This window comes from Ranitomeya variabilis, chromosome 2 (assembly GCF_051348905.1).
Source record: "Ranitomeya variabilis isolate aRanVar5 chromosome 2, aRanVar5.hap1, whole genome shotgun sequence".
In the NCBI taxonomy this organism is placed as follows: Eukaryota; Metazoa; Chordata; class Amphibia; order Anura; family Dendrobatidae; genus Ranitomeya; species Ranitomeya variabilis.
The window spans coordinates 89,824,563-89,888,526 of record NC_135233.1 but is presented as its reverse complement, the minus strand read 5'-3'; the positions used below and the strand labels follow the sequence as shown (position 1 = coordinate 89,888,526).

The window sequence follows — 63,964 nt, the reverse complement described above, 5'->3', positions numbered from 1 at the left end:
CTTTAGGCAATTTGGCCCCTGGTTTAAACCTGATAGAACAGTCATAGGGACGATGTGGCGGCAACTCTGAACAACCCTTCTCAGAGAACACATCCACAAAATCCAGAAGTGACTCCGGAACGCTTGAAGTCACCGCAGCCACGCATGTGGCCAGGCAATTCTCCTGGCAGAACTCGCTCCACTGAATTATGTCCTGAGTTTTCCAGTCAATTACCGTGTTGTGCATAGACAACCAAGGAAAACCCAAAACCACCTGAGCAGGAAGATTCCTGAGCACCTTACTTGTAACCCGCTCGGAATGTAGAACCCCAATGTGGAGTTTCACCTCAGCCACAAATTCAGTAATCTCCCCCTGAGAGAGAGGACCTGCATTGATGGTGACCACGCGGATAGGATGAGGCAGTTTTTCAATCCTAAAACCTGCTGTGCGCACAAACTCCTCATCAATGAGATTTGTGGCTGAACCACTATCCACAAAAACAGTAATTGGCAGCTCACTGCCAGCGATAAAAACCTTAGCAGGGAGCATGCATTGAGAAACCACCATGGAGGATATACATAAGCTCAGATTGGTCTCCTCCACACCCTCTGAGCTTAGAAGTTTTCCGCCATTGCGTTTTTCTTAGTCAGCAGAGGACAGATGTTAATAAAATGACCAATTTTACCACAGTAAAAACAGGCTCCCTGCTTCCTGAGCTCAGGAGCTCGACGCTTTACATGTGACACCCCTGCGATTTGCATAGGCTACGTGGGCTCCCCTGCAGCAACCTCACGTGAACCTAAACCTTCTCCCATAGGCGGTGTCTCATGCTCCCCCTGACGCAAACGGCAATCAAAGCGGACAACCAGACTCATAGCGGAATCTAGAGAAGCAGGAGTCTCGTACATCAGAAGGGCTTTTTTAACCCTTCCAGAAACCCCATAAATAAACTGACTCCGCAATGCTGGATCATTCCATTGTGTATCGATCGCCCAGCGGCGAAATTCAGAACAGTAATCCTCTGCAACTTGCTCCCCCTGGCGAATAGAGCGTATCTTAGATTCTGCCAGAGCCATTCTGTCAGGTTCATCGTAGATTTTCCCAAGAGAAGAAAAAAAACTCTCCACAGAGTCAAATGCAGCAGAATCAGATGGCAAAGAAAACGCCCATGCTTGGGGATCCCCGCTTAACAATGACAACACCAGGCCCACACGCTGAGCCTCATTACCCGAGGAGATCGGGCACATACGGAAATATAGTTTGCAAGCTTCACGAAAAGAAACAAATTTACTGCGTTCCCCAGCAAATTTTTCAGGCAAAGGAAATTTAGGCTCAGCAACTCTTCCTGTCGCTCCAGCTTGCACATTAGATAGTGCTAGTCCCTGTTGCTGTACTGCCCCCCTCAACTCAGTGACCTGTAGGGACAGCGCTTCCAACTGGCGGGTTATGGAAGTCATGGGATCCATGACAAAACACACAAAAAAAGAAACCCCCTTTTTTTTGTGTTGTTGGGCCGATTATAATGTAACGGGGAGGCTAGGTGGGTGAGAGCTAATAACCCGGGCCCCTGCAATTTCCCTCAGACTAGGGAAATACTGACTGACCCTCTACCTGAAGTTTACACTGATGGTGTGCATGTCCAGGCCTCGAACCTCACCCTGCCTCCTGTTTCAACCCTAAGCTGAAAACCTCCGACCTCCACCCAGTGAATGCAATACACCAATACCCACAGTTAGCACAGACAAGGATAAAGGAAAATGTACACCACGCCGCAGTCACTCAGGAATTCACTATAAATGTGCAGGGCAAAATAAATACAAATATAGGAAGGAGTAAATAAGACAAAGGAAAATACACCACCAGCAACGATTCTCGAACAACCAGCTCTCCACCCCAGACCGAGATAACAACGCACAAGACAGAAGCTATAATCGGCGATGCCCAATGATCAGGAGAACTACAGTATTTAAAGGCAATGGGCATGGCCCAGCTTCCAATCCGAGGATCAGGTAAATTAACCCCGGAACAGCTAGACAAAATAGCCGACGCCAATGAGCAAATAGTGGTCAAAAGCGGAACTACCGCTGTCTGTCGGACGACCTGGTCTGAACAGAGTCCGACATGACAGCTGTGCAATATACTACGTGGCTCTGTGCTGTATACTACGTCACTGGGCAATATACTCCGTGGCTGGGCAATATACTACGTCACTGGGCAATATACTACGTCACTGGGAAATATACAACGTAACTGGGCAATATACTACGTTGCTGGGCAATATACTACGTGGCTGGGCAATATACTACGTGGCTGGGCAATATACTACGTAACTGGGCAATATACTACGTGGACATACATATTCTAGAATACCCGATGCGTTGGGCAATATACTACGTGGGCTGTGTAATATACTATGTAGCTGTGTAATATACTGCATGGCCTGTGCTATGTACTGAGTGGGCTGTGTTATATACTGTGTCGGCTCTGCAATGTACTGCGTTGGCTGTGCAATATACTACGTGGCTGTGCTATATACTACGTGGGCTGTGCTATATACTGCGTGGACTGTGCAGTATACTACGTGGCTGTGCAATATACTACATAGCTATGCAATATACGACATGGCTGTGCAATATACTTCATGGTTGTGCAATATACTACTTGGCTCTGCTATATACTAAGTGGGACTACGTGGGCTGTGTTATATACTCCATGGGCTGTTTTATATAGTACGTCGCTGTGCTATATACTACATCAGCTGTGCAATATACTATGTGGGCTGTGTAATATATTACTTGGCTGTAATATACTGCGTGGGCTGTGTTATATACTGCGTGGGCTGTGTTATATACTGTGTCGGCTGTGCAATATACGATGTGGCTGTGCTATATACTACGTGGGCTGTGTAATATACTACGTGGCTGTGTTATATACTACGTGGGCTGTGCTTTATACTACATGGACTGTGCAATATACTACGTGGCTGGGCAATATACTACGTGGCTGTGCTACATACTACGTGGCTGTGCAATATACTACATGGGCTGTGCTATATACTACATGGCTGTGTTATACACTACGTGGGCTGTGCTATACTCTTCGTGGGCTGTGTTATATACTGCATGGGCTGTTATATACTACGTGAGCTGTGTTATATACTACGTGGCTGTGTTATATGCTATGTGGGCTGCTATATACTACATGGCTGTGCTATATACTACGTGGCTGTGCTATATACTACGTGGCTGTGCTATATACTACGTGGCCGGCCACGAACAATCAGCGACAGGCACACTCGGGCCGCGAATTGGCGCGGGATGTGAACCACGCTTCGCTAATTGGTCACGCCCGGCCAGCCGAATTCTGTGTATTCATTGTATTATTCTAAAATCTTCATGAATAAATTACATACATATTCTAGAATACCCGATGCGTTAGAATCGGACCACCATCTAGTATATATATATATATATATTTAAATTTCATACAGAGCTACATAGCAGAAAATCTGATAATTCAATTGCCGGCTTTTGCTATCTCCTTATCAAACCCGATAGAATATGAGACATGGTTTACATACAGTAAACTATTTCATATCCCTTATTTTTTTACATATTCCTCACTACTAATGTTAGATGTGTCTGTGTACAAAATTTGGGAGCTCTAGGTGTTAAAATAAAGGGTTAAATCATGGAAAAAACTGGCGTGTGCTCCCGCGCAATTCTCTCCGCCAGAGTGGGAAAGCCAGTGACTGAGGGCAGATATTAATAGCCTATAGAGGGACCATGGTTATTGGCCCCCCTGGCTAAAAACATCTGCCCCCAGCCACCCCAGAAAAGTCACATCTGTAAGATGCGCCTATTCTGGCACTTAGCCTCTCTCTTCCCACTCCCCTGTAGCGGTGGGATATGGGGTAATAAGAGGTTAATGTCACCTTGCTAATGTAAGGTGACATTAAGCCTGGTTAATAATGGAGAGATGTCAATAAGACACCTATCCATTATTAATCCAATAGTTATAAAAGTTTAAATAAACACACACACATTATGAATAAAGTATTTTAATAAATTAAATACACATGGGGTTTTACTATCTTTATTGTACACTCAATCCAACTGACGACCCTTGTCATCTGAAAAAAAGGGAAAATAAAAAAGCAACAGTATCCCATACCTGTCCGCCGTACAGTCATGTCCCACGATGTAAATCCATCTGAATGGGTTAAATAATTTTACAACCAGGAGCCTTTGCTGCCCCTGTAAAAACTGGGGAATTAATGGAATGCAGGGGAAAGTAGCTTCCTAGACCTTCAGTGATGCGCCCCCTGGTGGCATAAACTCATATGAACTCTAGCATGGGAATTTTTCTGAGTATTTTCCCACGCTAGAGTTCATATGAATTACCGGCTTTTCTATAGAACACCGATGCGTATTTCTCGCAATTCACACGCATGGTCCACGTGTAATCCGTATTTTTCTCGCCCCCATAGACTTTCATTGGTGGATTTTTTGCGCAATACGCAGCATGCTGCGATTTTCTCAGCCCGTAAAATATGGCCGAGAAATATACGGCTGATGAGAGCTGCCCCATAGAGAAACATTGTTCCCTGTGCAATGCGTTGTTTTTGCGCCTCTCCCTCGTCCGTATTTCTCTCTAGTGTGTCCCCGGCCTTACTCTGTATCTAATGTAGTATTAAACATACACATATAATATATTCCTTTTACCCCTGATGAAGCCACTGGAGATTGCGAGGCTTTGAGGGGTTTCCCTTCTTGTTGTTCCCACTGTACCTGGTCCAGATTATGTGCACATAATTTTATCTAACTATACTTCCTCATTGGTTCTCTTGTGGGATTTCTTTATTTGCATGAAATGTTTTTCTTGTTCTTATGTGGTATTGCTAAAATTCTATATTTATTAAAGAAACTTCACCATTTTGTACGCATCTGTTTTTCCTTTGTTGAATTGCCAGTATAGGTCAATGTTTCATAAGCCAAGTATTATCTAGTCAGAGAAATGTCAACCTACCCTCAAGGCTGTGATTGTTCCACTGTCATTACATTACCTTTCACTGCTTCTATTATTTACTTGCGTTGTGGCCTAAGTTTATGCTTAATGTGCCCCTCATAACAGAGTAGACATAAAACAGTTCCCCATAATCAATGCTTCCTCAAACCAAACTTTACAGTGGACGCAATGCAGTCAGGCAGGTAACGTTCTCCTGTCATTCATTAGACCCAGACTCCTCCATCAGACTGCCAGTTAGAGAAGTGGAATTCACCACAAAACACGTTTCCACTCCTCTAAAGTCTGGTGACATCCTGCTTTACACCAATCCATTTTAGGCTTGGAATTCTACTTGCATGAAGCTGCTCAGCCATGGAAACACATGTCATGGAGCTCCCAGTGCACAGATATTGTGCTTGTATTTGTAGGGATATGCTCTGTCTTACTCCGTTTCTGCCCCTGAAAATAACAATCGCGCTATGTGTATAGTTTCGGGCGGTTTTACATGTAATGTGAATATTGATGTGCGTCTTATGTGATGTGTTATGGTAATGTACAGCATGTTAGTAATGTAAAGTTTTAATGCATAATGTGAGTAGTATATGGAACGCCCGCCAGGTACTCAGTACCGGGTGCAGTACTTAAAGGGAATCTGTCACCCCCAAAATCGACGGTGACCTAAGCCCACCGGCATCAAGGGCTTATCTACAGCATTCTGTAATGCTGTAGGTAAGCCCCCGATGTATCCTGAAAGATGAGAAAAAGAGGTTATATTATACTCACCTGGGCGGGCGGTCCGATCCGATGGGCGTAGCGGTCCGGTCCGGGGCCTCCCATCTTCATAGGATGACCTCCTCTTCTGGTCTTCATGCTGCCGCTTCGGTGCAGGTGTATTTTGTCTGCCCTGTTGAGGGCAGAGCAAAGTACTGCAGTGCACAGGTGCCGGGAAAGGTCAGAGAAGCCCGGCTCCAGCACACTGCAGTACTTTGCTCTGCCCTCAACAGGGCAAAGTACGCCTGCGCCGGAGACGCAGCGTACATACCAGAAGAGGAAGTCATCTGATGAAGATAGGAGGCGCCGGACCGGACCGCGACACCCATTGGACCGGATCGGGACCGCCCCTGGATGAGTATAATATAACCTCTTTTTCTCATCTTTTAGGATACATCGGGGGCTTATCTACAGCATTGCAGAATGCTGTAGATAAGCCCCTGATACTGGTTGGCTTACATCACTCTTAATTTTGGGGGCGACAGGTTCCCTTTAAGGGGACGAGTCACGGCGGTGACCCAGTCTGTGGCCCTGGGTGCCCATGTAAAAGGGATATTGATTAAAGTTCGTGTTTGTCACGCCACCTGTGGTATTCAATCAGTAGAGATCGACGCTGCTTAAAGGTGTCCTCTGGGGTGATGGTATGGCAGCTAGATGGTATAACTTCCCACAGGTGAAGTATGTCCCCAGGGCTCCCGGTGTGTAGATAGAAGATGGTGAATGGTGCAGTAAGGAACGAGGACATAGGTTTGCAGTCTCTTTACCTTGTTTACTGAAGGCTTCAGGCAACCGCAGTCCAGGGCACCAGATCACAGGACAGGCAGGGTCCGGCCAGCTTGGAAGCGAATCCAGAGTCTCCTTCACCAGATGGAGATAAAAGCCTTCCTCAAAGCACGGTGGTTTTGTAGTCCCTTACTACCTATGGCTTCTGATAAGGTCTTCACAGTTCTTCTCTGTCCCCCATAAAGGTTAGGACACAACCCGTATGACAGTTGAAGCAGGCCTTTTTATAGGGTCTCTATCACAACCCGGGCCCTATGTGTCACTGTGCCTCCCGAGTGTAAGGCGGACAGGTAACTTGGAGTTCGGCTGTCCTGCCGGTTTCTGCTGTGCCTCTTAGAGTCTGACACGGCCTCGGTTTTCCGGCTACCGGAATCTACGCTAGCCAGGGAGGTAGCTAATTCACTGCTCTGCTCCGCTGGTATCACTCTCCTGTGCCTTTTCTCTCCTGCACACTTTCCACAAGTTGTTCTTTCCTTCTGTTCTCTCTCTCCAGGGGCTGTAGTACCTCAGACTACAGGGCCCCTTCAGACCTTCTGACACTCTATGTGTGTCTGCTCTCCTCTCTGTCTGTCCCAGACTGCTGTCTGGCACTAATTGAACTGAGCCGAGCTCCTTCCCTTCAGACCAGAATGTATTTATAGGGGAGTTCACCCTAAACCAGGTTTAGAGCTACCCCTTCTGGCCTGGAGTATGAACATGTTGTGTGTATGTAGTTACCTGGTGAAAGATATCCTTCATCGCTTCCAAACGTGACATCACTCTCCCCGTGAGGAAAGCAATGCCACTGTAACGACCAGGACCCTGGTGCTTGAAAAAACAGCTGCACTCAAGATATGAATTTTCGAATACATAACATAGGTGAAATTTATTGAAAGCACCACTGTGATAATAAAGTGTTGAGGTAACGTTTCGACCCCGTGATGGGTCTTTATCAAAGCTCACTTAAAGGAAGAGAGAAACAAGAGGAGGAGAAGATGCCGCACCGTAGATAATTAAAGAGGTTCCTGGAAAGAACTAATAGTGTAGAATTCAGGGGTCCGGTAATGCACAGAAGGGGAACACGATCCCAAAGGCGGCTGCGGGTCCGGAGCGTGGAGCTGACTGCGGATACTTGCACAGGCAGGAAAGTGATGCTCTGCAGATATACACACACGTAGGGAAGTGATGCTCTGCAGATATACACACACGTAGGGAAGTGATGCTCTGCAGATGCACGCACAGGAAGGGAAATTATGCTCTGCAGATGCACGCACAGGAAGGAAAGTGATGCTCTGCAGATACATGCACCATAGCTCCCATCCGTCCCTCATACTGCGGGACTGTTTCCGATTTTGAGGCTGTGCACCACAGTCCCGCATGGGACTCTACTTCTCCCGCACAGCCAGCAGGACAAGAAGCCAACATGCCCCCCTTGTATTAGGCCACGCCCCTCCGTATCTTCTTCCTGTGCAGTTGTTCAGAGAGGGAGAGAGGACATTCTGAGGTACATGTGTGTGTGGTGTGTGTGTACATGTGTGTGTACTGCACACATACATGCAACTGGCCTTGCTGTGCTTAAAGTGCAAGGCATTATAAACAGGAGTAGTGGCAGCAGTTAGAGCAATCCAGTGCAGCCTGTTAGTCATGGGCACAGTATAAGATTCTAACGCATCGGGTATTCTAGAATGTGTATGTATAGTATATTGCACAGCCCACGCAAAATATTGCACAGCCACGCAGTACATTGCACAGCCACGCAGTACATTGCGCAGCTCACGCAGTACATTGCGCAGCCACGCAGTACATTGCGCAGCCCACGCAGTACATTGCGCAACCCACGCAGTACATTGCATGTCCACGTAGTATATTGCCCAGTCACGTAGTATTTTGCCCAGTCACGTAGTATTTTGCCCAGTCATGTAGAATAATGCTTCATGCAGATATGGTCCCATAGATGGCCCATATAATGCTCCATGCAGTAATGGCCCCATAGATGCCCCATGTAATGCTCCATGCAGTTCTTTATGGCCCCATAGACGCTCCATACAGCATTGTGCCACATGTAATGCTGCTGCTGAGGCAATAAAAACAAAATATCACATACTCACCTCTCGTCGCTGCTCCTCAGCGTCCCGTCTCTCCGCACTGACTGTCCAGGCAGAGGGCGACTCAGTTATATACTGCGTGGGCTGTGCTATATACTATGTGCCATGTGTTATATACTGCGTGGCCTGTGTTATATACTGCGTGGCTGCTATATACTGTGTGGGCTGTGTTATATAGTAAGTGGGCTGTGATATATATAGTGCGTGGCCTGTATTAACGCATCTGGTATTCTAGAATATGTATGTATGTATGTATATAGCAGCCACATAGTATATAGCACAGGCCACGTACTGTTTGTCTGCTATATACTACATGCCTCCTATATACTAAGTATATAACACTGCCCATGTAGTATATAGCACAGCCCCCGCAGTATATCATACAGCACATGTAGTATATAACACTGCCCATGTAGTATATAGCACAGCCCTGCAGTATATCACACACCTCACATAGTATATAACACTGCCCATGTAGTATAGCACAGCCCCTGCAGTATATCACACAGCCCACGTAGTATATAACACTGCCCATGTAGTATATAGCACAGCCCCCGCAGTATGTCACATAGCCCACGCAGTATATAACACTGGCCACGTAGTATATAGCAGCCCCTGCAGTATATCACACAGCCCACGCAGTATTTAGCAGTGTGGGCACCATATCCTGTCGCTGATTGTTCGCGGCCGGCCACGTAGTATAAAGCGTAGTATTCTAGAATATGTATGTAGTTTATTTATGAAGATTGAAGAATAATGCAATAATGGGTAAAATATATTTATTATCATTAAATTTTATTAGTCATAGAACTTAATACAATTGAATAAAATTATGAAACAGATCATCAAAATATATAAACCACATTACATGAACTGTAACTTTATTTAAATAAATCATCAGCCAAAAGAAGGACATTGACACTATGATATATTTATGGGTTCCTGGGAGAGATCCATTTTTGGCAACGGGGGCCCGCCGGCCGCCTCCCATGTGCTGTGCTGGCATCGTTATATCGATGATGTTTTTTTCTTGTGGGACGGGACGGTGCGACAGCTCAAGGACTTTATGGGAGTGCTGAATCAGAATTCTCTGAATATTCATCTCACCTATACATCTGACCCCAAAAGGATTTCTTTTTTGGATATTAATTTTGAGGTGGATTGCACTGGTCGTATTCATACCGATATATATCGGAAATCAACTTCGGTGAATTCTTTGATTCATGCATCTTCCTCACACAATCCTTCTACAATTAGGGCTGTCCTGGTCGGACAGTTTCTCCGGGTGAGGCGGATCTGCTCGTCCGATGACAGGTTCAAGGCACAGGCCTCGGACTTAGAGACAAGATTCAGTGCACGTGGTTATTCTAACAGTTGCATAAAGAATGGCCAGAAGAGCCAGGGCTACCCCACGTGCCGATCTTTTGAAACCATCTAGAGCTCGAGTAACAAAAAAAAGTCCGGGGCCTATCAGATTTATCTCCACATACAACCATAATTGGGAGGACATGAGGCAGATCCTTCGGAGGCATTGGTCGGTTTTGGGCACGGAGCCGTCCCTGGGAGCAATTTTGGGCGATCGTCTAGCTATGACAGCCAGGAGGTCTAAAAATCTCAAAGACCTCCTGGTTAATAGTCACTATGTTCCTCCCTTAGCTAATCCATTTGGCTCTAGGGGTCCCACTTTAGGCTCCATTCCGTGCGGTCGCTGTCTTGCCTGCGCAAATGTCCTGCGCTGCACCACATTCTCTTCCTCCGATGGTAAAAGAACTTTTGATATTAGACATCGTATCTCATGTAGTAGCTCAAATGTCATTTATTACGCAACATGTGGTTGCTCAAAGATTTATATAGGGCTCACATCGAGGGAATTGAGAATAAGGGTTCTGGAGCATGTGCGGGACATTTGCGCGGCCAGGACAGTGACCGACCCCTCTCTTCTCAAAACAATCCCATGCCACTTTTGGCAACATCATGGGTGTGAACCATCTACATTCATGGTAGGAGGGATCGATGCTATCCATCTAGGGATTAGAGGTGGTAATTACAAGAAAATGTTAGCACAAACGGAAGCAAAGTGGATCGTGATGTTGGACACTATGACCCCTAAGGGGTTGAACGAATCACTATCATTTGCATCCTTCCTTTGAGTTTGCTTCTGGACGGTTGCACTCTGTGTGTTTTTCTTTGCAATACTTATCGTCTTCCTGATATGCCTATTTGTACATATATATACGCATGTATGATGCCTGTAATCTCTATGTATCCCTGTTTGTCGGTGCAGGGGGGGGGGGGCTTAATATAAATCTTTTTTTTTTTTTTCTCTGTTTTTATTTTGGTTGTCATTTGTTTTTATCTATATATTGGTTTTCCAGCAGGTCTCTTTGGCCTCTTTTATACATGCAACATGATGGACGGCTGCAACACTGAAATTGATTATGGACATCTCTTTGCATCAACGTTGACCTTCTGCCATACATACACAGATGTGCAATGTGACTGTTAAAAATATTGATACAAGTGTATTATGCTGAGATGTTTTTTAAAAAAATGATATAGATTTAATATATGATTTATGTGCACTGTGTATGAGAGCGCTGGCTCTGCGGTCTATAGCTAATGGTAGATGTTCCTTCAGTGTTTGAGTACATTTTGGCAGACCTTTTCATTATGTGCATGGATTTGCCTTTATCTGTGCCCAAGTGAGAGTGCGCATGCGCCCGGACACTCTGTGCTGCCGATATGCACCGGCGCGTCTTGTGCCTCCCTCTGTTGTGAATTTGGTTTCTGGGCTCCCCCGGTGGTCACTGGTGGTACTGAACTTGTGTGCTTCATCTTCTCTGTTCACCTGTTTCCATCAGGATGTGGGAGTTTTCTATTTAGCCTTGCTTCTCAGTCATTTCTATGCCGGCCAACAATGTAACCAGAAGCCTTTCTGTTGCTTGTTCCTGCTCCTAGACTACTATCAGCTAAGTTGGACTTTTAGTCCTAAGTTTGTTTTGCATTTTTGTTCCAGTTCTCTGTGTTTGATTATTTCTGAGGCTGGAAGCTCTTGTGAGCTGAAATTGCCACTCTGGTGTCATGAGTTGATATTAGAGTCTTAAAGTAATTTCAGGATGGTATTTTGAAAGGGTTTTCAGCTGACCGTGAAGTTCCCTTTTCTGTCTTCCTGCTATCTAGTAAGCGGACCTCAATTTGCTAAACCTATCTTCATACTTCGTATGTCAATTTCCTCTGAAATCACCGACAATATATGTGGGGGCTACTGTCTGCCTTTGGGGGAAAATTTCTCTAGAGGTAAGCCAGGTCTGTATTTTCCTCTGCTAGGGTCAGTCAGTCCTCCGGCTGGCGCTGGGCGTCTAGGGATAAAAACGTAGGCACGCTACCCGGCCACTGTTAGTTGTGCGGTAGGTTTAGCTCACGGTCAGCTCGAGTTCCCATCTTCCAAGAGCTAGTCCTTTTGTATGCTCTACTACGTTCTCTTGCCATTGAGAACCATGACACCCTCGCACGTATGGGGTTAAAAACCTTTTTTCCCCCTGCTTGCGTAGGGATGTGTGACGCTCTGGTGGATAGTACGGGGCCTGAGTTGGGCGGGGCGCATGCGCCGCAATACCACTCTCATTGGCCACCCGGACATCACATGTCCGGTCACATGGCCATTTAAGGTCCTGTTCTTCTGCTAACTTCCTCTTGACAAAGCGGTGCTTTTGCACGTGAAACGCGCGTCGAGGGTCTACTGCATTTTCACCCTGGGTCCCCCAGTTCTGCCCCCGGTAAGCTCTGCCCTTCTGGCGATGTTTTGTCCAGCGGTATTATTGATTTCCACATGACTACTGATGGCAATCTTACCATAGTACCTTATGCACTGTCACTTTACTCAAATGATTGATATATTTACTTATATGGGCATGTGCAATGGTGGACTCTTTTGGGCATATCTGTGTCTATCCTGGTTTTTCTTCTATTGTGGTGTTATGATTTTTGTACTCATTTGAGATTATTGTTAATAAAGTATATATATATATTTTTTACCTAGTTGCTCCAGCTTTTCTCCTTCTTTGCATGATTCTGGGAGCGGGTATTCTATCGCTGCTGTGTATGGGGAGGTGGTTCTCACCCCCTTTTTTATGACATCTAGAATGTCACCGAGGTTCTGTTTTGCAATATATTTATTAACAATATCAAGCCAAAATATTTTTGTACACCACATTTCTTGTGAATACCTTTTGACTACCTATAAGCAACTTTCCTTGTAAAGGGGTAGGAAAAACTTGCACCTTGACGTTGGATCTCATTTTAACTCTTGAAAATGCAACATAGAGTTGTCCATGACCAAAAACGGGCTGCGGTAGATATATGCCAACACGGTGTAGAGTTTGACCTTGTGACTTGTTTATTGTCATGTTTATTGTCATGGCAAAAGCTGGTTTTATTGGAAACTGTCGACGCCGAAGCCTAAATGGAAGACCCGTGTCTGAAGGACATAAATTAATGCGTGGAATGAACACTTCATCTCCTTTTGCTGATCCAGTGATCACTCTTGCTTGAATGACGTGAGAATGGAGTCCAGTAACAATAAGGCGACTTCCATTACATAGACCATTTTTCGTATTTAGATTCCGCAGCAACATTATCATTGTTCCAACTTTCAGTTGAAGTCTGTGGGATGGCATTCCTGATGGCGTAAGACTATTTAAAAAATCAACTGGATAATGCTCTCGTTCAACTTCATTGTCTACATCCACTGAATCATCACTTTTATACAACTTATACTCACCAGGCATTCTATCCATCACCTGGGAATTTAGTAGAGCCACATTATCATTCTTGGGACAGAGAATTGCATGAGAAGAGGCCCTCTCAACACTGCTTTGGTCGTTCACATCAATTTCAATGCATTGTCCAAAAACATCAGTTACGATGCAGTCAGTGCACAACATGTCTTCTGGTATATCAATAATATCTTCTCCAAGGTTGTATTCGTTGCTAAGTTCACTGTTGCCAAGTTTAAGAAGCCAGTTGCTGTACTCTGGGTCCGAAGATCGCATATTGTTAATTAGTTGGAGTTTATTGAACTGTTTCCAAAGGTCAGCCATTTTTAAGCTGGACTTGATAACATCTGTTCTTGTTCCATTTGGTATGACTAGAAGGCATTGCCTAAAATCTCCGCCAATGACAAAAACTTTACCTCCAAACGGAATTTTATTTTTTTCAGCAACATTTGTAGTCATTACTTCACGCAGAAGTCTGTCAATTAAGCTCAAAGCATATTTGGGTGCCATGGTGCACTCGTCAAGTATGAAAACATGTGCATTTTTTAACAGTCTTCCTGCAAATGTGTCTTGTTTTATTCTGGAAATAGAGATTTCATTGACTGGAACTGGTATCCCAAAGAGTGAATAGATAGTCCGACCTCCTCGTAAAAGGTTTGCTGCAATCCCTGTTGTAGCCGACGGCAATACGACTTTTCCCAACCCTCTAACGTGATGCATTATAACTTAGAGGTATGTTTTACCACTCCCTCCTGGACCATCAATAAAGAAACATTTTGGCCTTGCATCTGCTTGGTTTTCTATAGCGCTCGCAATCCGTTGTTGTTCATTTAAGGAGTTTGTCTTCTCTGTTGCCAACAATAATTCGTAAGCTTCGTCATACTCTGGAACTTGTGGAACTTGAATGGCAGGCTGGGGCAAATTAAAGTCTGAAAACGTTTTTCCATGTAGTAGTAAGATATTTTGGACATCTTGCTTGGCATAAGATTCGCAATTTTGACAACTTCCACTTCTGTTGTGAAGACGTAAGCAGTTGTCCTCGATTAGATGTTCTTTAAAATTTGTCCAAAGTTGAGCTGGATTTGTAGGCGGTCCAAATACACAGATGTAGGCAAACAATTCACAAAGTTACTTAGGCATATGTAGGGTAACTGCGTCTTCTAAAGTATATAGTTTCCACACAGTATCATCCAATAGAAGTCCTAAAGCCAAAGCTGCAGCTTTAAATGTATCGTGCAATACTCCGCTAACTGTTTTCAAATCGTCATAAGTTTTAGCTCCTTTGATATGTAGTAGTAACAGCCGAAGGCAATATCTTTCTTGATCCTTGACACTAACAGTATACATGCGTCCAATTATTCTGCTAACTCCTCGTTGTCTTGGATTCCAAGTTTTATTCCAAATGTAATACTCTGGAATCTCTCGGTACAAATATTGCCTTGCGTTTTCGACACGTTGGTTCAGCAAAAACCATACCATTAATGTTGATGTCGTGCTTAAAGTCTTTGAGACATCTTTGACTTCAGCATCTTCAAAGAAATAAAGCTGCTGTTGACTTGGTAAATGAATAGCTAAACGTATAATGGCATGGGATTGTGAATGCATTCGAAACGCAAATATCCTCCAAGCAGCTTCTGGAGCACTGACATATCTTGAGTCAACAAAAGTTGATGATTCATCGTGATTGACTGTTTTCTGTTGTATTTCGATGTTGGCTTTGTCATGCCCCTTGTAGATGTACTTGAAGAGATATTTTACACTTTTTATTGAAGCACAGATTTCTACGTTGATGTGACAGTTGTAGCATTTTGATAAGTACGGGTTGTATGGGACTATCCATGAGTTATTTATAATTTTTTTGTTGCAAGCAATGTTATCAATGTGTTGTCGCCGGTAGGATGGGTAGCCATCCAAGTCTTTAACAGTGTGCTGTTTCAACTCCTTTGGAAACCCTTTTGTACACTTTCCGTTTTCCATGCATGGACTTTTTGGATTTGCTACACCGCATGGGCCATGAACCATATGAGAGACTACAATATTATACAGTTCAGGATACTGCCGCCCATACAGGGAGACGCAGGCACACACCCTACACAATGGCGGCACTTGACAGCAGTGGAGGGCAATGATGATTCCAGAATTCGCGGCAGACTATACAGGATATAGAGGGAGATACTATGTATTATATACAGGATATAGAGGGAGTTACTATCTATATATATAATTGTCTAAGGGTTTAATTGTCTGTTTGTCCTGGAAATCCCGCGTCTCTGATTGGTCGAGGCCGCCGGGCCTCGACCAATCAGCGACGGGCACAGTCCCTGATTGGTCGAGGCCAGCCGGCCTCAACCAATCAGCGACGGGCATTGTCCTCCACTGCTGTCAAGTGCCGCCATTGTGTTGTCTAAGGGTCTAATTGTCTGTCTGTCTCAGAAATCCCGCCTTGCTGATTGGTCGAGGCCAGCCGGCCTCGATGGTGGCCCGATTTTAACGCATCCGGTATTCTAGAATATGTATGTATGTATGTATATAGCAGCCACATAGTATATAGCACAGGCCATGTAGTATATAGGAGCCATGTAGTATATAGCAGACAAATACTACGTGGCCTGTGCTATATACTATGTGGCTGCTATATACATACATACATACATACATATTGTAGAATACCTGCTGCGTTAATACAGGCCACGCAGTATATTACAGTGGCGACGTAATATATAGCACAGCCCATGCAGTATATAGCAGCCACGCAGTATATAGCACAGCCCCCGCAGTATATAACACTGGCCACGTAATATATAACACAGCCCACGTAGTATATAGCAATGTGGGCACTATATGCGTAGTTAAAAAAGACTTAAAATAAAAAATAAGCATATACTCACCTTCCGAAGGCCCCTTGAAGTCCTGGCGCCCGTGTGCGGTGCACGCGGCAACTTCCGGTCCCAGGGTTGTTATGCACGCAGGACCTGTGATGACGTCGCGGTCACATGACCGTGACGTCATGGAAGGTCCTTCTTGCATAGCATCCTTGGGTATTCTAGAATATGTATGTAGTTTATTTATGAAGATTTTAGAATAATACATTGAATACAGAGGATTCGGCCGGCCACGACCAATTAGCGAAGCGTGGTTCAAATCCCGTGCCAATTTGCGGCTGGACTGCAACTGTCACTGATTGTTTGCGGCCAGCCATGTAGTATATAACAGCCCATGTAGTATATTGCACAGCCACGTAGTATATAGCACAGCCACGTAGTATATAGCACAGCCCACGGATTATATAGCACAGCCCATGGAGCATATAGCACAGCCATGTAGTATGTAACACAGCCCACGGAGTATATAGCACAGCCACGGAGCATATAGCACAGCCCACGGAGTGTATAACAGCCCACATAGCATATAATACAGCCACGTAGTATATAACAGCCCACGCACGCCGTATATAACACAACCCACGTAGTGTATAACACAGGCCACGTAGTGTATAACACAGGCCATGTAGCATATTGCACAGCCCACATAGTATATTGCACAGCCCACGTAGTATATTGCACAGCCCATGCAGTACATTGCACAGCCCACGAAGTACATTGCACAGCCCATGAAGTACATTGCACAGCCCACGTATTATATTGCACAGCCCACGTAGTATATTGTACAGCCCACGTAGTATATTGCACAGCCCACGTATTATATTGCACAGCCCACGTAGTACATTGCACAGCCCACGTATTATATTGCACAGCCCACATATTATAATGCACAGCCCACATAGTACATTGCACAGCCCACGTAGTACATTGCACAGTCCACATATCATATTGCACAGCCTACATAGTACATTACACAGCCTACGTATTATATTGCACAGCCCACGCAGTGCATTGCACAGCCCACGCAGTACATTGCACAGCCCACGCAGTACATTGTACAGCCCAAGTAGTACATTACACAGCCTACGTATTATATTGCACAGCCCATGTAGTATATTGCACAGCCCACGTATTATATTGCACAGCCCACGTATCATATTGCACAGCCCACGCAGTACATTCAACAGCCCACACATTACATTACACAGCCCACGTAGTACATTGCACAGCCCATGTAGTATATTGCACAGCCCACGTAGTATATTGCACAGCCCATGTATTATATTGCACAGCCCACGTAGTACATTGCACAGCCCACGTACTATATTGCACAGCCCACATATTATATTGCCCAGCCCACGTAGTACATTGCACAGCCCACATGTTATATTGCACAGCCCACGTAGTACATTGCACAGCCCACGTAGTACATTGCACAGTCCACGTATCATATTGCACAGCCCACATAGTACATTACACAGCCCACATATTATATTGCACAGCCCACATATTATATTGCACAGCCCACGCAGTAAATTGCACAGCCCACGTATTATATTGTACAGCCCACATATTATATTGCACAGCCCACATAGTACATTGCACAGCCCACGTAGTACATTGCACAGCCCACGTAGTACATTGCACAGTCCACGTATCATATTGCACAGCCCACATAGTACATTACGCAGCCCATGTATTATATTGCACATCCCACGCAGTACATTGCACAGCCCACGCAGTACATTGCACAGCCCACGAAGTACATTGCTCAGCCCACGTAGTACATTACACAGCCCACGTATTATATTGCACAGCCCACATAGTATATTACACAGCCCACGTATTATATTGCACAGCCCAAATATTATATTGCACAGCCCACATAGTACATTGCACAGCCCACGTAGTACATTGCACAGTCCACGTATCATATTGCACAGCCCACATAGTACATTACACAGCCCACTTATTATATTGCACAGCCCACACAGTACATTGCACAGCCCACGCAGTACATTGCACAGCCCACGCAGTACTTTGCACAGCCCACGCAGTACATTGCACAGCCCACGTAGTACATTACACAGCCCACGTATTATATTGCACAGCCCATGTAGTATATTGCACAGCCCACGTATTATATTGCACAGCCCACGTATTATATTGCACAGCCCATGCAGTACATTGCACAGCCCACATATTACATTACACAGCCCACGTAGTACATTGCACAGCCCACGTAGTATATTGCACAGCCCACGTAGTATATTGCACAGCCCACGTATTATATTGCACAGCCCACGTAGTACATTGCACAGCCCACGTATTATATTGCACAGCCCACATATTATATTGCACAGCCCACATAGTACATTGCACAGCCCACATGTTATATTGCACAGCCCACGTAGTACATTGCACAGCCCACGTAGTACATTGCACGGTCCACGTATCACATTGCACAGCCCACATAGCACATTACACAGCCCACGTATTATATTGCACAGCACACGTATTATATTGCACAGCCCACGCAGTACATTGCACAGCCCACGCAGTACATTGCACAGCCCACGAAGTACATTGCTCAGCCCACGTAGTACATTACACAGCCCACGTATTATATTGCACAGTCCACGTAGTATATTGCACAGCCCACGTATTATATTGCACAGCCCACGTATTATATTGCACAGCCCACGTAGTACATTGCACAGCCCACATATTACATTGCACAGCCCACGTATTATATTGCACAGCCCACATATTATATAGCACCGCCCACATATTATATAGCACAGCCCACATATTATATTGCACAGCCCATGCAGTACATTGCACAGCCCATGTAATACATTGCACAGCCCACGTATTACATTGCACAGCCCACGTATTATATTGCACAGCCCACATATTATATAGCACCGCCCACATATTATATAGCACAGCCCACATACTATATTGCACAGCCCATGCAGTACATTGCACAGCCCATGTAATACATTGCACAGCCCACGTATTACATTGCACAGTCCACGTATCATATTGCACAGCCCACATAGTACATTACACAGCCCACGTATTATATTGCACAGCCCACGTATTATATTGCACAGCCCACGCAGTACATTGCACAGCCCACGCAGTACATTGCACAGCCCACGAAGTACATTGCTCAGCCCACGTAGTACATTACACAGCCCACGTATTATATTGCACAGTCCACGTAGTATATTGCACAGCCCACGTATTATATTGCACAGCCCACGTATTATATTGCACAGCCCACGTAGCACATTGCACAGCCCACATATTACATTGCACAGCCCATATATTACATTGCACAGCCCACGTAGTACATTGCACAGCCCACATATTATATTGCACAGCCCACGTATTATATTGCACAGCCCACATATTATATAGCACCGCCCACATATTATATAGCACAGCCCACATATTATATTGCACAGCCCATGCAGTACATTGCACAGCCCATGTAATACATTGCACAGCCCACGTATTACATTGCACAGTCCATGTATCATATTGCACAGCCCACATAGTACATTACACAGCCCACGTATTATATTGCACAGCCCACGCAGTACATTGCACAGCCCACGCAGTGCAATGCACAGCCCACGCAGTACATTGCACAGCCCATGAAGTACATTGCACAGCCCACGTAGTACAGTACACAGACCAAGTATTATATTGCACAGCCCACGTAGTATATTGCACAGCCCACGTATTATATTGCACAGCCCACGTATTATATTGCACAGCCCACGTATTATATTGCACAGCCCACGCAGTACATTGCACAGCCCACATATTACATTGCACAGCCAACGTAGTACATTGCACAGCCCACGTAGTATATTGTACTGCCCACGTAGTATATTGCACAGCCCACGTATTATATTGCACAGCCCAAGTAGTACATTGCACAGCCCACATATTATAATGCACAGCCCACATATTATATTGCACAGCCCACATAGTACATTGCACAGCCCACGTAGTACATTGCACAGCCCACGTAGTACATTGCACAGTCCATGTATCATATTGCACAGCCCACATAGTACATTACACAGCCCACGTATTATATTGCACATCCCACGCAGTACATTGCACAGCCCACGCAGTACATTGCACAGCCCACGAAGTACATTGCTCAGCCCACGTAGTACATTACACAGCCCACGTATTATATTGCACAGCCCACGTAGTATATTACACAGTCCACGTATTATATTGCACAGCCCAAATATTATATTGCACAGCCCACATAGTACATTGCGCAGCCCACGTAGTGCATTGCACAGTCCACGTATCATATTGTACAGCCCACATAGTACATTACACAGCCCACTTATTATATTGCACAGCCCACACAGTACATTGCACAGCCCACGCAGTACATTGCACAGCCCACGCAGTACTTTGCACAGCCCACGCAGTACATTGCACAGCCCACGTAGTTCATTACACAACCCACGTATTATATTGCACAGCCCACGTATTATATTGCACAGCCCACGTATCATATTGCACAGCCCATGCAGTACATTGCACAGCCCACATATTACATTACACAGCCCACGTAGTACATTGCACAGCCCACGTAGTATATTGCACAGCCCACGCAGTATATTGCACAGCCCACGTATTATATTGCACAGCCCACGTAGTACATTGCACAGCCCACGTATTATATTGCACAGCCCACATATTATTTTGCACAGCCCACGTAGTACATTGCACAGCCCACATGTTATATTGCACAGCCCACGTAGTACATTGCACAGCCCACGTAGTACATTGCACGGTCCACGTATCATATTGCACAGCCCACATAGTACATTACACAGCCCACGTATTATATTGCACAGTCCACGTATTATATTGCACAGCCCACGCAGTACATTGCACAGCCCACGCAGTACTTTGAACAGCCCACGCAGTACTTTGAACAGCCCACGAAGTACATTGCTCAGCCCACGTTGTACATTACACAGCCCACGTATTATATTGCACAGTCCACGTAGTATATTGCACAGCCCACGTATTATATTGCACAGCCCACGTATTATATTGCACAGCCCACGTAGTACATTGCACAGCCCACATATTATATTGCACAGCCCATATATTACATTGCACAGCCCACGTAGTAAATTGCACAGCCCACGTATTATATTGCACAGCCCACGTATTATATTGCACAGCCCACATATTATATAGCACCGCCCACATATTATATAGCACAGCCCACATATTATATTGCACAGCCCATGCAGTACATTGCACAGCCCATGTAATACATTGCACAGCCCACGTATTACATTGCACAGCCCACGTATCATATTGCACAGCCCACATAGTACATTACACAGCCCACGTATTATATTGCACAGCCCATGCAGTACATTGCACAGCCCACGCAGTACATTGCACAGCCCACGCAGTACATTGCACAGCCCATGAAGTACATTGCACAGCCCACGTAGTACAGTACACAGACCAAGTATTATATTGCACAGCCCACGTAGTATATTGCACAGCCCACGTATTATATTGCACAGCCCACGTATTATATTGCACAGCCCACGTATTATATTGCACAGCCCACGTATTATATTGCACAGCCCACATATTACATTGCACAGCCAACGTAGTACATTGCACAGCCCACGTAGTATATTGTACTGCCCACATAGTATATTGCACAGCCCACGTATTATATTGCACAGCCCAAGTAGTACATTGCACAGCCCACATATTATTCTATACAACACCAGAAACAATCACTGACCCATGTAGGTATACTAACTCATATAACTATATCATTAATCAGGAGAACAATGAGTAGAATAACATACCAAAACTTCAAATTTAGATTAAATAGCTATTTTTATTTTATGCCATAAGACTAAACATAAATACAAATAAATACAAAGGTCATATATAAATTCATGTGAATCACACTAAAGTGCAAGTTTGTGACACAGGGTAGAATAGGTCGAGCTACAAGTGCTAAGACAAGCAATGGGGGATCATCATATTTCATGTATATTGTGTGCTAGTTTAGTCCCCAAAGTTCATATGTTGATACCGAAACTGATTCCTTCCCCCTTATATTGCCGCATTAACACCATCCGCAGTGGATAGTTAGAGAAGTAAAGTGCCAATTGCTATTATCAAAAACCCATTATCCACATTGTATACTGCAGACAGCTTAACCCCTCATTCATGTACTCAAAAAAGTAATATCATTTACCCATGGTGAGATGAGGCGTCCTTTTTCCAGCCTGTGTCAAGGTCCCCAACGCTGCGTTTCGCGTGCAACGTGTGCCGCTTCCTCAGGGGGCGTGGTTTAGGTGATAATTCCATTAGGTTTAAATAGTGCGCCGTTCCGGTCACAAGACCAGGCGGCAGCCTATCAATGACCGCGAGTAGTGCGCGTGCGCGTGCGCACCGCGTCCCGTCGCCATATCAACAGGAGCGGACGTCATCCTGAGATCACGAGGGCGGGCCGGCGCCAGGCCTCGCACCACACTCACACAGGACGAACGGCCGCACAGGGGCCAGGAGAATGACTACCTGGGACACCAGGTGCACCGTTAGTAACGAAATGTGCCGCAATTAATTACAGAGGGGTGTTCATACTAAATATGAATGAATAAATAGTTAAATAAAGTGCTCTGTGCATATAAACTTCTTCTGGAGGCATATATAGCCACTTCTGAAAAGGTGCAACATATTTAATGAAAGTGTACTGTGCATAAATATTAATAATAAAAGATCTTTTTCACCAAATAGTCATAAGACTATATCTATATATACACAATAATAAATACATAAAATGGCAAAATACAAAAATACAAAAATACACCAAAGCAAAATAAACAATGGAAAAAGAGATCAGTTAATAAACAAATAATTACATACAGCAGCTGACATGACATACCCCTAAAAATTAATTACATAGGGGCCTCTAAGAAATATACCATGTTTCATATATATATTCATCTCTCAATTTAAATAGTCCACAAAAAGTTCTATGCACAATATACTCCAGAGGATTAATTTGAAATTGTCATTTCATTAGCAGTAATCCTTTACCACAATATTAATTTCTTTTTTCTTTTTTCTTTTTTCCTCTTTTTTTCTCCTTTTGTCTCCCCTCCTTTTCTTAGTGTTTTGAATATCGTTGCATGACTTGAGATGTTCCTTCTGGACCACAGATATATCCATCAGCTGCTCACTCATTTTCCATCAATTTATTATGAACACAGGTAAGTACTCTATAAATAGAACAACGCAAAAGAATAAAATTAAAAACATATTTGAAACCACACATTAAAATCTGGGAGGTTTTGACCACATATTATAATGCACAGCCCACATATTATATTGCACAGCCCACGTAGTACATTGCACAGCCTACATACTATTTTGCACAGCCCACGTAGTACATTGCACAGCCCACGTAGTACATTACACGGTCCATGTATCATATTGCACAGCCCACATAGTACATGTCACGAGAGACCTAGGTGTGAAAGAGCAAATAACCCGGACCCCTGCAATTTCCCTGAAAGCTAGGGAAACCCTGACTGACCCTCTACCCAGAGTTTACACTGATGGTGTGTATGTCTGGGGCTCCACCCTCGCCCTATCTCCTGTTTCAACCCTAGGCTGAAACCACCACCCAACCACCCAGTGAAGAGACCTCTAACCAGCTCCCACAGTAAGCACAGACAAGGATAACGGAAAATATACACCACGCCGCAGTCACTCAGGAATACACTATAAGTGCAAAGGGCAAAACAAATACAAATATGGGAAGGAGGAAATAAGACAAAGGGAAATACACCACCAGCAACGATACTCCAACTACTAGCTCACCACTCCAGACCGAGATAACAACGCACAAAACAGAAGCTATAATCGGCGACGCCCAATGTTCAGAGGAAATATTAAAAGGCAGTGGGCGTGGCCCAGCTTCCAATCCGAGCACCAGCTAAATTAACCCCGGACCAGCTAGATAAAATCTAGCCGACGCCACTGAGCACATAGTGGACAAAAGCGGAATTACCGCTGTCTGTCGAACGCCCTGGTATGAACAGCGTCCGACATGACAGTACATTACACAGCCCACATATTATATTGCACAGCCCACGTATTATATTGCACAGCCCACGCAGTACATTGCACAGCCCACACAGTACATTGCACAGCCCACGCAGTACATTGCACAGCCCACGAAGTACATTGCACAGCCCACGTAGTACATTACACAGCCCACGGATTATTTTGCACAGCCCACGTAGTATATTGCACAGTCCACGTATTATATTGCACAGCCCACGTATTATATTGCACAGCCCACATAGTATATTGCACAGCCCACATATTATATTGCACAGCCCACGTATTATATTGCACAGTCCACGCAGTATATAGCAATGTGGGCATCATATCCCTGCTAAAAAAAGAATTAAAATAAAAAATAGTTATATACTCACCTTCCGTTGGCCCCGGATCCAGATGAAGCAGTTACCAACGCTCCTCATGCGCTCCGGTCCCAAGAGTGCATTGCGGTCTCGTGAGATGATGATGTAGCGTTCTCGCGAGACCACTACGTCATCATCTCGTGAGACCGCAATGCATGGAGTGGTCACCGGAGCGTCGCGAGGAGGGAGAAAGGCCGGTTCTGGATCCGAGGGGCCGACGGACGGTGGGTATATAGCGATTTTTTATTTTTTTTATTATTATTATTATTTTTAACATTAGATCTTTTAACTATTGATGCCGCATAGACAGGGTTAATAGCAGCGGTAACAGAGTGCGTTACACCGCGGCATAACGCGGTCCGTTACCGCTGCCATTAACCCTGTGTGAGCGCTGACTGAAGGGGATTATGGAGCAGGCACTGACTGCGGGGAGGAAGGGGTGGCCATTTGCCGCCGGACTGTGCCCGTCGCTGATTGGTCGTGGCCGTTTTGCCGTGACCAATCAGTGACTTGGATTTCAATGACAGACAGAGGCCGCGACCAATGAATATCCGTGACAGACAGAAGTAGTGAGGTCTTGGAAGCATAACTTTTCCTTTTTGGCAGCATTGAGTAAACTGATTGTCAGATGGTTTTTCATCAATGAAATTCAGAGAGTCGCATTTAGAGCAAACTGCATTTATATTCCCACAGTAGTGTTCATGAACTGTACTTTCATTGTCTGTTACGTAATGTGCAAGTTGTTGAATATTGTCCTGGTCGTGCCTTAGTTGGTAGAGCATTCATTTTTAATGAATTTGGCGATCATGTTGTTCCTGTCGTACAACAGTTTGTTGTGGTGTCTCCGGTTGGCGACGGTGTCTGTGAGATTCGTATATTCATTTAAGACCCATTCTAAGATAGAAACACAGGGAGATGCCGCCAATACAGGGAGATGCAGGCACACACCCTACACAATGGCGGCACTTGACAGCAGTGGAGGACAATGATGATTCCAGAATTCGCGGCAGACTGTGCCCATCGCTGATTGGTCGAGGCTGGCTGGCCTCGACCAATCAGCAAGGCGGGATTTCGGAGACAGACAGACAATTAGACCCTTAGACAACACAATGGCGGAACTTGGCAGCAGTGGAGGACAATGCCCGTCACTGATTGGTCGAGGCCGACTGGGCCCTGACCTATCAGCGACGCGGGATTTCCAGGACAGACAGACAATTAAACCCTTAGACAATTATATATATAGATCCTTTATATACTACAATAGTTATGGAGTGGAGCCAGTAGATTGTGGTGTTGTCTGAGTGCATGCAGAGTTCGCAGAGCTGGGCTATATTGCAATGTGCAGGGTCTGTGAGGCAGCAGTGTGGACAGTGACAGGTGGTGAAATCTTTGCCTGCATTGTAAGCAGAGCTGCTGGGACACATCTACAGACCGACTGTACACTGGCATCATCATGTGGGGCCATTATACTGTATGCAGCATCATGTGGGGCCATTATACAATATGGAGCATCATGTGTGGCCATTATACAGTATTGAGCATCATGTGGGGCCATTAAGCAGTATGGAGCACTGTGTGGCCATTATACAGTATGTAGCATCATGTGTGGCCATTATACAGTATTGAGCATCATGTGGGGCCATTAAACAGTATGGAGCACTGTGTGGCCATTATACAGTATTGAGCATCATGTGGCACCATTATACAGTATGGACCACTGTGTGGTCATTATACAGTATTGATCATCATATGAGGCCATTATACAGTGTGGAGCACTGTGTGGCCATAATACAGTATGGATCATCATGTGTGGCCATTATACTGTACGCAGCACCACGTGGGGCAATTATACAGTATGCAGCATCATGTGGGGCCATTATACAATATGGAGCATCATGTGTGGCCAATATACAGTATTGAACATCATGTGGGCCATTATACAGTATGGAGTACTGTGTGGCCATTATACAGTATGGAGCATCATGTGTGGCCATTATACAGTATGGAGCATCATGTGTGGCCATTATACAGTTATGAGCATCATGTGGGGCCATTATACAGTATGGAGCACTGTGTGGCCATTATACAGTATGTAGCATCATGTGTGGCCATTATACAGTATGGAGCACTGTGTGGCCATTATACAGTATGAAGCATCATGTATGGCCATTATAATGTATGCAGCATCATGTGAGGCCATTAGACAGTATGGAGCACTGTGTGGCCATTATACAGTATTGAGCATCGTGTGTGGCCATTATACAGTATGGAGCACTGTGTGGCCTTTGTACAGTATTGAGCATCATGTGGAGCCATTATACAGTATGGAGCACTGTGTGGCCATTATACAGTATTGAGCATTGTGCATGGTCAATATACAGTATGGAGCACTGTGTGGCCATTATACAGTATGGAGCATCATGTGTTGCCATTATACTGTATGCAGCATTATGTGGGGCTATTATACAGTATGGAGCACTGTGTGACCATTATACAGTATTGAGCATCATGTCTGGCCATTATACAGTATGGAGCACTGTGAGGCCATTATACAATATTGAGGATCATGTGTGGTCATTATACAGTATGGAGTACTGTGTGACCTTTATACAGTATGTTGCACTGTGTGGCCATTATACAGTATGGAGAATCATGTGGGGCCATTATACTGTACGCAGCATCATGTGGGCCATTATACATAATGGAGCACTGTGTGACCATTATACGGTATTGAGCATCATGTGTGGCCATTATACAGTATGGAGCACTGTGTGGCCATTATACAGTAATGAGGATCACGTGTGGTCATTATACAGAATGGAGCACTATGTGACCATTATACAGTATGTTGCACTGTGTGGCCATTATACAGTATGGAGCATCATGTGTGGCTATTATATAGTATGGAGCACTGTGTGGCCATTATACAGGTTTGAGCATCATGTGTGGCCATTATACAGTATGGAGCACTGTGTGGCCATATTTTTTTCTGTTTATAATTATTGTTTATGAAACATTGTGACCAGCAGTGCTAAATGGGTGTGGTTTGGGCATGGATATGGGTGTGACTAGTTGTGAAATGGGTGTGGTCAGGGCTGTGTCCTAAAATTTGCCACGGCGCGATGCGAGCACCGCTACCTTTGTCGCTCTTTGCCTTCTTCAAAAGTTGGGAGGTATGCATGCACAGGTAGGAAAGTGATGCTCTGCAGATACATGCACGCTTAGGGAAGTGATGCTCTGCAGATACATGCACAGGTAGGGAAGTGATGCTCTGCAGAAACATGCACACTTAGGGAAGTGATGCTCTGCAGATACATGCACAGGTAGGGAAGTGATGCTCTGCAGATATATGCACAAGTAGAGAAGTGATGTTCTATAGATATATGCACATGTAGTGAAGTGATGCTCTGCAGGTACATGCACAGGTAGGGAATTGATGTTTTGCAGACTTTGCAGATACATGCACAGGTAGGGAAGTGATGCTTTGCTGACTTTGCAGATACATGCACAGGTAGGGAAGTGATGCTCTGCAGATATATGAACAGGTAGGGAAGTGATGCTCTGCAGATACATGCACAGGCAGGGAAACGATGCTTTGCAGACTTTGCAGATACATGCACAGGTAGGGAATTGATGCTTTACAGACTTTGCAGATACATGAACAGGTAGGGAAGTGATGCTCTGCAGCTACATGCACAGGTAGGGAAGTGATGCTCTGCAGATACATGCAGTGGTAGGGAAGTGATGCTCTGCAGATACATGCACATTTAGGGAAGTGATGCTCTGTAGATACATGGACAAGTAGAGAAGCAATGCTCTGCACCCTGCATGTCCCTGTGTGCAGTGAGTAGTGCAATGCTTTGCAGAAGCTGTCCACACATACCCCCACTCCCCTGACGACCCCTCACGCTGTGGGTGCAGGACCTGCCATGTCGAGAGGTGAGAGGTCCTGGCCACTCTCATCCCTCCCTATTAGGCTGGCTCTTTCCCAGGGACACAATGATATCCCAGGGTCGAGCTCTCTGGTTACAGTATAGAGCTCAGGTTGTGTACTTACTGACTGAGCGGGCTCATGAATGCGCACCTTCCACCTTCTAAGCCTGCCCCACCCTGCCCTGATGCACCAATCAGCATCAGGCCAATTGCAGCCAGGCAGTCAATCAAAGCACTGAGCTGCACAGCCATTGGCTGTGCAGCTCCCAGAGACTGCCTCTCCCCTGACACGCCCACTACACAACCTTGCGGGCCCGCACTCAGTTTGCTGTGCATGGCCATTAGGTTGCCGGCCCTGAACAGCTGATGGGGGAGCAGCCCGGGGGCATTTGCCTCACTGCCACCTGGCCCAGCCCACCGCTAACATGACTCCTGCAGTATGTCATGAAGGGGTTAACGTGCGTCACTCTCAATACTAGCCCTGTCACCGTTGTATTCTCTTTTAGCACCTTTGAATATTATTCTGGCCCTAACGGATAGGGTTCACCGATATTTCCTGCTAGGTCACAAGTCCTAAATATGTGAGTGCCAAAACTGTACAAAAAAAGACATAGACCACACATCCAAATATTCATAAGTTGATTTAATTCTGCTAGGCATAGATTTACAAAACTAAACATGAGGTTCTTAGTTTAACATTCTGATCAGACTTTATGAAGCCCACTACCATGTCACAGTGAACCTCTCAGTGGGTCCCTAGACTAAAAGGTGCAGCATGGTGTTCAAACCATCATCGCAGCGATGATACACCAGCAGGGCGGGCGACCTGGTGCCTCACAGCACCCATGCTGCGAGGGTGAGTCCGCATGACTTCAGGTCACAACATCCCACAAGCACAACACCACAGCAACAATAGCCGCCACACAGCACAAACACCAGTGATTAATTGTAAAAAAATCACATTCTACAAGCTCTCAGACTGTGGACTGACAGTAAAAATAGGAGGAACTCCTCAGTCTCCTGCCAATTTAAAAACACCTACACTTTTGGCCTAAATATGTGAGTCAGTTTGTATACAGCCCGCTCCTCGCACTGGCCATCTTTCTTCCATTATACATGGCCCCTGCTCACACCCTGTACCATATGTCTTAACTGGAAGTAACGTGTTGGTTCACTCAGGGTCTTCTTTTAGGAATGACAGGTGTTTTTCTCTGGCCGGTGATCAACATCTGACTTTTATCGCTTGATCTGCGAAGTCGGTCTTCAATGTTTTACCTAAAAACTCAGTCTTCGGTGCTTGAACTACATAGTCGAGACGTCCCCAGGATCAGAATGCTCTAAGGTACAATGAGCACAATATCTTCCACGAGCCCGTCCTTTTGCCCTGACTTGTGCTTCGCCTTCCTGGCCTTTTATATTTAGCAACAGTGCCACAGATGTCACTTGACCCGATGTTCCCTTCAAATTATTTCCTCTAGGGAACACACTCTCCGTCCTTCAGTTCCTGCCTATCCAGTGCAACCAGCAGATGGCGGCATTTACTTGCAGGTGCTGTGCAATGTTGACTGAATGCAGCTTCCATTTGCCACCCCTTTACTACTGAATACAGATTTGATAGCATTTTGATTGCATTGAGATTGAAAGGTCAGTCCAGGGGAAGAAGCACATTTCTCTGATAAGATATATTGCATTTTCATTTGTACTATTGATTAACAAAAGTAAAATTAAAATGACGGTTACTCTTTGAATACTGTGCAATTTATGTTCTAGCAACATTCAAGTATATAATGCCACCTAGACTGATATACAACCAGCTCAACATTTTGTGTGCCACTTTTAAATCTTCTTTAATCATCTTTTTTTTAACACAACACAAATGTACCCCAATTTACTTCTTTGTAAGGAAATATGCTTATAAGCAGCCATGTGTTCAGTGACTATACGAAATAATCCCTCCTCACAATGCAATGTATATTCTGTGTTATAAAGATCCATAGAGGCTCAGATACACTGCTACATATTATTCACTAACTTCTTTATTAACTTTATTCAAGGTGTTTAATGTAAAAGTTCTCATAGAAACCAAGGCAATAAACGTTTAAAATGTGGCCCTGATGATAATAATAATAATCTTTATTTTTATATAGCGCTCACAATCTAAATTCCCTATCAGTATGTCTTTGGAATGTGGGAGGAAACCGGAGAACCCGGAGAAAACCCACGCAAACACGGAGAGAACATACAAACTCTTTGCAGATGTTGTCCTTGGTGGGGTTTGAACCCAGTACTCCAGCGCTGCAAGGCTGCTGTGCTAACCACTGCGCCACCGTGCTGCCCGTATGATGATGATGACAAGGGGCATTTGACTCACGAAGAGTCAACCTTCAGCAGTCAGGAAAGGAAAACCCCCAGTGGAGGAAATCTCTCTATCAAACCTGGCTGAAGGACTGCCTTTCACTTAGGCTTTGGGTGTTTTCATTGATGAGAACAGAGACCGAGCCCGGAATCTGCCTCGTTCTGCAGTAGGAAACTCACTTATTCAGTGAGTGCATCTAGCTGCTGAGTGGTGGAGAACAGAGACCAAGTCTGGAATCTGCCTCGTTCTGCAGTAGGAAACTCACTTATTCAGTGAGTGCATCTAGCTGCTGAGTGGTGGAGAACAGAGACCAAGTCTGGAATCTGCCTCGTTCTGCAGTAGGAAACTCACTTATTCAGTGAGTGCATCTAGCTGCTGAGTGGTGGAGAACAGAGACCAAGTCTGGAATCTGCCTCGTTCTGCAGTAGGAAACTCACTTATTCAGTGACTGCATCTAGCTGCTGAGTGGTGGAGAACAGAGACCAAGTCTGGAATCTGCCTCGTTCTGCAGTAGGAAACTCACTTATTCAGTGAGTGCATCTAGCTGCTGAGTGGTGGAGAACAGAGACCAAGTCTGGAATCTGCCTCGTTCTGCAGTAGGAAACTCACTTATTCAGTGAGTGCATCTAGCTGCTGAATGTCCAGTAATGTCATATATCCAATGGTGGAGAACAGAGACCGAGCCTGGAATCTGCCTCGTTCTGCAGTAGGAAACTCACTGGTTTTGTGAGTGCGTCTAGCTGCTGAATGTCCTGTAATGCCGTATCCAGTGGTGGAGAACAGAGACCAAGTCTGGAATCTGCCTCGTTCTGCAGTAGGAAACTCACTTATTCAGTGAGTGCATCTAGCTGCTTGCTGCTGAATGTCCAGTAATGTCATATGATCCAATGGTGGAGAACAGAGACCGAGAGCGGAATCTGCCTCGTTCTGCAGTAGGAAACTCACTTATTCAGTGAGTGCATCTAGCTGCTGAATGTCCAATAATGTCATATCCGGTGGTGTAGAATGTCCAGTAGTGTCATATCCGGTGGTGTAGAATGTCCAGTAGTGTCATATCCAGTGGTGGAGAACAGAGACCGAGAGCGGAATCTGCCTCGTTCTGCAGTAGGAAACTCACTTATTCAGTGAGTGCATCTAGCTGCTGAGTGGTGGAGAACAGAGACCAAGTCTGGAATCTGCCTCGTTCTGCAGTAGGAAACTCACTTATTCAGTGAGTGCATCTAGCTGCTGAGTGGTGGAGAACAGAGACCAAGTCTGGAATCTGCCTCGTTCTGCAGTAGGAAACTCACTTATTCAGTGAGTGCATCTAGCTGCTGAGTGGTGGAGAACAGAGACCAAGTCTGGAATCTGCCTCGTTCTGCAGTAGGAAACTCACTTATTCAGTGAGTGCATCTACCTGCTGAGTGGTGGAGAACAGAGACCAAGTCTGGAATCTGCCTCATTCTGCAGTAGGAAACTCACTTATTCAGTGAGTGCATCTAGCTGCTGAGTGGTGGAGAACAGAGACCAAGTCTGGAATCTGCCTCGTTCTGCAGTAGGAAACTCACTTATTCAGTGAGTGCATCTAGCTGCTGAGTGGTGGAGAACAGAGACCAAGTCTGGAATCTGCCTCGTTCTGCAGTAGGAAACTCACTTATTCAGTGAGTGCATCTAGCTGCTGAGTGGTGGAGAACAGAGACCAAGTCTGGAATCTGCCTCGTTCTGCAGTAGGAAACTCACTTATTCAGTGAGTGCATCTAGCTGCTGAGTGGTGGAGAACAGAGACCAAGTCTGGAATCTGCCTCATTCTGCAGTAGGAAACTCACTTATTCAGTGAGTGCATCTAGCTGCTGAATGTCCAGTAATGTCATATATCCAATGGTGGAGAACAGAGACCGAGCCTGGAATCTGCCTCGTTCTGCAGTAGGAAACTCACTGGTTTTGTGAGTGCGTCTAGCTGCTGAATGTCCTGTAATGCCGTATCCAGTGGTGGAGAACAGAGACCAAGTCTGGAATCTGCCTCGTTCTGCAGTAGGAAACTCACTTATTCAGTGAGTGCATCTAGCTGCTTGCTGCTGAATGTCCAGTAATGTCATATGATCCAATGGTGGAGAACAGAGACCGAGAGCGGAATCTGCCTCGTTCTGCAGTAGGAAACTCACTTATTCAGTGAGTGCATCTAGCTGCTGAATGTCCAATAATGTCATATCCGGTGGTGTAGAATGTCCAGTAGTGTCATATCCGGTGGTGTAGAATGTCCAGTAGTGTCATATCCAGTGGTGGAGAACAGAGACCGAGCCCGGAATCTGCCTCTCTTTGCTGATGTAAAGTTGTCTCCAGCTGGATCCCATGTTCTTTGTGGGTTCACAGCGAGACAGCGCCCTGCCTCACCTGCAAAATAAATGTCACAACATTAGCAAAACAGTAAAGATGACTATATTGATATGGAGACAGATTTTAATGAGCAAGACAGCTGGAAAAGTGTATATGTCATACATCATTTGCAGATTATATTGCTTGTGGAGAACAACAAGTTGGCATATGGAGACTTAAAGGCCATGCAATGCTTCCCAGGGAATCTGAATAAGTAAGAAGAAGAAACCTAAACCCTTAAACCCCATGTCATACGTCGCTCACGCAGGAAAATCAGATCTCCTGCTTTACACTGATGAGAAGCAAACACCCCGAAACACATATCTGCAATGGGAATTTCTGCTTTGGCTTCTTTTCCTAAGTTATGTGGCAAGGTTTTTTAAAGAGTCGATATTGACTTTTAAGATTGCTACTTGGAATAGGTGGCACTGGTGTTCATGTCCTCTGCCTCTCTGAAGCGGCTTCTTACATTATATTACAGCACTAGTCTTTACACGCCATGAACTGATCCTAGCCTTACAGGCCATCCTCTGACAGATTGACTACTAGATTATTGATTAGTCTCTTATTGAAAGGAAATGGAGTTTAGAAACATTAACAGAACCAGTATGGAAACTCCCCTCTGGGTCAGTCTGTCACTGTTACTTTGCTTACTGTAAGTGATAGCTGTAATTTGTGTATAACCCCTTCTCATGTACAGCACCACGGAATCAATGGTGCTATATAAATAATAATAATATGTTGCTGGTACCAGCTAGACTCCATACAAAGACCAGTTTTGGCTCCCAGTCTGAAGCTTTAGCTTGCACAAATAAAAATATCGCTATCAACATTTAGGTCTCGAGTGATCAATTTCTAATTAGTTATCCCACTGCATGTAAATGCTAGAACATAACATACTGCATATCATTAAACATATATTTAAGTCTTAAGAACTTACTGTCGGTTTTGGCTGAGGCGGGCTTTAAATTCCACGAAGCAATGTTCACATGTTGTTCTTAAAACAGGCCGAGGAGGTGGAATATGTTTTTCGTCCTCTTGATGTTCTGTAAAATACAATGTTAGTGAGACTAGTTGGTCATGAAAAGAACATTGATTCTACTCTACAGCCATCCTGGGATTGGAGACCCCCAGCATACTAGGAAATGACTTAAGGGGAAACTGTCACCATGAAAACACAGTTCTATCTGCAGACATCATATACTAGATCTGGGGGATGAGTAGATTGATATATAATGTAGTTGTGTGAGAAAACATTCAGTATTACCTGTGTTTTAATAATTGATTCCTTTGCTTTTTCTTGGATTTTTGGACCAGTTGGCGGTACTATCACTAACTGACACATTTCTTTGTACAAGTATGTATACAGAGGTAGCTGTCAACCATGGATAGGACTGCCCACTGGACCACAAATCCCAGAAAGAGCAGAAGTTTAAATGATTAACTCCTACATGACCTATGACATATATATATCATAGTTTGTGCTCTGCATTACATGCAGGCTACTATTCTGAACCCTCATGTTTTTAGGCACATGAGAGCTGATCTGATCAGCTGTCCTGTGCCCCTAACAGCCGTGAGTGTAATCACGATCCACCCATAGCTGTTAACCTGTTAAATGCTGCTGTCAATCTTTAAAATGGCGGCATTTATCATGGTCACGGGAGATACGCATCACTAATCTCGCCCATCGTTGTGCCCGTCACATAAATACGAGGTGCCAATGGGATAGCATGACAACCCGGGGTCTGCAAGAGACCCCTGTGGTTGTCATTGCTGATCTGCTATGAGCACCGTCCTAAGCCCAGCGCTCATAGTAAATGATCATTTCTGCTACAGGCAGCAGGGCTGAAGCGAACGGATGACTGCAGCTTCAAGTCTCCTAAATAGAGTATTGAAACAAGTAAAAAGTAGAAAAAAAATGTTTTAAAAATATGAAGAGAATTAAAAACATTAAAATTCAAATCACCCTCTTTTGCCCCATTCAAAATAAAGTGATAAAACAAAAAAATAAAATACACACATATTTGGTATCAACGCATTCAGAAACGCCCGAGCTATCAAAATATAAAAATAATTAATCTGATCAGTAAACGGCGTAATGAGAAAAAAAATAAAAATTTCAGAATTAAGTTTCTTTGGTCGCCGCAGCATTGCAACATTGCAATAACGGCAATCAAAAGATCGTATCTGCACCAATATGGCATCAATAAAAACTCGCCAACTCGTCAGCTCGGCGCGCAAAAAATAAGCCCTCACCCGGCCCAAGATCCTAAAAATTGGAGACGTTACTGGTCTAGGAAAATGGTGACATTGGTTTTTTCTTTTTTTTTTTTTTTACAAACTGTAGATTTTTTTTTCACCACTTACTGTAAATAAAAAAGAACCTAGACATATTTGGTGTAAGAGAACTCATAATGAGCTGGAGAGCCATAATGGCAGGTCAGTTTTAGCATTTAGTGAACATAGTAAAAAAAGACACATTTGTGGAATTGCACTTTTTTTTGCAATTTCACCGAACTTTTAATTTTTGTCCTGTTTTACAGTACACAATATGGTGTCCTTTTGTTGTTGATCAAAAGAACAATTCGTCCCACACAAAAAAATCCCTCAGATGACCACATTGACTAAAAAATAAAAAAAATTACAGCTCTGGGTAGAAGGGGAGATAAAACAGAAACCCAAAAACAGAAAGCCCCAATGTCTTAAACGGATTAAAAAATGTTTTTTTTCTGAATCTTTCCTCACAAAACTATAAATCAATCTACTCCGCTTCCTCTCCTGTATTTTCTTGGTGACAGGTTCTCTTCAAAGGGAACCTGTCACCCCCAAAGCTAAGCCCACGGGCATCAGGGGCTTATCTACAGCATTCTGTAATGCTGTAGATAAATAAGCCCCGATGTAACCTAAAAGATGAGAAAAAGAGGTTATATTATACTCACCTGGGCGGGTGCCGATCTGATGGGCGTCGTGGTCCAGTCAGGGGCCTCCCATCTTCATAGGATGACGTCCTCTTCTTGTCTTCACGCTGCGGCTCCGGTGCAGGAGTACTTTGTCTGCCCTGTTGAGGGCAGAGCAAAGTACTGCAGTGCGCAGGTGCCGGGAAAGATCAGACAGGCCCAGCGCCTGCGCACTGCAGTACTTTGCTCTGCCCTCAACAGGGCAGACAAAGTACGCCTGCGCCGGAGCCGCAGCGTGAAGACCAGAAGAGGACGTCATCTGATGAAGATAGGAGGCTCCGGACCGTGACGCCCATTGGACCGGACCGGGACCGCCCCAGGGTGAGTATAATATAACCTTTTTTTCTCATCTTTTATGTGTAGAGTAGGAGAAATTCTTAAAGATAAACTAACAGTTCTCCGAGAGCCAGAATTTTCGCTGGTTGGTAGGTGATCAAATACTTATTTCATGCAATAAAATGCAAATCAATGATATAAAAATCATAAACTAAATCCAGAAAATCACATTGTAAGATTCTGTCTCTCACAGTTGAAGTGTACCTATGATAATAATTACAGACCTCTCCATTCTTTGTAGGTGGGAAAACTTGCAAAATTGTCATTGCATCAAATACTTATATTCCCCACTGTAAGTCAGATAAATATATAAAATAAACATCATATAAATGTTATAACCTCTAATTGGTACAGTGATGTATAAAAAAGATGGACCAAACCAGTAGAGTTACCTCTGTGTCTATTGTTTATTCACTGACATTTTCCTTTAAGAGGCTTTTTTTATAAGGGCGTTTTTCCATTAAATTTATGTCATAAAAATCCTGAGTACTTACTGTCAGAGTTGATGATCGCGTTCTGATATGCCGTGTATTTGGCGACTATATCTCTAACCCGACCGGGAGGGAGTTTGATGTTTTTGAGCTTGTCCCTTTTTTCAGCCAAGGGTCCGCGAGGAGCTTTATGATTTCCTGTAACAGAAACCACAGAAATCAGTATTTTGATAATAAACACTTCTCTATGTTTCCCATAGAGTATTAGCTCTACGTCTACGGATCTTTTACCGACAAGATTCTTTAAGAGACGATTTTTACAAGGTTGTTTTTCTTTTCATTGTGTTTCTAATATATTTTCAGAAGGGGAGAAAAAACAGAAACACAAAAAGAGAAAACCTCAATGTCGTGACGGGATTAAAAAATGGGTTTTACTGAATCTTTCCTCACAGAACTATATCTCAGTCTACTCCGCTTCCTCTGCTCTATAATATGGAACCTGCATTTTAAACTGTATTTTCTTGATGACTGGTTCTCTGTAAAGAAGACTATTCACCACAAATGTTTCTTGTTGAACTGGACACATGATGTAATATTGGCAGTAAAGTGGAATAAAACTTTTTTTTTAAATTTGCCTCAGTTAAGTAGAATTTAATAATTAAAATACTTGTCGTTACTAAGGTAACTTTTGTGAAATCAGAGTGGGAATTGCCAGAGAGTTTTCACAGGAGGTGTACTTCTTTTCCCTCTATGACACTGGCCACATCTAGAATATGGGATCCAGTTTGGGACTGCACATTTAAAAAAAGGAAATTCAGATATTAGAATCAGTTCAAAAGTGGGAAACTAGATTATTACATGGGATGGAAGGCCTCTCATATGATGAGAGGTGGAAAAGTTGGGCTTCTTACATGAGATCTCATTAACTTATATAAATATATGTGTCGTCAATACAAAGGGTTAGTACATTACTTATTCCTTGCAAGGACCATATTTGGGACTAAGAGGTACACATTACTGATGGAAAAAAGACGATAACTGTAGCTAATTAGGAAAGTGTTCTTTACAGTTAGAGCAGTCAGACTTTGGAATGCCGACTACAAGAGGTAGTAATTGCAGACACTATAACAGCTTTTCAAAAAGATCTGGATGACTTCCTCAATACACATAACGTGGGTTATAGTTAATTTAGTGACAGAATACACAATTGGTGGAGAAAGGTTGAACTTGATGGACCTAAGTCTTTTTCAACCTATGAAAAAAAAAGCATAAGCAACAAGCAACACATCAGAAAAAGAACACAGCCCCACAATAGCTTAGAGCTGGTTTCTCAATGTGTGAGATGTGAGGATACAGCCCTAATCTCCTGGTCTAACCTTCTGCATGAGTCAGTGTGGAGGCGGAGACAGCACAACTGAGTTTATCTGTGTCACATTACAGACCCTTCTATCAGCTTTCATCCTTCTTTGATAGCACAGTCACCATCTCTGCTGTCCTGCCTCTTCCCCACACTGTCTGTCCAGAGATGCATCAGTCATCACTAGTGTTGAGCATTCCGATGCTGCAAGTATCGGGTATCGGCCGATACTTGCTGTATCGGAATTTCCGATACCGAGATCCGATATTTTTGTGATATCGGATATCGGTATCGAAACAACATTAATGTAAAAATGTGTAAAAGACAGAATTAAAATAAAAAATATCGCTATACTCACCTCTCCGACGCAGCCGGGACCTCAGCGCAGGAACCGGCAGCGTTGTTTGTTTAAAATTCCCGCTTTTACTTAGTTACGTGAAGTCCCGGCTTGTGATTGGTCAGGGCGGGCATGTTGCCGGGACTCGGACCAATCACAGCAAGCCGTGACGAAATTACGTCACGGCTTGCTGTGATTGGTCCGCGTCCCAGGAACATGGCCGCCATTAACCAATCACAAGCCGTGACGTCACGGGAGGCTGGACACGCGCTTATTTTAAAAAGCGCGCGTGTCCAGCCTCCAGTGACGTCACGGCTTGTGATTGGTCACGGCGCCATATTGCCGGGATGCGGACCAATCACAGCAAGCCGTGACGAAATTACGTCACGGCTTGCTGTGATTGGTCCGCATCCCGGCAACATGGCCGCCATTAACCAATCACAAGCCGTGACGTCACTGGAGGCTGGACACGCGCTTATTTTAAAAAGCGCGCGTGTCCAGCCTCCAGTGACGTCACGGCTTGTGATTGGTCACGGCGCCATATTGCCGGGATGCGGACCAATCACAGCAAGCCGTGACGTAATTTCGTCACGGCTTGCTGTGATTGGTCCGAGTCCCGGCAACATGGCCGCCATTAACCAATCACAAGCCGTGACGTCACTGGAGGCTGGACACGCGCTTATTTTAAAAAGCGCGCGTGTCCAGCCTCCAGTGACGTCACGGCTTGTGATTGGTCACGGCGCCATATTGCCGGGATGCGGACCAATCACAGCAAGCCGTGACGTAATTTCGTCACGGCTTGCTGTGATTGGTCCGAGTCCCGGCAACATGCCCGCCCTGACCAATCACAAGCCGGGATTTCACGTAACTAAGTAAAAGCGGGAATTTTAAACAAACAACGCTGCCGGTTCCCTCGCTGAGGTCCCGGCTTCGTCGGAGAGGTGAGTATAGCGATATTTTTTATTTTAATTCTTTATTTTACACATTTATATGGTTCCCAGGGCCTGAAGGAGAGTTTCCTCTCCTTCAGACCCTGGGAACCATCAGGAATACCGTCCGATACATGAGTCCCATTGACTTGTATTGGTATCGGGTATCGGTATCGGATTGGATCCGATATTTTGCCGGTATCGGCCGATACTTTCCGATACCGATACTTTCAAGTATCGGACGGTATCGCTCAACACTAGTCATCACACTAATGTGTAATGCAAAAATAAAAAAATAACATAATCATTGTATTTCACTCTGCAGTCACTATTACATCATGTGACCAGTTCAACCAGAAAACTTTGGTGAAAAGTCCTCTTTAAACTGCAAATCAATAGCATATTGTTATAAAGTGTTTATTTTATGCAAGCAAAAAAAAGTTAGAATAACAGCTGTTTTGGGTTTTGGGTGGGTGATGTCAGCAATCTTTTCTATCAGGGTCAAGGCAAAATTAACTTACTGTCAGGGGCGGTGACAGCGTCCTCATCTGGGCCCATATTGACTACTTCATCAATGGCATCAGGCACAGGGATCATGGTGCTGTTGAGGATTTCTCTCTTTTCCACCATGGGTCCTTGTGGAGCGATATCAGTCACAATTTTTGTTTGTTCCTCATGCTTTCCTGTAAAGTAGAATATTGAAATTAGTATTAAAATCTTCCCAAACAAAAGGTTCCAAATGTTTATTGAAAAAAAATGTAAACATTGGCTCAGTGGTTAGCACTACAGCCTTGCAGCAATGAGGTTCTTGGTTAAAATCCCACCAAGGACAACGTTTGGAAGGAGTTTGTGTGGGTTTCCTCTGGGTTCTTCCACACTCCAAAGACATACTGATGGGGAATCTTGATTGTAAGCCACAATGGGGACAGTGATGACATTGTAAGTAAATTGGTAATACTGAGAACTTACTGACAGAGGAAATGGCCACATCCTTATCTGTTTCAATATTGATGACAACATCAACTGGACCGGGAGTAGAGATGTTGGCGTTCTCAAGGACATCTCTCTCTTTGACCATTGGTCCATCCTCATGTTTTCCTGTTAAAGAGATCAAAGAAATAATAATTTTTTAAAATAAAATTTTCTCCATGTTTTTTTATTACATCTACTGTTAGTGCTTATCTTTGACAAGATACTTTAACAGTTTCACAACTGCCCACTGTAGATAAACGTTGGCGCTCGCTGGGCTCTGTGCAGCGCCGACGTTTGTAATGACATAGTCGGTGGTCCCGCTGCACTCATGACCCCAAGGGTCCTGCAAGCACTGTAATTCCAGTGCAGAGCGATAGCTCTGACAGGTGTCATCATTCCTGTGAAACACCTGAAGGGTTGATAAACTTTTTGAATTTGGTTTTGAGCCCTTTGAGGAGTGCAGTTTTTAGAATAGTGTCACTTTTGGGTATCTTTTGTATTAAAATCTCCTCAAAGTAACTTCAAATGTGAAGTGGTCCCTAAAAAAATTGTTTTTGCAAATTTAGTTGGAAAAATGAGAAATCGCTGATCAATTATAAACCCCTTTAACTTCCTAAGAAAAAAATTATATTTCAAAAATTGTGCTGATGATAGACATGTGGGAAATGTTATTTATTAACTATTTTGTGTGACAACACTCTGGTTTAAGGACTTAAAAATTAAAAAATTAAAAATTGCAACATTTTCAGAATTTTCCTTCACATTTCCGATATTTTCAGACATAAACGCAATTTATATTGAACACATTTTACCACTATAATGGAGTACAATGTGTAATGAAAAAACTGAATCAGTGGGATCCGTTGAAGCGTTCAAGAGTTATTATCACATAAAATTACACTGGTCAGTGTAATGCTACATACAGTGGGGAAAATAAGTATTTGACACACTGCCAATTCTGCAAGTTTACCCATCTGCAAAGAATGGAGAGTTCTATAATTTTTATTGTAAGTACACTTCAACTATGAGAGATAGAATCTTAAAAAAATCCAGAAAATCACATTGTATGATTTTTGCATAATTTATTTGCATTTTATTATATGAAATAACTATTTGATACATTAGAAAAACAGAACTTAATATTTGGTACAGAAACCTTTCTTTGCAATTACAGGGTCATATGTAGTAGTTCTTTCCCAAGTTTGCACACACTGCAGCAGGGATGTTGGCCCACTCCTCCATACTGATCTTCTCCAGATCGGTCAAGTTTATCAATGGTGGAGAGGTTGGGGAGTGATTAATTGAGTGTGTGGACAGGTGTCTTTTATTCAGATAACAAGTTCAAACAGGTGCAATTAATACATGTAATGAGTGTAGAGTAGGAGAAATTCTTAAAGAAAAACTAGCAGTTCTCCGAGAGCCAGAATTCTCACTGGTTGGTAGCTGATCAAATACTTATTTTATGCAATAAAATGAAAATCAATGATGTAAAAATCATAAACTAAATCCAGAAAATCACATTGTAAGATTCTGTCTCTCACAGGAAGGAAGGGCAAGAGCAAAGGAACAAAGTATTTTATCTATATATGCCACAATTTTGAGTCAAAGAGTCAGAACCTGAACAATAGGACGACCCTTGATATCTGCATAATCCTCAACAATGAGTCTACTGACTCCTTTAACCACTTAGTAAGCAACTCTGGAGATGCAGTTCTGGGTGATGGATTAAAATTAACCCTGAGACCTCTGGGCACCACTCTGTTTTTTATGTAATTTTCCAGTGCCTTTATTTCCCACCAGGATTTAATATGTTCTTTATAATCAATATATAAATCACCAAAGAGAGACTTAAGGGACCGATTGGTATTAACAGATCATAAATAGTTTGCATAAATGGGTGGGTGATGTCAGCAATATTTTCTATCAGGGTTAAGACAAAATTAACTTACTGTCAGGGGCGGTGACCTCGTCCTCATCTGGGCCCATATTGATTACCACATCAGCGGCATCAGTCATAGGGATCATGGTGCTGTTGAGGATTTCTCTCTCTTCTACCATGGGTCTATGAGGAGCGATATCAGTCACAGTTTTTGTTTGTTCCTCATGCTTTCCTGTAGAATATTGAAATTAGTATTAAAATCTTCCCAAAGAAAAGCTTCATATGTTTATTGAAAAAAAATTGAAACATTGGCTCAGTGGTTAGCACTACAGCCTTGCAGCACTGAGGTCCTTGGTTAAAATCCCACCAAGGACAACATTTGCAAGAAGTTTGTGTGGGTTTCCTCCGGGTTCTTCCCACACTCCAAAGACATACTAATAGGGAATCTTGATTGTAAGCCACAATGGGGACAGCGATGGCATTGTAAGTAAATTGGTAATACTGTTTTCATTAAGCTTTTTTATATTAAAAATATGTAATAAAAGCCCTGAGAACTTACTGTCAGAGGAAATGGCCACATCCTTATCTGTTTCAATATTGATGACAACATCAACTGGACCGGGAGTAGAGATGTTGGCGTTCTCAGGGACATCTCTCTCTTTGACCATTGGTCCATCCTCATGTTTTCCTGAAAAAGAGATCAAAGAAATCATAATTTTTTTAAATAAAATTTTCTCCATGTTTTTTATTACATCTACTGTTAGTGCTTATCTTTGACAAGATACTTTAACAGTTTCACAACTGTCCACTGTAGATAAACGTTGGCGCTCGCTGGGCTCTGTGCAGCGCCGACGTTTGTAATGACATAGTCGGTGGTCCCGCAGCACTCATGACCCCCAGGGTCCTGCAAGCACTGTAATTCCAGTGCAGAGCGATAGCTCTGACAGGTGTCATCATTCCTGTGAAACATCTGAAGGCTTGATAAACTTTTTGAATTTGGTTTTGAGCACTTTGAGGGGTGCAGTTTTTAGAATTTTGTCACTTTTGGGTATTTTCTGCATTAAAATCTCCTCAAAGTAACTTCAAATGTGATGTGGTCCCTAAAAAAATTGTTTTTGCAAATTTAGTTGGAAAAATGAGAAATCGCTGATCAACTTTTAACCCCTTTATGTTTCAAAAATTGTGCTGATGATAGACATGTGGGAAATGTTATTTATTAACTATTTTGTGTGACAACACTCTGGTTTAAGAACTTAAAAATAAAAAAAAAATTCTGAATTTTCTTCACATTTAGCATATTTTCAGACATAAATGCAATTTATATTGAACACATTTTACCACTATAATGGAGTACAATGTGTAATGAAAAAACTGAATCAGTGGGATCCGTTGAAGCGTTCAAGAGTTATTATCACATAAAATTACACTGGTCAGAATGAAAAAATTGGCCTGGTCATGATGGCGAAAAAAGGCTCTGGCGCAAAAGGGTTAAGAGACCATTTCTAAAAAGATGTTCTTCTATTAATTACATAACAAATGTCCCCAGAGTAAGTCATCAACGTCATAAAGCTGTTACCAAGTTATAAAAAAGGAAAACAATAACTATTGGCATATAGATTTTATAGTCTTGTCCAGGGTTAGAAAAATATAATTGGTTTGTTTGAAATGTAAGACCACCCCTGTGTACAGGTTGTGCCTGGTATTGTAGCTCCGCTCCAGTGCAGGGAATGGTACGGAGCTGCAATACCATGAACAAGCTGAAGAGTTTGAAAGCATAGGGGTTTTTTTGTTCTTTTTATGGCAGCCCTGTTATTCTTATCCTGGAGAACTGCTTTAGTGTCAGATTGGTTAGGCTGTACTTACCAAGAGGTTTATCAGTAGTCACTCTGTAGTAGTCTTCATCAGATTCATCCTTTCCCTTGGATTTATCCTTTTTCAGATATCTTTAATAGTAAAATATAAGGAATATATTGTGAATTACAGAGTAATGTATCTATTCTGCAGAATGAAATAAAGACTCTTATGTTTTTCATTTTGTCTCTTACATTCTGTAGAAACATTGGCAATAAGTAAGATTTTGGTATTTATCAACCATATTTCATGTACATGAAAGTTCAATATGTGTGGATCATACTGGAGTGTAAGGTAATGTGAAGATTAGCCATGAGTGGATTTATTTGAGTGGAATTGAATTTTGCTCATATTTACAAAACACAGATTTTTTGTAATTTACTCCACGCGAATAAAGCAAAGTGGAAGCTAGCTGCAGCCACCAGCTTGCGGAACAGTAGAGCGCTGGCAAAAAGTTTAGCTCTCCTCTCTGACCGACTTCTGTTGCTTTATTCTCGATGGCCAGGTTTCCACACTACCATTGTACTGCGCCTCTGGCCAAGTGTTCCCTTTGGATTGGAACTTTGGCTACGAGTGGGCCCTGAAAGGTCTTTGCTCATGTAAGCCCCAACCAAGAGCCAACACTGGGCCGGAGTTGCAGGCAGAGAGCATTGGGGGCTTCCGGAGAGGGGCTTGGTGATGTATGAACTTTATTTTCTTCTTACATCCTCCATTTATTATGATCTGGGACTGGGGAGACCCCAGAGCATAATAGGGAACAATCAATTTATGAAGAATAATTTTGCTGTAAATCGAATCTCTAAATAAAACCTGCATGATTTGGCAGAATTTTGTCAGAGCCTCTCATCTGTAATAAAGATGTAATTTTATTTTACAGACTCCCATGTACAACATAAATCATCCTTTACAATACTCACCTACATATGCTGTAACAGATGACACCAGTTAATAGTCCAAGGAGGAATATGCTGATGGAAACGGCAATATAAATGATGTATTTATTATTCCAAGAGATCTTTGTAGGAACAATACCATCCACTGAAAAAGAAGAAAGAATATGTATATTATATATATTCAATAACTTGTCTGTAATACACTATGCCATTATTATCAAAGGGAATCTGTCACCAGGCTTTTGCCATGTTATCTGAGATAGCCATAATGTAGAAGCATAGACCTTTATTATACCGATGTGTCAATTACTGGACTGTTTCAATAGAATCACTGTTTTACCAGCAATTGATTATCACTACAGGACAACTGGTCTTGCGCCTCCTAGTCCAGCCAGGCTCCAGCACTGATTAGCCGCTTTCTGTCAATATACAATGTAAACACAAAGCTGTGGCGGGGTTATACACAGCTCAAAACCTGAGCGCTGCTCAGTCTGCAGCAGAGAAATCTGTGACTGTATTATATATTCTATTGGACTGTAGGACCCGGCAAGACGATTAAAAATATGGGACTTTAGTTTTGCAAAATTATGTCTCAGGGACGATGCCATATTAATATATAATAGATATAATGGACAATATAGAGATCTATCCAGTTGCTTAGGTAGAGGCCGATGTGTCTCGGTGAAAAATTTTGACCTGGGTCCCCACCTGCATATTTGTCAATTTGTCAGATGTATGGTCCCTTGTAGCATTCCAGATCCTGTTAAGACATATGTGTTTGCCCCCTCATGTAAAATGTCCCCATCCTGTAATAAAGTCCCCAATTCTTCATATAATAATAGCACCCATCCTGGCCCCTTGCCATAATAATGTCCCCATCCTAACCCATTCCTGTAATAATGTTCTCCATCCTGGACCTCATTCAGTAATAATATCCATCATCTTGATATAACGTCTATATCCTTGGCCTCTTCCTGGTATAATGTCCTTTCAACCTGGGCCCTTTCCTGGTATAATGTCTACCTTTCCTGGTATAATGTCCCCAATACTTTGCCTCTTCCTGGTATAATGTCCTCCATCCTGGGCCTTTCCTGGTATAATGCCCCCATTCTCTGCTCCTTCCAGTTATATATATCCCCATCGTGGTATATTTTTCCAGTAATAATATCCCTGTCCTACAGCTCTTCGCTAACAAAAGTAAAAAAATGAAATGATTCTATTCAAATTCCCCCACTCCTACTGCTTGTGACATCTTCTCCCATAGCCGGAGCAGAAGCCGCCAGCTGACTTTAGCGCGCCAGTGACGGGAAGCGCATGACATCACTAGCATGCGCCACTCGGTGAATATTTGTGCCGCAGTGAATTTCAGCTCAGTGTATGTCTGCAGGGCCCAACTACCCAGGCCTGGTCGCACTCACTGTGACCTCGATCGTTAGGCCCGGATCTATCTTTCTATATCCAGACATGTAAACGTCTCAAAAGGGCCTGTGTGTCTAGAGGAAAAGAAGGTGAAAAGACATCTGGAGGCTTTTCCCTAAATAGATAATATTACTAGATATCTGCTCTAGATTACTGGAGAAGAGGGATTGATCCAGGAGTGGAGTCTAATTGCAGCATTTATTAGGAAGGAACATTGGCTACAGAACATCGGGTTTACTTCAGATTAGCACTGACAGATAATAGATAACCGATCCACGTAACTATGTGACTTACATCCACAATCCTCAGGTCCTTTGCACTGTTCCGTGCGGAGAAAACACTTGTCCTGTCCGTTTTGGCAGCCTCTGGTTTTATAGACCACCCTGGTCCCGATGCCTGAAAAGAATGAGACATCAATTAGTTGTAGGAAAACACTGTAGGAACTTTTCTCAATGTATCAGTGTAATTCTCGGTAGTCTTCTAGTGGAGGAGAACATCAGATGTCTACAGCTACTAATATATACATTGTTCACTGCACCTAATTTACTTCTCCAGACCTAGGACCATTTCTTATAAGTAACTCTAGGACTGCACAGATCACAATTATAGGAAATCCCAACATGTTGGACAAATTGGTCCCCGTTAGTCATAAAACTGTATTATTTCCCTTGTGGTAATGATGAAATCACACGACTGACGATCACAGACACAAGTGACTCCATTATTCCTTACAGGAAGATCTACATTTACTTTACAATTAGTTTGAGAGCCTAGAATAGGGAATACATGATGGGAGGGGGTAACACATGAAGACCATGAAATGTATCATGTGACTTATTAACAATCTCAGCCACTCAATAAAAGTGATATAAGAGCAAATATTCGGTATCTCTAATGAAGCGGAGTCTGACCCCCATCATATTACACTGGGTCCTATTAGTGATTGTCAGTAGGTTCTGGTGCCAGATGTGAAATGTTGTATGTGAAGGCTATATCTTAATTGTGAGCTACTTACCGCATGTTTTTGAGCACGGACCAAAGATCAGGTGATTAGTGTTGCCTAGAAATGAAAAATAGACATTAAAGAATATCTCTGCTGACAAAATCAGAAGTGACATGTATTTCCTATACCTCCCTTCTATTATATGTAGAAGTTATTGTATCTAGCCCGCATTATTACACCTCTATGTCTTATCTATATATTATTTGATTAAACGCTTATATGAATCCTGGCCATGTAATTAGCATTAGTTCCTTCATGACCTTTGACGTACATGTACGTCAAAGGTCGTGTCCTTGTCTTTAATATCATTCGCATATCAAGCCTGCATGTCTCCCGGCAGTTAATGGCTGATTCATGTGATTTTAACAGTTGCGGGTGGAGTAGAGCTCCACCGATGGGTGTTAACCTGTTTAATGCCGCTATGAATCTCTGACATTTGCATTTAACACGTGCCGTGGGGGGGTCATATCAGAAGCTGATCGGCGTACCCGTGACATGTTGGGGGGGTGACGATGGGTTGCCATGACAGCTGAGGATCTGCTGAAGATGCCATGCTTGTTGTGCGGATCCTCTTGTGAAAGTCAGCCTGTAGCTGGCGTTCATAAGAGAACGTGGCTTTAGCTATACATAGCGGTGTTTATCCACAGTTATATATAGCACAATCAACCAGACAATCACAGCTTCAAGTCCCTAAAGAGGACTATTGAGTACAGTAAAAATACAGTAAAAACTGAAAAAAGGTCATTCAAAATTAAACACTTTAAAAAATAATTCTAAATACACTTTTGTTATCGCTGCATTTGTCAATGGAGATCTCAATGTGACATTATGATGTGCGGAACACGAGGAGCGGAACACGAGTGATGTCACAATGGGTCAGATAACTGCAACCACTAAACATGGAGCAGCTCCATCAATCTATATATGATTAATATAATATTAATATATAAGGACCAAGCCGCGTGAGAGGGTATTATGAATGTATGGGGGCCGCATAGAGAGACATTATTCATGTGTTAGGGCACAGGGAGACATTACTACTACTGGGCCACATAGAGTGGCAATATTAACTCATGATGAACACATGGGGGACAGGTTTACCAGATGAGTGCCACATAGGGGCCAATATTAATGTATGGGGGCAGCATAGAGGGACATTATTACTATATGGGGGCCAGATAAGGGGACAATATTAGTATATATGGGTCACATAGGAGGAAATTATTAAAAATTAAAATCGCCAAAATAAAATTTTTGGCAGCCGCAACATTGCAATAAAAGGCGATCAAAACATTAAATCGACCCCAAAATGGTATCAGTAAAAATGTCAACTCAGGGCACAAAAAATAAGCCTTCACCCAGCCTAATGGTGTTTACCCCATAATATGTGAATATTTGGAAAAGTACTTACCTGCTGGGATTGTCTGCTTTGGCCAGGAATCATGGCGGCGGATGTTGATAGGCGCCATATGGTTTGGCCAGGAATCATGGCGGCGGATGTTGACAGGCGCGCCTTCCACAGATGCTAATAGCACACTCACGATTAAAAGAAATCGAAAGAGCATTTTAGCCTGAAGAAATATCGCTTAATGTGTAATACACAGTGAGCTTCTTCAGACAAAGCCTTTTCCTGCAGCGTCGCTGCCTTATAACCACACATTCCGTGATGTCACAATGGAGATCTCAATGTGACATCACAAGGAGCGCAACACGAGTGATGTCACAATGGGTCAGATAACTGCAACCACTAAACATGGAGCAGCTCCATCAATCTATATATGATTCATATAATATTAATATATAAGGACCAAGCTGCGTTAGAGGATATTATGAATGTATGGGGGCCGCATATTAACATATGACAATATTAACTCATGATGAACACATGGGGGACAGGTTTACCAGATGAGTGCCACATAGTGGCCAATATTAATGTATGGGGGCAGCATAGGGGGACATTATTACTATATGGGGGCCAGATAAGGGGACAATATTACTGTATATGGGTCACATAGGAGGAAATTATTAATATATTAGGGGCACATAGAGGGACATTATTATTTTTTTTTATTTAATTGTTTCTTGTATGTGGTAGTATTGGTACACTGTGTGCAAAACTATTAAAGGGGGTGTCCAGAACATTAACACTGATGGGATATCCTTACATAGTAACATAGTTATTAAGGTTGAAGGAAGACTGTAAGTCCATCTAGTTCAACCCATAGCCTAAGCTAACATTCCCTAACATGTTGATCCAGAGGAAGGCAAAAAAACCATGTGGCAAAGAGTAAGCTCCACATAGGGGAAACAAATTCCTTCCCAACTCCACATACAGAAATTCATAGTCTCACTGCTCTTACAGTAAAGAATCCGCGTCTGTTATTATGCTTATACATGTAGGATAGCTGCGGAGACACCATCACGTGTTCCTCAACGCAAGCAGTGAATAGCCAGACCTTTCCCCGGGAAGGAACAACCACGGGAAGGGCAGCATCCAGTAAAGGAAAACATCCAATACAGGAAAACCACCTATGCCAAGCATGGTATCCATCCACAGACAGCTGTTTCGGGGTGTTTGCCCCTCATCAGTGTGGAGTAGGAATCTGGCTATTAGGAGCAGTGCCTAGTAAAAGGCTGTGAAGGAACAGATGATTGGCCTCGGGGAGACCAAAACATCCAACACCGCGGAGACACCATCACGTGTTTCTCAACGCAGTGATCCAGAACACTGCCCCCATCCCTTATGGGAAATATGCAAATGCATGTAGGATAGCTGCGGAGACACCATCACGTGTTTCTCAACGCAAGCAGTGAATAGCCAGACCTTTCCCCGGGAAGGAACAACCACGGGAAGGGCAGCATCCAATAAAGGAAAACATCCAATACAGGAAAACCACCTATGCCAAGCATGGTATCCATCCACAGACAGCTTTTTTTTTTTTTTTTTTTTCCCTCAGATGGGAAGTTCCACAGTCAGGTAACCAAAACTATAAGGAACTCATCTCCCAAAACAGCGTGCCACACACTTAGTGCCACCGCCATTCCCATCATCATTGGAAAACACACAAAAAATGTTTTAATTAACAACCAAAAACCACTTCAAGATACATTAACAAAATGTTTCCACTTTTTAGTCTTCCAAATTCCCTCTGCATCCACCTCCCCTCTCCTCCTCTGATCACATACAAAGCAAAAATACAATTTTCCCAAAATAATTTTTATACAATTTTTAACCTCAATATCCTTCCTTTTAAACACATACACATTTCTCACATCCCACAAAACCTCTTTTATACATGCCATCATCAACCACAATACTCTCTCCTTCTCCCCACACATACCAAATCCAAACATAAAGAGCTCAAAAGACAACAGATTCACCTCACACAGCTCCTTACACAAACGACCCAGACCTGCAATCACACTTCTAGCATACTGACAATTCCAAAACAAATGCACCACACTCTCACTCCCACCACATCCACTCCTCGGACACCTCTCACTCCTCGCTAAACCCCGATTTTTCAGAAACTCCCTCACCGGCAACACCCCATGCAATGACTGCCATACAATCTCACTCTGCCTATTTGTCATACCATTCACACGTACCTTCTTCCATACTTTCTGCACATCATCCCCTCTTACCACTTTAAAATCTGGCAAGAACAGCCTATGGGCTCGTCCTACAATAATGTCACATTCCATCTCTCTACACTCAATCATCTTATATACAGCTTTCTTCTTTTCTAACAATCTCACATCCACATCACACAGTTCATACTTCACTAGAAATTTGTAAACCCACACATACCACACAGGAACCTCAAAAGCCACTGGGCTCCTAAGATCTCTTTCACGCCATTTCAAACGAAACAAGAAATTTCCAAACAAAAACCTGCACGTACATGCATACTTCCCATCCATCCTAATCACACCTAGTACAAACACCATAATATTCACTCCGAAAAAAACATTCAAATTTGGGAAACCCAGTCCCCCCTTATCCAAACTCTTCATAACAATCTCTCTCCTCGCACGCTCCATACATGAACCCCAAAAAAAGACATACAAAACCCTATTTAATCTTCTAATACACATGTAGCTTGGTGGAAAAACCATCGCAACATACAAAAAAATAGGTAACACAACACTCTTAATAACTAAAATTTTACCAAAAAACGTAAGATCCCTCAAACTCCAAAAATTTAACTTACGCTCCACTCTCTCTTTCACATCCACCCAGCTTTCCTCTCCATCCAATTTCTCTGAAAATTTCACACCCAAAACCTTTATCGCTCCACTCACCACATTCACTCCAACATCATCACTCAGACTCCTTCCCCCAAAATTCTTACACTCACTCTTCTCCCAATTCACTTTAAAAGCAGATGCTCCACAAAAAATAGAAACCAACAACTTCACACGCCGTGCCGAACACTCTGAATCACACAGCACACACACATCATCCATATAGCCACTCATCTTCCATTCTCTCCCCCCACCCCCGGGTACTTGCACACCCCGAATCACCTTATCTTTTCTTAACAAACATAACAAAGGCTCAATTGCGCAAATAAAAACGATAGGGGACAAAGGACACCCCTGCCGAACACCCGAAAATACATTTACTCTCCTCCCCACATTTCCATTCAACAACACACAACTATAAATATTCTTATACAAACTTCTCACTCTCTCAACAAACTCAGAAGGAAAACCCATCTTCACCAACACACTAAACAAAAAACCATGCGCCAATCTATCATACGCCTTCTCAAAATCCAAACTCAACACATACACCCCTTTCTTACGATTCATGCAGTCCCACAAACAATCTCTCAACATACACAAACTTCCATGTATTCGTCTTCCAGGTACCGCACAACATTGCTCCTCACCCACCACACTCCCAACCACGCCACGCATCCTGTTAGCCAAAAGTTTCGCATAAATCTTATAATCACAATTCAGCAATGTGATCGGCCTCCAATTTTTTAGATTTTTCAAATCACCTTTTTTTGGCAATAACACAACCACCCCTGCACGCATACCATTTGCCACCTCTGCATTCGCCCACATATACTTACATACATCCATAAAATCCTTCCCAATCACATCCCACATCACACGATAAAATTCCACCGGTAGACCATCCTCCCCCGGCGTTTTATTCAACGCCATACTGCACACTACCTTCCATACTTCTTCACCAGTCACCTCACCCATCAAACTTTCCCTTTCTATCCTATTCAAACTATTTTCCAAAACACTCAACACCTCACCCTCCAAACCTTCATCCCTCCATTTCACAGCATACAAATCATCATAAAACTTTGCCACTTCCTCACACAAGTCCGCGCCACTAACTTCATTTCCATCCATCCCATTCAAAACACTCATACTCTGTCTCTTCCCAAAAACTTTCTTAAAGAAAAACCGCGAACACTTCTCATTCTTCTCCAAATTCTCTAATTTGGCCCTATACACAATACTCCTCCCTCTTTCTAACAAGAAATAATTCACTTCTTTTTTCACTTTCACTAAATCTTCACTCACATCCATCCCTCCCGCCCTCAACTTATACAACAAACTCAATCTTGCATTTAAAAAAACAAACCTTTCTCTCTTTGCAGCCGCACACTTGTACCCGAGTTTTTTAAAAAAACTCTTGGTTTTCCATTTAACCCAATCCCACCATTCACACACATTTCTGAAATCACTCCTGCACCCACACCACTCTGCATAATGTCTTTCATACTCCTCTCTCACCCCCCCTCCTTCCAGCAAACTCACATTCAACTTCCACACACCTTTCCCAGCCACCTCATTAACATGCAGATCCAATTCACACTTCATACACACATGATCCGAAAAAAACACCCTCTCCTGTGCATAACTAACAGGAATCAGATTTTTTGAAACAAAACAATAGTCCAATCTAGACTCTACCCTCCCACTGTCAGAAAAAAACGTATTTAACAACGGAGTTATCTTGCATGCCCGCTGCATATCTTTTAAACCAAAATCACTCACCATATCCATTAACACTTTCCCTGACGCATCTACATTCACACTTCCCACATCACAGTTCATATCACCCACTATCACAACAGGCACTCTTCCTGGAATAAAAAACTTAATTTTTTCAAATAAAACTCTACGCTCCTGTTTATCCACAGGCGCATATACATTAATAATGCAAAAACGAACATTTCTAAACTCAAAATTAGCCAACACACACCTTCCAACCTCAATCACCATATAGTCACACAAACTCACATCATTTCCCTTCACCAAAAAACCCACACCATCATTTTTATTACAGGCACTCCCTGACCACACAGACACACCATGAGGCCATTCACTCCCCTTCACACTATCCACAATCCCACACTCCTGCAGACAAAAAATTCCTGCATTCTGGGTTGCAAAAAAATCCAAAATGGCTGCCCGCCGCCACCTGCTTTTAAAGACCCTCACATTTTGTGATATGAGTACAAAACCCATCACATACACAAAAAAATACTAAAAAAAACAACCTACGAACATGAAATTACTCAACTTACATGAAAAACAAAAAAAACATTTTTAAAGGCAAATGCTATACACAAAATCACCTAGCTACTGAAATAATAGCACATATCTACACAGCACCGCCACTGTCCTCCTCCACCATCTGCGCTGAGCAGCTTCCAGAGCCGCTGACCTCCATACACTCCTCCACACGCGCCTTCTTCTGCCCAGCCTTCCTCTGGGGCCCTCCACCTTCATCACAGATTTCCCCACCACCCTCCCTGGGACACTTTCGACCTCCAGGCTCGTCTTCTGAGGAAAAAACGCCAATGCTTTCTGGATCAGAATCAAGAATCAACGACGCAGCCATCTCCTCCGCCCCAGAAGTGTCAAAATCCATCAAACCACCCAACTCCTCATCTTTGGTAACTGGGGCCTCCTTTTTTTTCTTTTTATTTTTAACCATAGCACGCTCTTCTTGCTTTGCGGCTCTCCAGAATAACTTGTCTTCCAGCTCCTCCTTCCTCCTTTCAGCCTCCTTGTCCTCCTGCCGTCTATCCCGCCGCCTCTCAACCATGGAGGGCGGAATTACCTCAGCGCTTTGCTGCGCAGATGCCTCGCTTTCCTCCCGCTTCCTCTCCTCCCGTTTCTTAACCTCCTCCTCTCTCTTTTTTTCCTCCTGCCTCCGCTCCTCCTTACGTTTTTTTTCTTCCTCCTCCCGCCTCTCCTCCTCTCTAGTTGGCCTCCTTGGCACACCATATGGACAGTCCTTATACAGGTGCCCTGTATTACCACACTGGTCACATTCACGTGGCATCGGACACTGAGCCGCTGCATGGCCTTCTTGCTTGCAGTTACGACAAACCATGCCTTTCTCACACGTATTCTGTAAGTGCCCAAATTGGAAACACTTCCTGCAGTATAGAGGCTGCCCTGCATACGACAGAAAGCCCCTATGACCCGCCACTGAAAAGTTCGCCGGGGGATGGGTGAAACCTCCCAAACAGCTTGGGTCTTTCCTCAGTTTCACACGAAACACATATTTACAATTAAAAATGCCCAAACAATTTCTCTGTTTCTCTCCACTTTTCACATATTCACAGTACCGAGCCAGGAACTGCTCCAGCAGCCTTACTTCTGTGTAAGGATTATACACGGTAACAGTCACAATTTTCTCCATGAGCCCAAACAGAGGCTCCACCCGCACTCCCCCCAGGCAGGGATCACCATCATGGCTTCTTAACCACTCGAAGACAGTTAGACAGCAAGGCTCACTCACAAAGGTAACGTCATATATACCTTGGTTGTGAAATTCATTCACACTGAAAATGTCAGTCCGATGAGCTCCAGCCTTTCCCTCCAGCAAGTCACGAACCACATACACCACGTTGTTTTTGGCACCATCCTCCACGACCACACGAATCGTATTCTTGATAAACATCTTCAGTCTTCACTGCCGATACGAATATCGCAGACGAAAATTAGCAGCCCGCTGCAAAGAAATACTCGCACCCTCTGACTGCGACACAAGATTGCAGCCAAAAGGCCGAGAGACACTCCTACCCACAGACAGCTGATTCGGGGTGTTTGCCCCTCATCAGTGTGGAGTAGGAATCTGGCTATTAGGAGCAGTGCCTAGTAAAAGGCTGTGAAGGAACAGATGATTGGCCTCGGGGAGACCAAAACATCCAACACCGCTAGGCACTGCTCCTAATAGCCAGATTCCTACTCCACACTGATGAGGGGCAAACACCCCGAAACAGCTGTCTGTGGATGGATACAATGCTTGGCATAGGTGGTTTTCCTGTATTGGATGTTTTCCTTTACTGGATGCTGCCCTTCCCGTGGTTGTTCCTTCCCGGGGAAAGGTCTGGCTATTCACTGCTTGCGTTGAGAAACACGTGATGGTGTCTCCGCAGCTATCCTACATGCATTTGCATATTTCCCATAAGGGATGGGGGCAGTGTTCTGGATCACTGCGTTGAGAAACACGTGATGGTGTCTCCGCGGTGTTGGATGTTTTGGTCTCCCCGAGGCCAATCATCTGTTCCTTCACAGCCTTTTACTAGGCACTGCTCCTAATAGCCAGATTCCTACTCCACACTGATGAGGGGCAAACACCCCGAAACAGCTGTCTGTGGATGGATACCATGCTTGGCATAGGTGGTTTTCCTGTATTGGATGTTTTCCTTTACTGGATGCTGCCCTTCCCGTGGTTGTTCCTTCCCGGGGAAAGGTCTGGCTATTCACTGCTTGCGTTGAGAAACACGTGATGGTGTCTCCGCAGCTATCCTACATGCATTTGCATATTTCCCATAAGGGATGGGGGCAGTGTTCTGGATCACTGCGTTGAGAAACACGTGATGGTGTCTCCGCGGTGTTGGATGTTTTGGTCTCCCCGAGGCCAATCATCTGTTCCTTCACAGCCTTTTACTAGGCACTGCTCCTAATAGCCAGATTCCTACTCCACACTGATGAGGGGCAAACACCCCGAAACAGCTGTCTGTGGATGGATACCATGCTTGGCATAGGTGGTTTTCCTGTATTGGATGTTTTCCTTTACTGGATGCTGCCCTTCCCGTGGTTGTTCCTTCCCGGGGAAAGGTCTGGCTATTCACTGCTTGCGTTGAGAAACACGTGATGGTGTCTCCGCAGCTATCCTACATGCATTTGCATATTTCCCATAAGGGATGGGGGCAGTGTTCTGGATCACTGCGTTGAGAAACACGTGATGGTGTCTCCGCGGTGTTGGATGTTATTATGCTTAAACCTTCTTTCCTCCAGACGTAGAGGATGCCCCCTTGTCCCTGTCTCAGGTCTATGATTAAAAAGATCATCAGAAAGGTCTTTGTACTGTCCCCCCATATATTTATACATTAAAATAAGATCACCCCTTAGCCTTCGTTTTTCCAAACTAAATAGCCCCAAGTATAATAATCTATCTTGGGATTGCAGACCCCCCAGTCCTCTAGTAACCTTGGTCGCTCTTCTCTGCACCCGCTCTAGTTCAGCTATGTCTTTCTTATACACCGGACACCAGAACTGTGCACAGTATTCTAAGTGTGGTCGAACTAGTGACTTGTATAGAGGTAAAATGATGTCCTCCTCATGAGCATCTATGCCTCTTTTAATGCATCTTTATTTTCCTTTGTAGCAGCAGCCTTACACTGGCCACTGAATATGAGTTTGTCATCTACCCATACATCCAGGTCTTTTTCATTGATGGTTTTGCCCAGTGTTTCAGAATTAAACATAGTTATACATCTTATTACTTCTACCCAAGTGCATGACCTTACATTTATCCCCATTAAAGCTCATTTGCCATTTATCAGCCCAAGCTTCTAGTTTACATAAATCATCCTGTAATATAAAATTGTCCTCCCCTGTATTGATTACCTTGCAGAGTTTAGTGTCATCTGCAAATATTGAAATTCTGCTCTGAATGCCCCCTACAAGGTCATTAATAAATATGTTAAAAAGAAGAGGGCCCAATACTGACCCCTGTGGTACCCCACTGCTAACCGCGACCCAGTCCGAGTGTGCTCCATAACCACCCTTTGTTTCCTATCCCTGAGCCAGCTCTTAACCCACTTACACATATTTTCCCCTATCCCCATTATTCTCATTTTATGTATCAACCTTTTGTGTGGCACCGTATCAAAAGCTTTGGAAAAGTCCATATACACTACGTCCACTGCATTCCCTTGGCCTAGTCCGGAACTTACCTCTTCATAGAAATTGATTAGATTAGACTGACAGGAACGGTCCCTAGTAAACCCGTGCTTATACTGGGTCATGAGGTTATTCCTCTTCAGATACTCCAGTATAGCATCTCTTAGAATGCCCTCCAGGATTTTACCCACAGTAGAGGTTAAGCCTACTGGCCTATAATTTCCGAGTTCAGTTTTTGTCCCCTTTTTGAATATTGGCACCACATTTGCTAATTTTCATAATTACATTTTCATAATCACATTTTCATTTTAATTCACATTTTCATAATCCTGTGTTGGATTGGAAGTCTATGTCTGTGACTAGTTGGGGTTGTCAGGGGGTTCATAATGATGTTCCTTTAATGTCCATGTCCTCTTCTTCCTCTTCCGAAATTCCAGAATTTTTGTCGGATTTTCAGGATGTATTCGATGAGCCCAAGTCCAGTTCTCTTCCACCGCACAGGGACTGTGATTGTGCTATTGATTTGATTCCAGGCTGTAAGTTTCCTAAGGGCCGACTTTTCAACCTGTGTGTGCCTGAACATACCGCTATGCGGAGTTATGTTAAGGAGTCTTTGGAGAAAGGGCATATTCGGCCATCTTCTTCACCGATAGGAGCAGGGTTTTTTTTGTTGCTAAGAAGGATGGCTCCTTGAGACCCTGTATTGATTATCGCCTCTTGAATAAGATCACGGTCAAATTTCAATACCCTTTACCCTTGCTTTCCGATTTGTTTGCCAGGATTAAGGGGGCTAGTTGGTTTACAAAGATTTACCTTCGGGGGCCGTATAATCTTGTTCGTATTAAGCAGGGTGATGAATGGAAAACTGCGTTCAATACGCCCAAAGGCCATTTTGAGTACCTTGTGATGCCATTCGGGCTCACTAATGCTCCATCGGTTTTTCAATCTTTCATGCATGATATCTTCCGGACTTATATTGATAAATTCATGATTGTATATCTGGACGATATTTTGATTTTTTCTGATGATTGGAAGTCTCATGTGGAACAGGTCAGGATGGTGTTTCAGATCCTTCGTGACAATGCTTTGTTTGTGAAGGGGTCTAAGTGTCTCTTTGGGGTGCAGAAGGTTTCTTTCTTGGGTTTAATTTTTTCTCCTTCATCTATTGAGATGGACCCGGTTAAGGTTCAGGCTATTCATGACTGGATTCAACCCACGTCTGTAAAGAGCCTTCAGAAATTTTTGGGTTTTGCAAATTTTTATCGCCGTTTCATTGCTAACTTTTCCAGCGTGGTTAAACCCTTGACCAATTTGACTAAGAAAGGCGCTGATGGGGCTAATTAGCCCTCTGCGGAAGTTTCTGCCTTTTAGGAGCTTAAACGTCGATTTACTTCTGCTCCGGTGTTGCGTCAACCTGATGTTTCTCTTCCGTTTCAGGTTGAGGTTGACGCTTCTGAGATTGGGGCAGGGGCCGTTTTGTCTCAGAGGGATCCTGTTGGTTCCTTGATGAAACCGTGTGCCTTCTTTTCCCGTAAATTTTCGCCTGCTGAACGCAATTATGATGTCCGCAATCGGTAGTTGCTGGCTATGAAGTGGGCGTCTGAAGAGTGGCGACATTGGCTTGAGGGAGCTAAGCACCATATTGTGGTCTTGACCGATCATAAGAATCTGATTTACCTCGAGTCTGCCAAACGGTTGAATCCTAGACAGGCTCGATGGTCTTTGTTTTTTTCCCGTTTTGATTTTGTGGTCTCGTATCTTCCGGGTTCTAAGAATATTAAGGCTGATGCCCTTTCTAGGAGTTTTTTGATAGATTCTAGTGAGGTCCTAGAACCGGTCGGTATTTTGAAAGAAGGGGTGGTTCTTTCTGCCATTTTCCCTGATTTACGACGGGTTCTTCAGGAATTTCAGGCTGACAGACCTGACCGCTGTCCAGTGGGGAAACTGTCTGTTCCTGACAGATGGACTAGTAGAGTGATTTCTGAGGTTCATTGTTCTGTGTTGGCTGGTCATCCTGGTATTTTTGGTACCAGAGACTTGGTTGGTAGGTCCTTTTGGTGGCCTTCTTTGTCACGTGATGTGCGTTCTTTTGTGCAGTCCTGTGGGACTTGTGCGCGGGCCAAGCCTTGTTGTTCCCGTGCTAGTGGGTTGCTTTTGCCGTTGCCGGTCCCTGAGAGGCCTTGGACACATATTTCTATGGATTTTATTTCTGATCTTCCGGTTTCCCAGAAGATGTCGGTTATCTGGGTTGTTTGTGACCGGTTCTCTAAAATGGTTCATTTGGTACCTTTGCCTAAATTGCCTTCCTCCTCAGATTTGGTTTAGTTGTTTTTCCAGCATGTGGTTCGTTTGCATGGTATTCCAGAGAATATTGTGTCTGACAGAGGTTCCCAGTTTGTTTCTAGGTTTTGGCGAGCCTTTTGTGCTAGGCTGGGCATTGATTTATCTTTTTCCTCTGCATTTCATCCTCAGACAAATGGCCAAACTGAGCAAACTAATCAGACCTTGGAGACTTATTTGAGATGCTTTGTGTCTGCTGATCAGGATGATTGGGTGGCCTTTTTGCCATTGGCCGAGTTTGCCCTTAATAATCGGGCTAGTTCGGCTACTTTGGTTTCGCCTTTTTTTTGTAATTTTGGTTTTCATCCTCGTTTTTCTTCTGGGCAGGTTGAGCCTTCTGACTGTCCTGGTGTGGATTCTGTGGTTGACAGGTTGCAGCAGATTTGGACTCATGTGGTAGACAATTTGGTGTTGTCTCGGGAGAAGGCTCAGCATTTTGCTAACCGTCGTCGGGGTGTTGGATCCCGGCTTTGTGTTGGGGATCTGGTCTGGTTGTCTTCCCGTCATGTTCCTATGAAGGTTTCTTCTCCTAAGTTTAAGCCTCGGTTTATTGGTCCTTATAGGATTTCTGAGATTATTAATCCTGTGTCTTTTCGATTGGCACTTCCGGCCTCTTTTGCTATCCATAATGTCTTCCATAGATCTTTATTGCGGAAATATGTGGTACCCGTTGTTCCCTTTGTTAATCCTCCGGCCCCTGTGTTGTTTGATGGGGAGTTGGAGTATGTGAATGAGAAGATTTTGGATTCTCGTTTTTTGAGGCGGAAGCTTCAGTATCTTGTCAAATGGAAGGGTTATGGCCAGGAGGATAATTCTTGGGTTTTTGCCTCTGATGTCCATGCTGCTGATTTGGTTCATGCTTTTCATCTGGCTCGGCCTGATCGGCCTGGGGGCTCTGGTGAGGGTTCGGTGACCCCTCCTCAAGGGAGGGGTACTGTTGTGAATTCTGCTTTAGGGCTCCCTCCGGTGGTTGTAGGAGGTAATGCAGTTGTCCCTGAGTTGCAGTCCTGGGCAGGTGTTTCTGCTAATTGCAGTTCTGACTGGGGTACTTAGGCTTGCAGGATCCATTGGTCCTTGGCCAGTTGTCCATTGTTTTGGGAGGTTTTGTCCTTGCCTGGTTCTTTCCTGCCTTGCTGCCAAATCTGCAAAGATAAGTGTCTGGTTTTTGTTACACACATGCTGTGTGCTTACAATTTAGTGCTATTCAGTGTTTTTTTTGTCCAGCTTAGATTGTATCTGTGTTTTCTTAATCTTGCTGGATTCTCAGGAGTTGCAGATATACATTCCATGTCTTTAGTTAGATTGTGGAACTTTTTGTATTTTCTGCTGTGGATATTTTTAGAGTTTTATTACTGACCGCTTTGTATTCTGTCCTATCTTTCCCTGTTTAGCTAGATTGGCCTCTTTTGCTGAAATCTGTTTTCCGCCTGTGTGTGTGCTCCTCTCCTATTCACAGTCAATATTTGTGGGGGGCTGCCTATTCTTTGGGGTTCTGCTCTGAGGCAAGATAGTGTTTCTATTTCTATCTATAGGGGTATTTAGTCCTCCGGCTGTGTCGAGGTGTCTAGGGTCTGGTTAGGCACACCCCACGGCTACTTCTAGTTGCGATGTTAGTTCAGGGTCTGCGGTGAGTATAGATTCCACTTCTCCTGAGAAAGTCTCATGCGGCTCCAAAGCCACCGGTTCATAACACTCTCCTCTCCAGACCGAGATAACAACGCACAAGACAGAAGCTATAATCGGCGACACCCAATGATCAGGAGAACTATTTAAAGGCAATGGGCATGGCCCAGCTTCCAATCCGAGGATCAGGTAAATTAACCCCGGAACAGCTAGACAAAATCTAGCCGACGCCAATGAGCAAATAGTTGTCAAAAGCGAAACTACCGCTGTCTGTCGGACGACCTGGTCTGAACAGCGTCCGACATGACAGTACTCCGCCTTCTACGAGGGACCCCAGGGCCCTCACGGCTTATAGGACCCGGCTTGTCCAGATGGCGACGATGAAAAAACCTGACCAGCCGATCCGCATGAATGTCCGAGGCTGGTACCCAGGACCTCTCCTCAGGCCCATAACCACGCCAGTGTACCAAGTACTGTAAAGTGCGGCGCACTACAGGAGAGTCAACCACTTTGGAGACTTCAAATTCCAGGTTACCATCCACCAAGACTGGAGGTGGCATAGGCGCCGCGTCCACAGAACCCACCACCTTCTTCAGAAGAGACTTGTGGAACACGTTGTGTATCTTATACACCGTAGGGAGCTCCAGTCGGTACGCTACTGGGTTAATGATGGCGGTGACCCTAAATGGACCAATAAACCGTGGACCCAATTTAAGGGATGGTATTTTGAGTCTTATGTTTTTTGTAGCTAACCACACCCAGTCATCCACACTCAGGTCCGGACCTGGCACACGCCTACTGTCAGCCACACGTTTGTACCTAGCACCCACACTCAACAGGCGCTGTTTAACTCTCCTCCAGACTGACGACAATTGTGCTCCTAACTGGTCCTCCTCCGGAACGCCGGAAGAGCCCCTCTGACTCAAAGTACAAAATTGAGGATGTAGCCCGTAAACACAAAAAAACGGAGACTCCCCAGATGACTCCTGGCGGTGATTATTGATGGCAATCTCAGCCAAAGGAAGAAAGGTAGACCACTCCTCCTGGTTATCAGAGACAAAGCAGCGTAGGTACTGTTCCAAATTTTGGTTCATACGCTCAGTCTGACCATTTGACTGAGGATGAAACGCCGAAGAATGGGACAACTTGATCCCCAGCCGTAAGCAAAATGCTTTCCAAAATTTTGCCACAAACTGAGACCCCCTATCAGACACGATGTCAGACGGAACCCCATGAAGTCTGACCACCTCCTGCACAAATACCTGAGCCAGAGTCTTAGCGTTAGGCAACGAAGGCAAAGACACAAAGTGCGACATTTTTGAAAACCGATCAACAATCACCAAGATGACCGTGTAGAGGAAGTAGTGTGCCAACAGGACGGGAGCGGGGCGTCTTAGCCCTAGCGCACGTGGTACAAGCTGACACGTATGAGACCACATCCTGTCGGATCTTGGGCCACCAAAACCGACGTGACACCAACTCCAAGGTACCTCTAACCCCTGGGTGGCCAGCCAGGACAGCATCATGATGCTCCGCCAAAACCTTTAAGCGGAGATGAAGCGGTACAAAAGATTTGTTGATGGGAAGCTCAGATGGTACTTCCTCCTGAGCCTCGGCAATCTCAGCCTCAACCTCGGTAGTGAGAGCCGAAACCACAACACCCTTTTGGAGGATGGGTACTGGATCCTCCCGAGGCTCTCCCCCCGGAAAACACCTGGACAGAGCATCCACCTTAGTGTTTTTAGACCCCGGTCTGTACGTGACAACAAAATTGAACCGCGTGAAAAACAATGCCCAGCGAGCCTGCCTGGGGGGCAGACGCTTGGCTGACTCCAAATACAGCAGATTCTTATGATCGGTAATAACCGTAACCTGATGTACCGACCCCTCCAAGAAATGTCGCCATTCCTCAAAGGCCAACTTAATAGCCAACAACTCCCTGTTGCCGATATCGTAGTTACGTTCGGCGGACGACAGTTTATTGGAGAAATAGGT

The 63,964-nt window shown here is 43.9% G+C and overlaps 2 protein-coding genes across 3 annotated transcripts; both read right to left on the bottom strand.

Moving 5' to 3' along the window:
- Positions 1 to 23,255: 23,255 nt before the first annotated feature.
- On the bottom strand, positions 23,256 to 40,481 carry LOC143809129 (uncharacterized). 2 transcript variants are annotated; one of them, XM_077292281.1, is made up of 4 exons: positions 40,326 to 40,481; positions 37,245 to 37,379; positions 34,395 to 34,500; positions 23,256 to 23,601 (listed from the first exon to the last, which is right to left on the bottom strand). In XM_077292281.1, exons 1-4 carry the CDS (start codon positions 40,432 to 40,434, stop codon positions 23,559 to 23,561), a joined length of 393 nt encoding a protein of 130 aa, XP_077148396.1. In that variant the 5' UTR covers positions 40,435 to 40,481; the 3' UTR covers positions 23,256 to 23,558. The 2 variants fall into 2 exon arrangements, with proteins under 2 accessions (XP_077148396.1, XP_077148397.1); XM_077292282.1 differs by lacking the exon at positions 23,256 to 23,601 and adding an exon at positions 32,802 to 33,472.
- On the bottom strand, positions 40,458 to 49,427 carry LOC143803662 (uncharacterized). Its single transcript, XM_077281444.1, has 9 exons — positions 49,233 to 49,427; positions 47,834 to 47,878; positions 47,113 to 47,214; positions 45,424 to 45,544; positions 44,519 to 44,598; positions 43,215 to 43,343; positions 42,726 to 42,887; positions 40,763 to 40,902; positions 40,458 to 40,487 (listed from the first exon to the last, which is right to left on the bottom strand). The coding sequence occupies exons 1-9, from the start codon at positions 49,384 to 49,386 to the stop codon at positions 40,458 to 40,460; spliced, it is 963 nt and encodes a 320-aa protein (XP_077137559.1). The 5' UTR covers positions 49,387 to 49,427.
- Positions 49,428 to 63,964: the final 14,537 nt, after the last annotated feature.

What these genes read in the sequence shown, in the direction of transcription:
- LOC143803662 (XM_077281444.1), bottom strand. Translation starts at nt 49,386, where the DNA reads ATGCTCTTTCGATTTCTTTTAATCGTGAGTGTGCTATTAGCATCTGTG. An exon ending in AGGACCTGAGGATTGTGGAT is followed by an intron (nt 45,545 to 47,112) that starts GTAAGTCACATA and finishes CTTCTTTTTCAG; the next exon opens with TGGATGGTATTGTTCCTACA. An exon ending in ATCTGTTACAGCATATGTAG is followed by an intron (nt 44,599 to 45,423) that starts GTGAGTATTGTA and finishes TTACTATTAAAG; the next exon opens with ATATCTGAAAAAGGATAAAT.
- LOC143809129 (XM_077292281.1), bottom strand. Translation starts at nt 40,434, where the DNA reads ATGGTGGAAAAGAGAGAAATCCTCAACAGCACCATGATCCCTGTGCCT. An exon ending in CGCGATCATCAACTCTGACA is followed by an intron (nt 34,501 to 37,244) that starts GTAAGTACTCAG and finishes TGTATTTTACAG; the next exon opens with AACATCAAGAGGACGAAAAA. An exon ending in CGCCTCAGCCAAAACCGACA is followed by an intron (nt 23,602 to 34,394) that starts GTAAGTTCTTAA and finishes TTCTATTTATAG; the next exon opens with AGTACTTACCTGTGTTCATA.